This window comes from Pleurodeles waltl, chromosome 4_1 (genome assembly GCF_031143425.1).
Source record: "Pleurodeles waltl isolate 20211129_DDA chromosome 4_1, aPleWal1.hap1.20221129, whole genome shotgun sequence".
In the NCBI taxonomy this organism is placed as follows: Eukaryota; Metazoa; Chordata; class Amphibia; order Caudata; family Salamandridae; genus Pleurodeles; species Pleurodeles waltl.
The window spans coordinates 875,366,513-875,438,601 of NC_090442.1; positions in this window are offsets into that span (position 1 = coordinate 875,366,513).

The window sequence follows — 72,089 nt, forward strand, 5'->3', positions numbered from 1 at the left end:
GTTAACTATAGCTATGTACATAAAGCAATATCCCTGGGTTAGCCCTATTGCCCAAGGCTTTGGCTGTGTAAATGTGTGCAGACAGTGTTTGTCTTACATTTTGCTTACCCTTACAGCATGTCCAATAATCTAATCATGATACACAGCCCCTGTGGTATGCACAGCCATCCAGTTGCTCATACAATGGCAGTTCCTCTCAGTGCTCACCATAAAGTTGTACTCTGCTACTAATGAAAATGCTCAAATGTTAACTAAAATACTCTCTGAGGAACACTCTTCCCCTTTCGCAACAGCACTTTTGTCCCTGCTGCATTCTACCTCCATGTAACATTACATTTACTTCTATCTAAACCTAGTGAATAGTCTATGTCACTCTCTCTCTTTAATGCATCTCTCTCCCCTTGTATGCATTAACAATCCACAAGCCATTTGGACAATTCTGCATTCCTTTGCAGATAGGTTTGTTAGGTTTCGGTTTTGAATAACATGCTTATATCTCCACACCTCGACTGATGTGACATTTCCAAGACTGCTAAGACTCACTCTGCTAGGGTCTGAGGTACTTTTCACCAGGAAGCCTTCCACATGGTGCTAGACTCTCACATGAGATGCTGCTTCTATTTCTTTAATCCACCATTTTAGGTTAATCCACCTTTTTTTCTAATATTGTCCATCTTCCGGCAGTGGAAGGACACCTTATTGATCTGTTTCATCAGCTTTCTTCACCATAAGAAAGGTATTAAGTAGATGGTGAAGAAGATTCATATCCGCCTCTGTAAATAAAACACTTCACACATCAACTCCATCTCCCAGTGAAAAGATTCAGGGGGTCATTCTAACTTCGGCGGGCGGCGGAGGCCGCCCGCCAAAGTTCCCCCGCCAGAACACAGCAGCGTGGTCAAATGACCGCCGCAGTGATTCTGACTTTCCCGCTGGGCGGGCGGGTGACCGCCAAAAGGGCGCCCGCCCGCCCAGCGGAAAAGCACCAGCAACGAGGAAGCCGGCTCCGAATGGAGCTGGCGGAGTTGCTGGTGTGCGACAGGTGCAGTTGCACCCGTCGCGATTTTCAGTGTCTGCCACGCAGACACTGAAAATCGATGTGGGGCCCTGTTAGGGGGCCCCTGCAGTGCCCATGCCAGTGGCATGGGCACTGCAGGGGCCCCCAGGGGCCCCACGACACCCGTTCCCGCCAGCCAGGTTGAACCAGGCTGGCGGGAAGGGGGTTGGAATCCCCATGGCGGCGCTGCTTGCCGTGGAGGATTCCCTGGGGCAGCGGGAAGCTGACGGGAAACCGCCGGCTTCCCTTTTCTGACCACGGCTTTACTGCCGCGGTCAGAATGCCCCCGGAAGCACCGCCAGCCTGTTGGCGGTGCTTCCTCCGTCACCTACCCTGGCGGTCTATGACCGCCAGGGTAGGAATGACCCCCTCAGTTATCTTCCTCCGCCTGCCAGCTGCCATTGCAATACCTATTGGAGATTTGTTTTTCTAGGTGGCGATAGAGTAAAGAGGATACCTCAGTATTGATCCGGGTCTTTTGCTTGCAGTGATGTGTGGCTTTCTACTTCTTTGTGGTTGCTAGGAGGTCAGAAGGAGGCTCCAGGGAAGCTTTGGGGTGATGCACAGTGCTCCAGGACCTCTCAGTGGCCTAGCTACACGCTAAATTAAATTGTCATCCACAGGGCCTTTGAAAACCACTTCCTCTTTTTGCACATGTGCAGTGCTAATGCCTACACAGTTAGCACGTTCCCTAATTTCGCATGTTTGGGAAATACCAAGACTTGGGAAATTAATGCTGGCACTAATAATGCAGGCTGTAATATCGGCATAGTCGGCTGACATTTTGCTCGTATTCACGTGACAGACACTTACATTGACCCCACTTTAACTGGATTTACCAATTTGTTGTTTCATGGATGTCTCTGCCTGATACTTGTAAGGAGTGCTAGAATAACAATTTGCAACGGTAAAACGAATGTTATCACTTTAACAATCGGTTTCACTGAAATCATGAGATTGCAGCGTTTTTTTCATAAATATGGATTGCCATAATCTGCAGATTTTAACAAAAAAAGAAGCGGTTAAAAAGTTACTAAAAACTCAGTGACAGGTGTTGCTGTACAGTGGAAGGCCCTTTGCAAAAGCTATTTTTAGATGTTAAACTGACACCAGGTGCACCTAAGACCAGAGAGTGTTAACAAGTGTACAAATGTCAAAATACTGAAATATTGCTATCTTAAAACATGTACTATTATGCTGCATCATTTGTCTTTTCTTGCCTCATAATTTTGTCAACCCTGATGCATATTTTGACCCTCTCCTGCTACATAATTACAGTGGCCATGATAGCAACACTGGATATTCACAGTTCCAAAAACTAGCATAGACGGTGGTGTGACGTTTTCATATAAAATCAAGCCTTTTAACTGTTGCCACACTCTTCGTCATGGAGACCTCTGGTGTAGTGATTGAATGGTTGATTAGATGAGGATTGTTCTACAGTGCCAACGTATTCTATTAGATATAGTATTAGTGGAAGAAGATGGTGCGCTATATTACTTGTAATATAAGAAAATGATACTTACGTCCCCAATCAGTAAATTCTGAGCCAAAACAAAATAACACTTCATGGTCCACAAGTAGCAAGAAAAATGAACTTCAGTTGTTTTTTATACTCGATGTCATAAACGAGCCTATTGACAAGGCTTATGCGAAAGAAGAGTTAAAGATGAAATTACTGCTTAAGAAGATATTAATAGGAATAGAACATGAAGAGAATTTAATCAAAATAAAGCTGCCAAGTCTTCCTTTCTCCTTTATAACTCACTAACAATGAGAGACGATTGGGTAAAAGAGCAGAATAGAAAATGCACCATCTCTCATTAGTTCAAAGAAGCAAGCGATCTTATGTGTTTTTGAATTAAAAGGCAAATATAAAGCAGAAAGTGAAGATAATAAGGATGGAATGTCAAAGCAGAAATATGGCAAAATATTCACGCGATATGTTCCATCACTGAAAACTCTTACAAGTCAAAGATGGGTAAGTGTACTGATTGTTAATTACTTTCAGATCTTGCAACACCATCAAAGTTCGTGATGGAATGAAAGTCTGTACATCATTTTCTGCAATTGTCCTCTATATTCAGATAAGGATATCAAGTAAATGAAGCACAGATTGAATCCTCTTTGGAAAGTTGGCACTGGCTCAGCCAATCAGAGGGGCAGATTTACGAAAAGTGGCGCAGCACCCAGTGCAACAACAGTTTCCTTGTGCCCCTCCCCTACCGCCACCATGTGTGCACCGTTTTTAAAATACGGCGCACCATGGCGCAGGGTAGAGGGCAATAGGGTAAACATTTTTGATGCTGTTGATGTACTGTTCAGGGTTAGCACCAAAATGTTGGCGCTAACCCTGAAAAGTACAATGGGGCCCATTGTAACCAATGGTGTGCCCCTTTTTAATGCCTGCTCTGAGCAGGTATTAAAAATGGCAAAAGAAATGCTGCAAAAAAATCTTTATGTTTCTTTGGCCCATTTTTTCACCCCCTCTGCACTCAACAGCACGCCATACTCTATGCCACAACCCTCTATGCTACTATACTCTTCACCACTATTCTCTATGTCACAACACTCTTCTACACCACTGCACTCTATGCCACTCTACTCCATGATACTGGACTCTGTGCCACTCTACTCTACTCTTCACCACTGTACACTATGCCATTGCACTCTATGAGGCTGCACTCTTCACCACACTATTCTATACCACTGCCCTTTATGCCACTGCACTTTACACCAGTCCACTCTATTCTATGTCACTGCTATCTATGTCACTCTACTCTACTTTGCACCACTCTACTCTATGCCACTGCACTCTCTGCCTCTGCACTCTATGCCACTGCACTGCACACCACTCTACTCTAAGCCACTGCACTCTATGCCACTCTGCAGTACTCTATAGCACTCTACTCCACTGCACTCTATCCCAGTGCACTATACAGCGCTCTACCCTACTCTGCACCACTCTATGCCACTACACTCTACACAATTGCACTCAATACCACTTTGCACTCTATGCTACTGCACTCTACACCACCTCATTTTACTCTACTGTACATTACTCCACTCTACTCTATGCTACTAAAGGCCACTTAACGCCACTCTGACACTCCACTGTATGCCATGTCACTCTAAGCCACTCTACATCATTCTACACGACTCTACGCCACACCACTCCACACAGTGCCACTCCACTCTATCCCACTACACTCCACCATTTGCCACTCTGCCCCACTCAACTCTCCACCACTCTACTCCACTCTATGCCAATATACTCTATGCCACTCCACATCATGCCACTCCACTTCACTCTACTCTACTACACTCCACACTGCTATACAACATAGGTAAAAGGCATTGAAAAACCCAATAGCTCTTGCGCAGGTGAACCTTATTTGTTTGCCAATGCTTTGTTTTTAACTGCAGCCCATTTTCCTTAAAGGAAAACACTACATTTACAAAACAGAAACTGAAGCTTTTCAATTCCATTTCTTAAGAGCAGGCAGTGGTCCTTGTGACCACTGCCTGCTCTTAAAAATATTTTGTTGAACATTTCAAAGAAAGAGAGGTACCAGGGGCACTCATTTCCACTTGTGAATGTTTTGCTCTACCTTCTAGGTCTCAGTAAAAAATAAATGTTTTATGAGTATAATTTGGTTGCAAAACTTTCATGCAAAACATTCATACATATTTGGGGTGGGCAAAAAATTCAGTTCCACTGGCAGAGTTTGAGGAGTTTTGCCCACTTTGTGCTCCGCTTGGATCATGTAGTTCCAGCAAAACTCTGCAAACCTCTGTGTGGCAGAGGTGTTTCTCACCCATGGCTCACAAATTTTACGTCGGTGAGTGCAAGTGAGAATTTGCATCCCGTACCATGATTTTTGGGTGCTAAAATGCCTCCCAGTGAGAGTTATCAATATGGGCGGTCATGGCAGGCTGCGACCATTCATATTGAGAAAACTACTACTCAAGTAGAAAATCTACTGGAGCAGCAGAAAGAAGCAGCTCCAGCTGGCAAGTTGCGTTGTGCCACCTGTGCTGACCTTACAGCGTGGAACAAGCTCCTGGAACTAAAAATCAGAACGTGCTCGAATTCCACCTGCTTGAAGAACTTCACTGAATTTCATGGAATTCTGCAGAGTTACATAAAAGCTTATGCCCAGGCATAATACATACCACTGTGATTCGTTATTTGGAGGAGATGCCCTAAAACACTCTCCTTTGAAATGCCAAATCACCAAACCAAATTGTGTTTTGGAAACAAGTTACTGAATCAAACTTTGGTATTTTTAGAACAGAACCCCAATGTCAGTCTCTCACTTACAGTCTTCAAAGGCTATTCCCAAAACGCTTTCCGTGTGTTGATTTTTTAAAGACATTTGACTCTTATACTCCTAATGTTTGCAGTACAGTGCAAAGCGGGTTGGCTTCACTCTTGTTTTGCTGTAATTATCTATGTTGATAAGGGTACTTCAAATGCACAAACCTAGATGGAAAGCAACGGAGCACTAAACAGCATGTAGACCCATTGTTAGGAAGGCAATGTAAATTGGACTGATAGCATACCTATCTGGTTAGTAGAGTGGCTATTGCATCTGCAGAGTTCTGGAAGATGCCAATTTATTCCTGGATTCAGATTCCACCATACACTGTGTTCACAGATAGATCACATGCTGACGAAAATGTAGAGCACATACTTTAATGGAAAGAGTAGAATGAATGAAGAATAGAGATGGGCCCCAAGACAGGGAAGAAAGAGCCGGGATACTTAGTGGGCAGCAGTCGTTGATCTTGGACAATTACCATATGCAGTGTTGAACACAGATACACAATATTAAGGTTAATCGATTATAGCCATACATAAGAGATAGAGGCAGGCGAGTAGATTAGACTGTATTTTGATGTTTAAACAAAGTTTTCATTGGACTGGAGAAAACTTAAAAAATGCAATAGATTGTTAAATGTAAAGAGGATGAGATGCAGAGAAGAGGACTTGGAAGCAAAACATTTAGGAATTTGGACACAGTAAGTTGAATGTATGCAGAGCTAAGTTTATCACATTCTGAGATGTGAACAGGGTGTTAGCTCAGTAAAAAAAACTCAACGATATGAAAGCTGGTTGGAGAAAGATAACACAAGTGTACAGGATTGTGGTATTTGACAATGAGGATGAATAAAGGGTAAAGCTAGGATGCATGGGAAGTGCAAAGGCATAACACTGGCAGATATAAGACAGTGGCATATGAATATGTTTTTTTTCAAAAGACACAAGTAGGATAAACATCCCAGATTAATCTCAGAAATCCATTTCAATCTTCCAACACAGGTGAACACATAGGTGGTCATTATGAACATGCGGTCTGGACCTCCACTCTGGCGGTGGTGGTCATTACCACCAACGGCATGGCGGTCCAGAATGGCATATTCATAAAAAGCAGCCAGTTCACTACCACTCACCGCCAGGCCAGATTCGATCACCAGGCCGACTGTAGGCATATTCGACCCAGCGGTGGAGGTCGGACCGGTGGTGGGATTTTCATCCCATTTCCACCAGGGATTCCCTGGCGGAAGGCATACCGGTTACAGGAATAACCATTCCTGTCACCTGTATGTGATACACCAGGCCCCCCCTTGCCACTACACCCACCCAACCCCCCCAAGCCCCTAGATTAGACCCCACCCCCACCCCTGAAAACCAACTCTCCGACCCTCCACCTCAAAACCCCATGTAAGCCCACCAGCTTGACCCTTACCATCCCCCACCCCGACCCCTACATACAGGTCCCCCCCAAATCCCCACATCCTCATGTAGCCATTCACCTACATGCACACACGCATACATACACTCAGACACACATCCCCCCGACATACACTCATGCACACCCCCATGCACTCATACACCCACACCCTTACCCCCCTTCCCTCTCGGACAGTACTTACCTCTTCTGTCACGCTGCTCCGGGAGGGAACGGGTTCCCTGGATGCTGCTCCACCATCATCGCCGCCTCTCCATGCACCGCCACACCTATGAATGCATCATTATAGGTGTGGCGGTGTCTGGACTAACGTGGCGGTGAGGGTGGAGCAGCATCCACCCCTGCCACTGACCGCCAGCATGGCACCTGGCTGCCCTCACTGCAATCGATGGCAGTGAGGCACCACTCATCATTATTTGGCGGGATGCCGACCGCCACCACTGGCGGTCTGTCGTTGACTGCCGGCACCGTTGACGGCGGGCAGCCTGCCATGTTCAAAATATGTGCCAAAGTGTTGATAAGTCCTTCATCAACCAATTCTATTGCAGATTTTGTTTGAATCATCTGATATTTAAGAAGATTGGGCCTTAAGTACCTCATTCTAAGACTTGCTAAACCAGGACAAAATATATATTATTTGCACTAGGTTTTCCAATCCTAACTTGCACAGCCTTCAATTGGCCTCAACTAAATTTATCACCACAGGTGTGTAATAGCTCATACATTTAACTACCTATGTCTATACATTAGCAAGTCACTGTGATACTGCTGAATTTGTTGCCCAGTATAATGATTGGCTAGTTCCTTGTGCAAAGCTGTGTTAGTAAACTTTTGTCAAAACTATCGGTAATTAGTCATTATTCTATTCTCTACTTTGACAAAGCTTTCTTCTGAAATGTCACTCAGTTTGTAAGTGGATAAATTCAGCAGATACAACTCCAGGCCAAAAGCAAGACTTTTTCCTAATCATATAAGCAAAAAGTAGCAGCCTTGCCCAGACTTAGGGCCTGATTTAGAGTTTGGTGGACAGGCTACTCTGTTGCTTACCAAACTAAGTACCACAGCCATCAAACCCTCTGTCTGCCTGCTTAATTTAGAGATGAAGCCCCCATTTACTCCATCAATGGAAAGCTCCTCCCAGGGTGTGGGGTTCATTAGTTTAGTTGTTTCAGAAACAAACCTTTGTTTGGGGTTTATTTCTGAAAACAAAATCTTTGAAAAATTTTGATGAATCACCTACCAAACCAATGGCAGCTGTGCATCAAACTGTTCTGCATTGAAAGGAACTTGTATATCGGAGGTTCCTTTCAATGCACATAAATGACTGATGTGCTAGCGGTCACCTCTAAATTTGGAAGACAGTGCTCAGTTTGGCAGAAGTAATGTCCCCTGCCTCTTTGACAAATAGAATACCAATTGCCAAATGTTAAAATCATGGCCTTACTTCTTCATTTCGGTGATAAGCTGGTATTTTGAATTTAACTCACTGAATTCTGGACAATAAACACAATAATTGTTTTAGATAAAATGCTGACTCCAGAGCAACAGACCTACCTTCAATCCAAGCTTCTCCAACGAGTAGCTTGTGAGCTACTGGTATATCTCCAGCTACCTATAAGTGTCTCTCCAGTGTGCATCCCAGCCTACTCAATTAAAAGCTTTTGCTTGATTAGATCGATGTATGTATCCCTGAATTGAAAAGATGATAGCTGAATGTTCAATCACACATCATTTGGAAGGTTTACTGCTAATATTACATTGGTGCAGGGGGCATTGCAGTTATGGTTGTCATGTACCACAGAGAAGCATTACAAATGCATAAAGCATTCTTTACATTACTGTTTGCAACCCTGCCTACTGCAATGAGGTGATTCCTGGAGCTACTCTAGCAAGGGGTGGATACAAATGTAATCCTGTCTGATATGGTCATTGCTACCACACTAATAATTTTAGTACCTCAGGATGATTTTCATTTACCATGAGTAGCTCTTATCATTACAGAAAATTCTGGAGACCCCTGCTTTAATCTAATTAAGGGTTAGAGCTTGCACGGAACACTGATGTAGATTTTGTTTAAAGACTTGTGGATCTTTGTGCTGTAATATACAGCTGAGGCAATAATGTTGTCCAGCTTTAGTATTAAAAGCTTTAAGTAACAGGACAATGTATAGTCCACAACAACAGAAGTTTAATATATTTAATCACTCGCACACTAAGTTCACCTTTTGCTTTATAGTTATAACTTTTTATTCCAGTTTAAAAGACACTAAATACATTGCCCCAAGATAACAGCATTCATTCACTAAGTTCATTTACAAATTGTTTATGTACAATTAAAAGTAGATGTGGTAAATGCTTATGTTTACTAATGCCACCAAGACTGCTGAGAAAGTGCTGTAAACCAAATGGAGTTTTATCCAACAAGACTATGGCCCTCATTATGAACACGGCGGTCCATACCAATGAAACACAGGCATCTAGAAAACCACCCACCGTCAGTAGAGGAGTGCCGACGACGATGACAGCAGAGTCCGCCCACCGACCGACGGATAGGCCCAACCCACCCATCAAATAATGAACCAGCAGTCCGCCGCCAGTTCCGGGGCGAGAACCACCGCCACGCAAAGCCAGGCAGAAATGAACCAAATCCAATGAAACACTCACCGGAGACCCTCACAATGCGCCGAAGCAGACATGGATAGAGAGCTGCAGATCATGCCAGCCCTGCTCCTTGCCAAATACCTCCACGACCGAGACTGCCGATGAAGACGCTGATGGTAATACCGCAACCTATGAAACAAGGGAGGAAAGGGCACAGTTATATTCTCACCCATTCCACCCACCCAGCAATGCCCCCCAAACATTCACAGCAGCACAAGTCATACAGCCCACAGCAAGAGGTACTTACCCGACACAAGGCAAATCCAAATTGACCGTAGTACATACAAATGTCTCACGCCCATAAACAATTAAACAAAATGCCAGGGTTCAACAGTGTGCACACAGGCCACACAGAAATATTTTATTAAAGCTCACAGAGCTGAAAACTTTCAACAGGGCCAATGGCCAGTCCGTACAGCTAAAAGTGCCATGGGTCACAACGGACCCAACCTGACTCCCACAAGTGCATGGTGCTCCACCTAATGGGGCAACAAAGGGGCATCCAGGCACCTCACGGAACGGGGGCAGGGGGTAGTGGGGGTGAGGACTTGCGATGAGGGTGGGCTTTAGACTTTCGTTTGGAAGGTAGAGGGGGTGTGGGTTTGTCCTTTGAAGGTGGGGGGGTGTTTTGAGTGGGTGGAGCCAGATGGACTAGGCTCTGCCCGGGCCTTTTTCTTCTCCGGGGAAGGGGCACAGGAATGTGAAGGGCGGACAGTGGTGGGCTGTGAAGTAGAAGGAGTGGAAAGGGCAAGGAGGTGAGCAAGCTTAGGGACAAGACAGGGTGGGCCATTGGGTTGGAAGAGGTCAGCACGGGAGAGGAAAAGTTTCTTCGGAGCAATTGGGGTGGTCCTGGATGAGGGCGTGGCAGTGGAGGCAGAGGCAGTGGATGTATGTGGTGTAGGGGTGCGTGTAGTGGGTGCAGGTGACTGGATAGTATGCTGTGGTGTGGTGGATGTGTGATGGGTGGGTGTCAGTGTGTTTGTGTGTTTTTGGAGGTGGGGTGGACATAGTGGAAGAAGACAGGCAGCTGGTGTGGATGTATGTTGTGTGGGTGTCTGCAAGTCTGGTGAGTGTGCTGCATGTGTCAACTACAGTAGTTGTGTTGAGTGCAGGTGTGGTGTATGGGGTGCATGTATGGATGTCTGCTATTGTGGTGAGTGCAGTAAGAGGAGCAGCAACAGTGACTGAAGGTGCAGTGCATGAGGGTGTGGATGTAGAGGGGACAGACAGGGAGGCGGTAGAGGTGGGCACACTGGGGGAAGTGGATGTTGTTATGTGTGCATGTTTCTGTTGGCTGTGTTAATGCTTGTGGTGGGAAGTGTGGTGCTTGTGTTTAGAAATGTACTTCTTGTGTGTTGATGTGCTTGACTGCGTGTCTGAATGTGTGCTTTGGACGGGTGAAGGGAGTGGGGTGCTGGAAGGGGTAGAGGAGGTTGGAGGGGAGACAGAATGGCCAGGGAAACTGGCTGCCGTCCAAGAGGAGGCCAGAGCCTGAAAAGATCTCTGTAGGGCAGACACGGCACTGTGAATGCCATCCAGATAGGCATTTGTCTGCTGCACCTCTAATGCTAGTCCCCGGATGGCTTTGACAATGGTTGTCTGCCCTACAGAGATGGTTCTCAGGAGATCAATAGCCTCCTCTGTGAGGGCAGCAGGGCTGACTGGAGCATGGGAGGAGGTGCCTGGGGTGAAGGAGACGCCCATCTTTCTGGGTGAGCGGGCACGGGCAACTCAGTGGGGAGCAGAAGGGAGGGCGGTGATAGAATGGGGGTGGCAGAAGATGTCACTGTAGTGTTGTGGTCACTAGGTTCCGCCATCGCCGGGGAGCCCCGATCAGAGGAGGTCTCGGAGTCACTACTTCCAGTGGTTGTTGCCTCCCCGTGGTACTCCCCTCGCCCTCCCACCCACTGGTCCCCTGGGCATCAGATGTCTCTGCCTCTGAGGATCTGTGGGCCGCTGCTTCCCCACTTGCGGTGCCTCAGTTCCCTCACCAGATGTTGCTGATGTACCAAACCAACACAAGAGAACAGGGATGGGGAGACAAAACAGGAGATACACTTGTAAATAGCTGAATGGAGGTACATAATGGCCAGACATACACCCACCCAGAAGACACACCGAACAGGCAGCACTGTTCACTGTGCCCATGGCCATGCCCCTGACTACTGACCAGAATACTGCTCTACACCCATCCCCAGGACTACCTAAGGAGGCGACGTGTGGGAGACCTGACAATGACACCCCTACACCCTTTGGGGACATAATGTACATGGACACCAGTCAGAGTCCCTGCCTCTAAGCAGCATGAACCCTAATGCACACACAGACATCCTTCCAAACTGAAGTCTGTGACATGAGTACTCACCCCCTTGTGACTGTTGTGCAGCCTTCAAGCACCCATCCAGGTCTGGGTACGCCACCGCCAGGATACGTCGCATGAGGGGGGTCAGTGCCCAACAGGCACCCCTTCCACGTTGGGAGGACTTCCCAAGCTGGGCTTCACAGATCTTACGCGCCCAGTTGCCGCAGGTCCTCCCACCTCTTTCTGCAGTGGGTGCTTCGCTGGTTGTAGACCCCCAGGGTCCACACCTCCTTGGCGATGGCATGCCAAAGTGCCCTCTTCTGGTGGGCGCTGACCTAAAAGGGTGACACAGATATGGAACACAGAGGTCAGGCACTTGCAAGATAGGTACAGCTGGCTAATCGTCCACTATGGGACAGACAGTACTCTCAGACTTACAGGCCATACACACGCAGCATGCCATGCACCACGGCCCATGCAGGCTCAGAGGTGCACAGGTCTGGCAGAACCACTTGTACTGGGGCCTTCACCCTCTTGCATGTTGTGAGTGGGAGACTGTGGCCTCTGTACTTGTGTTCCACCAGTCTTTGGCCTGGATACACTGGTGTGGGGATGCTTGCCCTGGTCTTGACTGGGTGGAAGGGGTGACAGCGGTTTCCTGGGTGGGGCTGCTGCATGGTGACAGTCCAGGACTCTGAGAGGGGCCTGCCTGCTCTTCAGTGTCCAGGGATCCTTCACCAGTGTCCTGTGAGGTGCCTCTGTCTCCCTGGGGGGCACTGGCGCTCCTTGTACTGTCCGTTAGGGTGGCATGGGTGGTGGTGCCTGTTGGGGGACATAGACATGTCTGTTACAGCTGCATGAACGTTTAGGGTGAACAGGACTGGGCTATTTTGTGCTGGGGTTACTTTCAGTGGCCTTACAGGGTGCCTTTGTGAGGTTGACACTGCATTTAGCTTCAACTGTTGGGTTGCATTGTGGTGGGGGTGTCGTTCCATTGTGGGTACTTGCAGGGGTATGTGGCTGTGCACAAGGGGAGGGATGTGGGCCTGTTAGTGGGTCTGTGGTCATGCAGGGGGGTGGATTTAGTGGCTATTGCCTGGGTGGGGTGTTGGTCCTGGTGGGTGTGGGTGGGGTGGGTGGTGCATCCATTATAGGTATGGTGTATATGGAGTTTATGTTGATGACTTACCCAAGTCCATTCCTCCAGTGAGTCCAGTGAGTCCCTCAGGGTGCAGGATGGCCAGTACCTTTTCCTCCCAGTCTGTGTATTCTGGTGGTGTTGGTGGCGGTCCTCTCCCAGTCTTCTGGACTGCAATGTGGTGCCTTGATGCCATACCCCTGATCTTCCTCCACAGGTCTTTCCATCTCTTCCGGATGTCGTCCTTGGTGCGTGGATGGTGTCCCACTGCATTGACCTTGTTCACAATGGTCTGCCATAGCTCCATCTTCCTTGCGATGGGTGTGTGCTGCACCTTGGCCCCCAATATTTGTGGCTCCACCTTCAGGATCTCGTCCACCATGGTCCTTAACTACCTTTCTGTGAAGCGTGGATGTTTGGGGGGTGACATGATGTCAGGGCTGGGAACGCAGTGAGGGTGCTCTTCTGTGGGTCGGTGTGCGTCTCGTGTATGGTGGCGTTCAGTGTCTGCCTCTGGTGCTCTCTGTTTTCTTGGCCTGGTTTCGTTGCGGTGTATGTTTAGGGGTGTTTTATGGGGTTGTGGATGTGTGTCAGGTGTGTGGGTTGCATGATTATCCAATGTGTGCACTCCTTGCTGTTAAGTCCACTTGCCGTCCGTGGCGGTCTGAACCGCCATGGACGTCAGCCCCCCACTGTCCACCAAGTTGATTTGTGCATCATTATTTGGAGGGCGGGATGTGGGTGCGCTTGGTGGTGGCGTGGTGGAGAGTTCCGGCATTCCCGCCAACAGGGTCATGGCGGGAGTGGTGGTCTGGTGATTTATGGCGGGGTTGGGATTTTCGTTCATTATATGGTGGGTTTCAATTCACTGCCAATGGCGGACTTCTGTTCACCACCACCACGGCGCTCGGCGGTGTTTCCCGCTGTGTCATAATGACCGCCTATATCATCAGCCTCCACCATCAGTTAAAGACCATTAGTTCCAATTGAAAGGGAAATACCTGTTACTGCTTCGTGTGCGGTGACAGATATAAACACTAAGGGCTTCATGATGAGTTTGGTGGTCTTATGGCAAGACTGTCACTGTGGCGGCCGCAAAATGACTGCCATGTTGGCGGTATTCCGACAGCCGTATTACGACTCACACTGTGAAGACTGGCAAAAACAGCCAAAAGTGCAAAACCACTAGGACACTGGAGGATGGAAAAGAGGCGGTCCCACCACCAGCACCGCCAGCCAGCAAAAATCCACCCATCAGATTACGAGCCACAAATCACCACAGTGGTTCTTCTGTGGTGGGAAACCATTGGCGGTGCGAACCGCAGCGGTCACACCTCACTTCAGTCAGAATACCACACCAGATTGGATAGTTTGAATACCCCGCACCTACTCATTGCACTATATAAACACCCCTACACAACCCACAATCCTTTGCATCCAAAACACCATTCAGATAATCCAAGAAGCCAAAAATATAGATTTTGCTCTTTTTCACTATAGGCACACATACACATCTCACTCAGCATGCACCCTACATCAGCACAACTATCACAATACACACATCACTAGCACACAAAATCTGCAACTACCGCCTCCAACTCACATCGCAGCACCCACACCCACACTCACCAATTACCTAACACTGCACCCTTACACTCACAACACCCCCACATGCCATTTACACAACCACTACTGTGTCCCCACAAAAACACCCACGTTTCACTGATGACGAGTTGAGAGTCATGCTAGATAAAATTTTCATGATGAAAACACATGTTTGGAGCACAGGTCCAAAAAACATCTATTGCCAGGAAAAATGAGTTGTGGCAAAGGATTGAAGACAGGGTAAATTCTGTAGGCAGTCATCCCCGCACAAGGGCCGACATCAGGAAGAGGTGGAACGACCTACAGGGGAAGGTCTATTCCATGGCATCCAGGAACCAGATAGCCGTGCAGAAGACTGGTGGTGGGCTCCCACCTCTCCCCCCCACAGTTCACATCTTGGGAGGAGAAGGTCTTGGACATACTGCATCCTGAGTGCCTGACAAGAATGCCTGGGGGACTGGGGTCTGGTAAGTACCCACAACATTAATGTCACACAATTGACTAGTCCTGCATGCTTCTTCACCACCCAAATCATCTCTATTTAACTATGTTAGCCACTATACCTCTCACCTAATCACCTAAAGCCTCTCTCTGGCATGCCACCTCTCCACTCAGCCCAACTGCTCTTACACCCCTTGGAAATGACCTGTTGACTACAGGCTAATCACATCACTACGAGTCCCAGGATGCACTAACCCATCATTGCGAAGACCTGGATTGTGCACATCACATCGCATGTTATGCAGGTATAACTAAAGTACTAGCTACACCATCTAGATTGTTATAGTGAGGACCAGTACATGGCAATTACAGCAATGCAATGGCACACTCACAATAGCACCCAAAGCAAAACACAGCTACAGCTGAGGGACCATTCCAAGAGGCCACAGATCACAGATCCCAAACCAGAACTAGACAGGCCTGGGTTTGAAAGTAAGATGGCAGAGTCGATGCACATGCACAACATCTTGTTAAGGGACAATTTTCCCTCTATACTCACACACTGTGTTCCAAGTAGGACACCATGGTGCTTTGTGCAGCTTTGATGTGTGACATCTAGCAAGCCTGATTATTCACTAGATAACATAGCTGAACAGTCATGTCATATATCAGACATAATCAGATTGTATCTGCATTAAATTCTGTACCAAATTAGTATGACAGATCTCAAGATGGAGTAAGGAAAACAAGTCACAGAGTGGTATGTACAACTAAGGTAGACTGTGAAGCATCTGTTAATGTCATTGCAGGGAATCATGTTAAGCCACTGTCTGCATCTCACAAAAAAAGCAACCAAGCACACATTCTAACCTGAACTCTGTGTCTCAATCCCTCCACAGGTAAACTTGTCATTGCCACCATGGAGAGGATACCTGAGACTGTCAGTACCCCTCAGGATGAAGGCCCCAGTGAGGACAACACACTTAGATGTCTGGACACTGACGAACAAGCTGGTCCATCTGAGACAACTGGTCAGTCATCAACTCTCAGCCTCACCCTGCCCACATCAACTCCTCCCAATACTGTTGCATCCACATCACAGACAGCCATTAGCCCTCAAACCTGTGTCCAAAGGTCTGTTCAATCTATTGTGTGTCCCACAGTACATGGACCTGAGTCTAACCTTGACACTCCTGACAATGATGGACCTGCAACCACTTGGAGTGGGCACACTGTGCCAGGGACACATGCACGTGGGGTAGGGTGTGTTGGAGGGATGCTGTGGGCCAGAGGATGGGGCCTCAAAGGGACACAACTGGCCAAGAAATTGTCTCCCAAGTCGTGGGAACTTACCAAAGTTCCCAAAGCAGGATGGGCCAAATCGTCATCATGTTTGGGGAAAATCAAAGGCTGCAGAGGGAACACCACCAGGACATCATGCAGCAGTGGCAGGCACAAAATGCCCACATAGCTACCATTGCAGGGGTGCTGAGGGGCATCAATACCACCCTGCTTAGTTTCTCCACACAACATCAGGCACCCCCCACTAACAATGTTGCATCTGCCCCTTCTACATCTGCGGCAGCTAGTGGAATGGAGGCCCTGTCAGGGTAAGGACATGCCTCAGCACCCCTACCTCTGTATCTGAAGACCCCCCTCCCTGCAAATGTGGACGTCCACCCAGACATCCAGCTGGAGCAGATGCCAAGAACAAACCCATGGCCGGGTAGTGAACCTCTCCTGATTTGTCACCCTTGTGTGCCACAGATACACCCGGTTGACTATTCTAAAACCTAACTCCAATTGCCCATTGTACAAGGACACTGGACTTGTGTAACCAAGTGGTGTAGCAGCTACTCTGATAAATACATCAACCATGACTTCACTTATCACTTTTATTTTCATGTATGCACTTTAAGTGTAACTGATATCATTTTGATATCCACAGCAAATCACACTTAAACACAGCTACTATATATGTGTCCTTTATAATACATGTACAATAGTCATGCTTGCCAACTGTGATCTGGTCATAACCCTCTATATTGAACAGCCAGTGTTATGGTCATCAGATGGAGGCTCCCTCAGTAGGAGACATGTTACAACAGAAATGACACAGGAGAGATGTCAGAGAGGTTGAAATTTATGGCAACACAATTGTATAGTCAGTATCCCAATCTGCAAATAGAGCACAACAGAGAGTACCATCAGGATGTAAGCCATGGTGTCATACAATGAACATACACAGGTGATAGAAGTCTGGCTCATGGTAATCTAAAGCAGGGGCACACAGATAGGTCCTCTATATCACCAGCTATGGGCCCCTCACATACCCATACCATAGCTACAAAATCACATATCCCATGGAACACACACAGAAAATGACAGAGGAACACAGTACTGAAAACATACACTAACATTGGCCCCATGCCTATGTGATTGTCAATCACCTATGTCAGTATACAGTTAGATGAACCTTAGACAGCAAAGTTAGAATGCAAACACACCTAGGTCCCATGGCCATCGCAAAGCACTCCACCCATTGTGAAGAGAGAGGCCATGATCTAATCATTACACATGTGACAGAAACTTCACATGACATGTTATACACCATTTTACATCCTCCTGAACCCCACAGGTAAAAGAAAAGGACTAAGCATTTACCATCCCACGTTTGTGGAGGATAAGCTATCACAGTACCATCCCACTGAAACTAATCTCATTTTACCAGGTTTCTGTCAGGTACACCTCTCATGTTTGTTAGCAATTACCATTGGCTACTGACACAGAATACCTCAAGCCTAGGTTTCAGAGCCAAAAAGGATCTAGCTAAATCAGTGAGTGGAAGGTAAAGAGGACAGGAGATTTCACAAAACATACCTCAAATCTGAGAAGTGTATGTTAGCACCTGCTGTAACAGTATATGAAAAAGTAGAACGTTCTGTCCTGTGCACATTACATTCTATCAATCTGCATCCACCACTCACACATAGGCATTAGGGCTCATTACACCCTCACTGATGAAACAAGAAAGGAAGTGTAATGGCAGCCATCTGCTTCTAGTTGTGCACATTCATCACAACAAAAGGTCCACTTCACAAACCTATATGTTAGATGAAGTACTGATTGATGAGATCTGCCCTAGAGTCACCAGCTCCTGCTTCCTCTGGCTCTTCATCAGTCACCATATCATCATTTACAGCTACAGGTCCAGCTGCCTCCCCCTCATCTGCTATCAATGGTATCTGACATCTCAGGGCTAGATTGTGGAGCATCCAGCAGGCAACGGTTATTTGGCACACCTTGAGGGGTGAGTAGGGTAGGACTCCTCCAGATGGGTCCAGGCACCTAAGTCTTGCCTTCAGGAGCCCAAATGTTCACTCTATTACATGCCTTGTCCTCCCGTGGGCCTCATTGTAAAGGAGTTCCCCTGGCATGGTTGGGTACCTCACTGGTGTCAGCAGTAAAGGACGGTTTGGATAGCCTGAGTCACCTGTGAAGACAATGGTTGAACAACACAAAAATGTATGTGGGACTTGCTGTATTGTGATGATAGGAGACATAACTCACAAACACACACTATAATGGAAACCTACCAACCAACCAGGCCCTCTCTGTGTGGAGTCATGCCATTAGCTGTGGGGCATTGCTGTTCCTCGTGATATAGGAAGCATGCACAGATCCTGGCTACTTGGCTGTGACTTGTGATTTGTACTGGTCTGCCAGGCACACCACCTGAACATTGATTGAGTGGTAGTTCTTCCTGTTCCTATTCACCTCTTCATTGGCACTGAGAGGGACTAAAGCTACATGGGTGTCACCAATCGCTCCTGCCACATGAGGAATGTGTCTCATCTCATAAAAGTCTGCCTTCACATAGGCCAAGCCAGCTCAGTGGGGAAACCTGATGTGGCTGTCCAGGTGTCTCAATAATGCACACAGTACACCCTTCAAAACCAGACTGAACATGGACTGAGACATCTCTGCTGTTAAAGCCACTGTATTCTGAAAGGAGTCTATAGCCAGGAAGTGTTGCAACGACAAGACTTGGACGATGGGAGGTATGCCATAGGGATTGCGAATGGAGGGCATCAGATCTGGCTCCAACTGAGTACAAAGATTCATGATGGTTTGACGATTAAGACGGTATGTCTGGATGACATGCCATTCCTCCATAGTGTCCAGGTCTACTAGTGGATGGTAAACTGGTGGTTTTCTCACCCTCCTCATGGCAGGATAACTATGTGACAACAAGTGAAAATACTATGAATTTTGCAGTATGAACACATCATGTACACTTTGTTTATTTCCTCACACCTAACATCTGTAGATGTGACCTAGCTCATCTGACATATACAGGACAGCCCATAGATATGTACCGAATTCACCCTCCTTGGTGCACATTGGCAACTATAACAATAGATTGTACATATGTACTACTTTTAGAGTATATGTGTGTAAGACTTTGCTGTCCTGCACTAATTACACATATGTTTTGGAATCAATCTATGTCTTTCTGTGGACTAAGAACCACTGAGTAGCTCTACACAGCTTTTAATTCTAATTTGCACAATATATTACACAAACATGATGGCACTACATACAGATATACAGCACTTTAGGGGAGTAAGTGAATGACCAAATTAGTAAAAAACTTCCATTTATGAAATGTGTCCAAAATGACAGGTGCCTGACCTCCTGTACTGGACAGGTGGAAGTGACCTAAGCCCGCCGGCGGAAGTCGTCATGGCGGTAGGTGGTCGCGACTGCTGTGTAACTTGCCATTAGAAAACATTGCTGCCTTTGGCGGACTTGGGCCAATAGTGATGTCTGCCCCAGTGACAGTCATGTATGTGGCAGCTGTGACCGCCATCTTCAGCATTATTGCTCCCTTGACTACTGACAGTGTTGCCACCAAGACCTCCATGAGGTGAGCTGCTGTGTACTGCCTCTGGAAGCCATCTTGCCATGTCTTTCATGTGATGGGGCCCCTGCCTTCACCCCGGAAGAGATTGAGGGGCTAGTGGAGGAGGTCCTACACCTGTATAGACAGCTATATGGGGCATCAGAGGAGCAGGTGAGTCTAATGTCCTAGCTATGTGTTATAGGTGTTCTGTGTGATGTTGCACAGGGCATGCGAACTTGTGAGGGTGTAGATGCATGCAGATGGCATAATGTGAAGGCATGTGTGGAGAGACGATGGGTATGTGTGCCTACTTGCTGTGACTCATATGTACTGGCAACTCCTATTGGTATCCAACATGTGTACATGACTTTCTCCTTTTTTCTGTGTCATCTATGCAGCTCAACATCCATTACGAGAAGAGAAATTATGAAGTAATCGCCAAGCAAGTCTGGACCCTGCGAGTCTGCAGCTGGCGGAGCACCCATTGCAGAAAGCGGTGGGAGGACCTGAGATGCTGGCCTGGAAGACTGCTGAGGTCCAGCTGGAAATGTCCTCCCAATGAGGAAGGGGTGCTCATCAGACCCTGATCCCCCTAATGGCCCACATTTTGGCAGTGCCGTACCCTGAGGTAGATGGGCGTTTGAGGGAAGCACAGCAGCCACAAAGGGGTAAGTACTGACTGATTCTGTGTACTTTCCTCTTGAAGTTAGGTGTTTGCTGTCACACTTTAGCAGCCGTGACACAGTAGTAGGTGCTACATGTATGTTGAGTACTGGGAATACATAGTGCTCAATTTCCCTGACTAAAAATATTAGTTCTGGCCTTAGGATTGCATGTGTGGATGTTTATATCACCTGTGTCAAGGAATAGCTATGACTGCATGTGGAGATGCACATTTGACAGTGCCACATGTGCAACCCTACCCAGCCATATATATGCCTCTAAGCTGCAGTATCATCCTACCGATCTAGTGTTTCCAGGTCCATTAAATTGAATATTGTCGGAGTCACCAGATCCTCGGGGTCTGTGCACGTTCCCAACACGTCCACCACTGAACAGCTCCAAGACTCTGATAGATAAATCACAGAGACTGAGAGAGTTCAAGAGGGGAAGAGGGGATTCGGAAGGGAACAGCTGGGAAGGAGACCTGTAGTAAGAAAAAGGTTAGAACACACAATATGAAAAATATATCTCCTGAAATCAATACTAGACTATGATTCTAAGCCTAGTCACTCTGAAAACATGAACAATCTAAGAGTTAAGTTTAAAATGATTAAGTTTCAAGATGGTCGGATACCTGTAGGGGAATCAAAATGAATTAAATGAAAACTTTCTTATTCAAGTACTTTCCTTTACATGAGAATCAGAAAAACATTCTGACTACATTTTAAACCAGTCATATAAATCCTGTTTTGAGAATGTATACTAGGACCATACAATATTGCATCTAGAAACTCTGGCCTTCTGTGTACTCTTAAAATGTTTCAACACAAATTGCAGATATTGCATATATATATATATATATATGTATAGTAAACACCATAAAAGGATTGTGCACCATGAATAACACGATATGGATTCAGGAAACAAATCACATAACTTGTCAACTCAAATATTACATAATAAATATCTTAGAATAGTGGCATACAATAAACAACATGAAATAAACTCGAGGAGAGAATCGTGCATCTTGCCGATTCGAGTGTCACCATGTAAAATACCAAGAAATAGTAACACACAATGAATATCAAGGTCAAATCATCATTAATCGAATTGCGCGTCTTGCCGACTCGTAAAACACAATGTAAATGTCAAGAAATAACAGCTCACAATGAATAACAAGATCAAAGTACAATGAAACGAATCGCACTTCTTTTGCTGATTCTTAAGCCACCATGTAAATGTCAAGAAATGGTAGCGCGCAATGAACAATAAAGTTAAATCCTCATGAAATGAGTTGCGCGTCTTGTCAATTCATAAAACATCATGTAAATGTCAAGAAATAGTAGCGCGCAATGGACAACAATGTTTAAACACCATAAAACGAATTGCGCGTCTTGCCGATTCTTAAGCCACCATGCCAATGTCAAGAAATGGTAGCACGCAATGAATAACAAAGTCAAACCTTTATGAAACCAATCGCGCGTCTTGCCTATTTGTAAACTACCATATAAATGTCAAGAAATTGTAGCGTGCAAGTAATCTATTACTCATTTAAGAATTAAACCAAGAATATGAAAATTCTCAATAACGGTGTCGGGACAGTCCAACCACCGTCTTAACGCCTGGAACAATGATCACCAATGAAGGGCAGAAGACTGGAAAATCCAAATAGGCCACCGGAACAGGAGCTCAGGAAGAAGCTGCTGCTCTGCACCGGGACCTCTGAATAGTGAGCACTGGGAGTTGGGCTGGCTCTCTTTTATAGAGTCTTGGCCCAGCCCAGAACCACGCCCAGGGATGTTGCAGGGAAAGTCTCTGGAAGGCCCTGGAAAGGGGCCACACCCTAACACACTCTGAAAACCTGCAGCAATACATTGCAAAAGAACAGTATTTGTAAGCATCTTAAAAAAAAGTTTTCAGGATTGAACTCTGCAATGCAAAAGGTTAAACCACAACATATCAGCACAATGCATAAATTACTTTGTTTTGAGAGTGCTGGGTTTTTGCATTTTTGTCGCCAATAGAGCGCGTAATGCTCTGGTGTTGACAGTACTCCCCTCTCCCAGACGCGCTGTAGGGCCTGGTTTGCTTGGATTAAGACAATGAAAGCGTCTCACAAGTACTGGAGCATGAACATCAGATGCGGAAACCTATGAGTTACTTTCAGGACCATAACCTTTCCATGAGATTAAGTACCATAGATTACGCCCTCTCAGTTTAGAATCCAACACTTTCTTGACTTCGTATTCTTCTTCCCCTTGTACTAGAACAGGAGCTGGATGAGGGTGGACCTTTTGGACTGCCTTTTTCAAGAGGGAAGTGTGGAACACTGAATGAATCCGTAAGGATCTGGGCAATTGTAGTTTATAGGTCACCGGATTGATTTGCTGAAGGACAGTATAAGGACCTATGAATTTAGGGTTAAACATGTGCTTCTTCTTGAAGTCTATGGGGGTCATTCAGACCCCGGCGGGCGGCAGGAGCCGCCCGCCTGGAGGGAACCGCCATATGGCCGCTCCGCGGTTGAAAGACCGCGGAGGCCATTCTGGCTTTCCCGCTGGGTTGGCGGGCAGCGAGGAATGGAGCCGGCGGAGTGGGAAGGTGCGACGGGTGCAGTCCTTGACCGCCGGGGTCGAAATGAGCCCCTATATGTTTTGTGGAAAGCCACACTTTGTCACCTGGTTGATATTGCGGTCCCTCACAATGTTTCTTGTCATAATGCCTTTTATATATTTGTTTGGCTTTTTCTAAATGCTGTTGAATCAGTTTCTGGGTTTGATGTAAATGCTGAATGGTTTCTGACACAGCTGGAGTAAGAGAACTTTCTTGAGGAATTGTGATGGGCAAGGTGTCAGGATGATAGCCAAATAAGCCAAAAAAGGGTGTAAAGCCAATAGAAGTGTGGAATGAGTTATTGTAAGCTAACTCAGCTAACCAGAGCATAGATGTCCAAGAATGAAGTGCTTTTTCAGCGTAGGCACGTAGGTATTGTTTCAAAGTCTGATTTAGTCTCTCTGTTTGACCATCTGTTTGAGGATGGTGACTAGTAGATAGTGTAGATGTTACTTGGAGTGTTTTACACCATGTCTTCCAGACATTGGAGGAAAATTGTGACCCCCGATCGGAGAGGATAACCTTTGGCAGTCCATGATAACGAACCACTCTGTTCAGTAAAATAGTTGCCAATTCACTAGAAGTGGGCAATTTTTTACAGGCGATGAAATGTCCATATTTTGTGAGACTATCTACTACCACCAGAATTACTGAATGATGTTGAACCACTGGCAGACCGGTAATAAAGTCTAAAGAAATGTGCTCCCATGGGCGACTTGGGGTTGGAAGTGGATGTAACAACCCCTTTGGTTTTGAATGACTAGTTTTAATGCAAGCACAAACTTCACAGTTGTTTACCATTGCTTTTACATCTTTTGTTAGGGTAGGCCACCAAAAATAGCGTTGGAACAGTTCCAGAGTTTTAGGAGTACCTGGGTGACCTGCTGTAGGTATAACATGCAACCAATGAAACACTATCTTGCGAAGTTTGGTAGTGGGTACGAACAAACGAGCGTCATAAAAGGGTAAACCTTGCTTGATTAACCTTTTGGGATCTGCTTGGGCCCATGTTTGCCATTTTTCAACATTGGAAGAGTTGCGAATTTCTTCAAAGAAATCTTCAGTTTTTATGATACATAGAACCTTGTCAGGAGCAATGATAGCTCTGGAGGCTTGAAATGCAGGCAACGTGGTAGACTCTTGAAGGGACAAGGCATCAGCCTTGCGATTATCTTTACCAGGCCGGAAGGTTACTACAAAATCAAATTCAGCAAAAAAAAACATCCAGTGTAATTGCCGAGGGGTCAAAAGTCTGGCGGAACTCATGAATTGAAGATTACGATGATCAGTATATACTGTGACAGTGTATTTAGCACCCAACAAATGATGTCTCCATTCTTTAAAGGCATCACGAATCGCCAGAAGCTCTTTTTCAGCAATGACATGGTTCTGTTCGGCTTCGTTCAACTTCCGAGACATATAAGCTACAGGATGAAGTTGACCAGTGTCTTTATTTCGTTGTGATAAGACGGCTCCTATTGCTACATCTGAAGCATCAGCTTCCACTATGAAAGGTTGATTCGCATCAGGATGAGTCAAGACTGGGGCAGTGGAGAAAGCTTCCTTCAAAGTCGAGAAGGCTTGATCAGCTTCTGGGGACCATACAAACTTTTCTTTCTTTCTTAGTAGCTTAGTGATTGGAGCCACTGTCTGGGAGAAATGATTTATGAACCTCCGGTAAAAATTTGCAAACCCCAGGAAACATTGTACATCACAAACAGTCTTTGGGGTGGGCCAATCAGATAAGGCTTTTACTTTCTTTTCTGCCATCACCATACCTTGAGGGGTAAGAATAACCCCTAAAAACTCAACTGTGGTAACATGAAACTCACACTTGGTTAGTTTGCAATATAAATGGTGTTTTCAAAGGGCTGCAAGAATTTCCTTGACATGTTGGACATGTTCGTTTTCATTGTGTGAGTAGATCAAAATGTCATCGATGTAGTCTATGGCAAATATGTCGAGGTACTCTCTAAGAACGTCATTCAAGAAAAATTGAAATGCTGCTGGAGCATTACACAGACCAAAAGGCATGACGTGTATTCAAAAAGGCCATATCTTGTCTTGAACGCTGTTTTCCATTCGTCACCCTCTCTCATTCTGACCAAATGATAAGCACCTCGAAGGTCAAGCTTCGTGTAGATTTTTGCTTTCTTTACTTGTTCCAATAAGACCGGAATTAGGGGCAAAGGATATTTATTCTTGCTGGTGATTTTGTTCAAACCCCTATAGTCGATGCAAGTTCGAAGTTCTCCATTAGCTTTTGGAACAAAAAACAAAGGCGAAGCTGCAGGAGACTTAGAGGGGCGAATGAAGCCATTCTCCAAAAATTGATCTAGGTATTTTCGTAAATGTTGATTTTCATGTTCTGACAGGGCATAAACACGACAGTTGGGAAGTATCGCACCTGGGGCTAGATCAATTTGACAGTCATAGGATCTATGAGGAGGTAGAGTCTCTGCTCCTTTCTCATCAAATACATCTTTGTAAGATGAATACTGTTTGGGCAGCTGAATTTCTTTCTCCGCGGCAGTAGCTATGTAAGAGTTGCAAACTTTTGGTACTTGAATCTTTTGGAGACATTGTTCGTTACATAGCGCAGATGAGAACACGATTTTTCGTTCTGCCCAATTGATCTCCGGATTGTGATGAGTTAACCATGGTAAGCCGAGGATAATCCCATATTGGGGAGCATGGATCACGTCAAGGATGATTTTCTCTTTATGTTTCTTTCTTTGATTCTTATCTTCACAAATCATCGACAAGGGGATAGTCTGATGAGTTACCGGACCTCCAGTCAAGAGTTTTCCATCGACTGCTTGGATGATTTCTGGGGTCTTCTTTTCAATACATGGGATCCCCCATGCACAAACCAATTGGACATCAACAAAGTTCCCAGTAGCCCTAGAATCGACTAGAGCTTTTTTTAAATAGATCTTTTTCTTGACCTGAACTCTTATTTCCAGTTTAAGATGTCTAGATTGTGAAGGGTCCACGGTGACACCCAAGAGCAACCCTTCTCTGCATCTTGGGTGTTTTAGTTTTCCAACTCGACTGGTGCATTGGCTGCGACCTTCTGAACTGGACCTTGTTTGTTCTTTGGTTTGATTGGACAATCTTTGGCAAAATGACCTTTTCGCCCACAATAAAGACATTGTCCATTTTTTCTGCGTAGGTCCTTTTCATCTTTGGTCAAAGGTCTTCTGATGGTTCCAATTTCCATCAGTTCCGGCGTTCTTTCTTTCAGAGTTCTTGAGCCTCTGTTATCATGAACGCGCCATGAATATTTTTCAATCTTTTTGCGCCTTCCTTTACGTTCTGCTAAACGATGATCAAGTCTCAAGTCAAGATTTATTAATTCTTGACAGTCTGTAGGTTGTGGATCGATTTGCGCTAAGATATCTTTTAGTTCCTCTTTGAGTCCCTTGTAAAACAAGACCGCTTGTTTTTCTTCAGGCCAGGATGTCTCGGCAACCAGCCAGTTAAAGTTGGCTAAATATGACACTAAGGTGGTCATTCCGACCGTGGTGGTCGGCGGTGAAGCGGCGGTAAGACCGCCAACAGGCTGGCGGTCTTTTTTCATGAATTCTGACCATGGCGGTTACCGCCATGGCCAGCCGCGCTTCACCGTTACGACCGCCACAGCGGTAACGACCGCCGGGCTGGAGACCTGGGTCTCCAGCCCGGCGGTCGTCACATACCGCCGGCGGTATTCCAACCCGCCTGACCCCGGCTTACCGCCATGGATTTCATGCGGTTTGGAACCGCCATGAAATCCATGGCGGTAAGCACTATCAGTGCCAGGGAATCCCTTCCCTGGCACTGTTAGGGGTCACCCCTACCTCCAACCCCCACCCGACTCCCTCCCCTACCCCCCACCACCCCTGCCACCCCCAAAAGGTTGCAGGACCCCCCTTCCCAACCCGATCCCCAACATATACACACACATACACGCACGCATTCAGGCACGCACTCATGCACATACACACACACCCCCGCATTCATGCACGCACTCACACGCCCCCTCAACATACACACACGCACACCCCCATGCACGCACACAACTCACAACACCCCCCCACCCCCCTTCCCTAACGGACGATCACCTTACCTGTTCCGGTGATCCTCCGGGAGGGAACGGGACCCATGGGGGCAGCTCCGCCGACACCGCCACGCCAACAGAACACCGCCACAGCGAATCACAGGTCGTGATTCGCTGGGTGGTGTTCTGTTGGCGTGGCGGTGGAGGTGGAGCTACCTCCACTTCCCCGCCTGCCGCCAGTATGGCTGTTGGCGGCTCTTCGTCCGGAAACGGGCAGAGCGCTGCCAACGGTCATAATGGCCCGTGCAGAAGACCGTCAGCACTGGCGGTCTTCAGTACGGCAGTCCCTCGGCGGTCTATTGAAAAGACCGCCGAGGTCGGAATGACCACCCAGGTCTTGATTCCCTTGGCGTAAATCTAATAATTCACGATCTGCTGACTGTGTTACAGTTCTACGATCAAAAACTCGCTCAAATTCATGAACAAAATTTCTCCAGTTGTGCAACAAGGGACTATTTTTACGCACAAGAGGAATTGTCCAAGTAGCTGCATCCCCAGACAGATATGATAACAAGAAAGCTACTTTGGACTGGGCATCGGGGAAAGTATTTGGTCTGCAGGTGAAGTGTAGTTCCACTTGAACCAGGAAAGATTGCGCTTTCAAAGGGTCACCTGAGAAACGTTCTGGGGGAGCTAAAGGAATTGCAGAAGTAACATTTAGGGAAATCGGATTACTTCCAGAAGCCTGAGAAGAAGTACCTGGCCAAAACACTCCTGTGGGACTTTGTTCCTTCTTCTCTACCTTATCTTGCAACTGACTCACTCTCTCTGCTAAGCTAGTTGTCAATTCTTTGGGTGAAAGCCTTGACTAGCTCGTCTAGCGTGGCAATGCTGAGAACATACACAAGCCAGGAGGATAATAATTCATGGGCTCACTATTCTGTCAGAATCACCAGATCCTCGGAGTCTGTGCACGTTCCTAACACGTCCACCACTGAACAGCTCCAAGACTCTGATAGATAAATCACAGAAACTGAGAGAGTTCAAGAGGGGAAGAGGATATTAGGAAGGGAACAGCTGGGAAGGAGACCTGTAGTAAGAAAAAGGTTAGAACACACGATATGAAAATTATATCTCCTGAAATCAATGCTAGACTATGATTCTAAGCCTAGTCACTCTGAAAACATGAACAATCTAAGAGTTAAGTTTAAAATGATTAAGTTTCAAGATGGCCGGATACCTGTAGGGGAATCAAGATGAATTAAATGAAAACTTTCTTATTCAAGTACTTTCCTTTACATGAGAATCAGAAAAACATTCTGACTAAATTTTAAACCAGTCATATAAATCCTGTTTTGAGAATGTATACTAGGACCATACAATATTGTATCTAGAAACTCTGGCCTTCTGTGTACTCTTAAAATGTTTCAACACAAATTGCGCATATTGCAGATATATATATAGATATAGTAAACACCATAAAAGGATTGTGCACTATGAATAACACGATATGGATTCAGGAAACAAATCACATAACTTGTCAACTCGAATATTACATAATAAATATCTTAGAATAGTGGCATACAATAAACAACATGAAATAAACTTGAGGAGAAAATCGTGCGTCTTGCCAATTCGAGTGTCACCATGTAAAATACCAAGAAATGGTAACACGCAATGAATATCAAGGTCAAATCATCATTAATCAAATCGCATGTCTTGCCGATTCGTAAAACACGATGTAAGTGTCAAGAAATAACAGCTCACAATAAATAACAAGATCAAAGTACAATGAAACGAATCGCGCTTCTTTTGCTGATTCTTAAGCCACCATGTAAATGTCAAGAAATTGTAGCGCGCAATGAACAACAAAGTTAAATCCTCATGAAATGAGTTGCGCGTCTTGTCAATTCATAAAACATCATGTAAATGTCAAGAAATAGTAGCGCGCAATGGACAACAATGTTTAAACACCATAAAACGAATTGCGCGTCTTGCCGATTCTTAAGCCACCATGCCAATGTCAAGAAATGGTAGCACGCAATGAATAACAAAGTCAAACCTTTCTGAAACCAATCGCGCGTCTTGCCTATTTGTAAACTACCTTATAAATGTCAAGAAATGGTAGCGTGCAAGTAATCTGTTATTCATTTAAGAATTAAACCAAGAATATGAAAATTCTCAATAACGGTGTCGGGACAGTCCAACCACCGTCTTACCGCCTGGAACAATGATCACCAATGAAGGATAACGGGCCGAAGACTGGAAAATCCAAATAGGCCACCGGAACAGGAGCTCAGGAAGAAGCTGCTGCTCTGCACCGGGACCCCTGAATAGTGAGCACTGGGAGTTGGGCTGGCTCTCTTTTATAGAGTCTTGGCCCAGCCCAGAACCACGCCGAGGCATGTTGCAGGGAAAGTCTCTGGAAGGCCCTGGAAAGGGGCCACACCCTAACACACTCTGAAAACCTGCAGCAATACATTGCAAAGGAACAGTATTTGTAAGCATATTAAAAATAAGTTTTCAGGATTGAACTCTGCAATGCAAAAGGTTAAACCACAACATATCAGCACAATACATAAATTACTTTGTTTTGAGAGTGCTGGGTTTTTGCATTTTTGTCGCCAATAGAGCGCGTACTGCTCTGGTGTTGACAAATATATAATAATGTAGCTCTAAGGTGTCAGACCCCTCCCATTTGTAGAGATCAGCTGTATGTGCTACATAGAGCCTGACTTATTTGGTGTAAGGGTTAGTTACCTTTTATCCTGGTACAGGTATTGACTCCATGCGAGGCATCTCATTCAGTCTATAGGTATGGCCAGAGTTGGACTGTTCATATGGGTTTGTGGAGGTGTCCCCATTGTCCCTTCATATTCATACTATGGGGTATGTGAAGGTTGTAATGGAAGGACATCCAACTGTGGGTATCTGGTTTTGTCTATGCATTTCCATGTGAGTGACATGTAGGCAAATCGGTTTTATCCCAATGACTTTGTTGTAGAGGAAGTAAGTGTCTAGACTGTCCTACCCTTTGACAATGTGCAACATCCATGCTATGTGTGCCAATGTCCTACCACTAAGAGTGCAACATATGGTATTAGCTGCCTACATCATGTCTCAATGGTTACTTGGGGGCAGATCTTGTAGAGTGGGACACTAATTGCTACCCTTAACCTACCTGATGTGGACAGTTTGGACAGGAATTGGTATTGTTCTTCTCATATTTCCAGATGTCATGGTTTAGCTGTACTCCTGTTTCTCATATAGGTGTTGTTGTTGTGGTATATGTTGTCAGTGCAATGGCAGTTGTGTAGGTCCATGTGTGTTGTCTTTAGCTACTGGAAATCACATGACAGGTGAAATGTAATGTACCCTCCTAGGAATAAGTAGGATCTCTTTTGTTTGGTAGTTGTAACTATGCTCTCTGTGATTGGTACTGGATATCTCATGTGTGCTAGGTAGGCCACTATAGCTGCACATGCATTTATGGTGTGATATGGAATATCTGTGACTGCAGCTATTCATCGAAGATTTGGTACATGTAGTGACATAGCTGTTCTTCAGACATGGAAATTAAAAATGTGATGGCAACTGTATGAGACTGCCACATGTTGTGTCTTCATCTGAGATTGTTGCCATTGTTTCACATATGTTCAGAGGGATGGATTGGAATGGTAGGTGCTGTGTTGTTTGTGAAGAGAGTAGTCTTTACTTGCAAGGAACATGATTTATGGTCATGGACTGGTCAGGCGTACGTTCAGATTAGGCATGGTGTGGTGTTATCAGTAAACTGCATTTCCTTAAAGTGATGAGATTATGGAAAGTTATGTGCTGGATTAGGACGATATATCAGCTTTAGCCAGGGCATGATGAGCCTGCTGACTTAGATTTCCATTTGATTTGATGGGATGCTCTAGTTGTGCTGCCTTACATGGATTATGATGTCAGTAAGAGAGATGACAAATGGGGTAGATAGAAGTATCATGTATTGACATGATGTAGGATCTGTGAGTTTCAATATGGGATTACCTTGCCAGAAGATGTATACCTACAGTTGTGCATGTTGTAATGTGTGTATGGATAGAATGTGATGACCCTCTGTCTCCCTCTCTATCTTTCCCTCCCTCTCTCTCTGTTTGTGAGCATCAGCAGTGGCAGGTGAAGGAGATGGGTACATGCGAGTGCAGATGCTGCCGGCCACAGGAACCAAAGTGCTAATACCACCAACAACGAGGGACCCAGTGGCCCCAAGGGCAAGGGGAGTCCCACGTGGAAGACTGGTTCCAGCACATCATATTTGGAATACTCCTCCAGGAGACACTCCATGGTGGTGGTGGACCCATCTGGGACAACCCCAGCACCATTTTTGTTCGCCACCCCCTTTCTACCACCACCCTTCCTGTAGCTCCCCACCAAGTTGTCCATGCCCACTCACCCAAGAGGGTGAGTGGCTCCTTTGCCACAGGCACCTCTGCCCCTGCCTCTGTTAGCTCTGCTGCCCTCAGTATGGAGGCTATCGACCTCCTGAGGATGATCTCTGTCGGTCAGTCGACCATCGTAAATGCCATCCAGCGACTGGCAACTCAGATACAACAGAGTAATGAGTTCCCGGAGGGCATTCACAGTGCACTGGCTGGCCTACAGAGATCCTCCACATTGACGGCAGCCAGTCACCCTTTCTCTTCTGTCCCCCCTCCACCTTCCTCTTCCGAAACCCAAAACCCTGTTCTTTGACTAAGCAACAACACACAAACAGACAGTAATGCACCCATCTCAACATCCAAAGTTTGCGCTGACAAACACAAGCACCACAAGATCCACCACTGGCATGCACACAAGCAACATATAGCTGCAAACACATTGACAGTCATTACCTGCCCTGACACCCCCACCATCCCTAGCATCACATACACAACACCTGACACATCTGCAGTCACAACACCAACATTCACCAATACAGTCACAGCACCTATCCTACCCACAATCAGCACAGTAGTAGACACTCAAACATTCATGTCAGTCACCACATCCATAGGCACCACAAACAGGCTTACATGCAACACATCCACCATGCCTGCAGTCACCACCCCAACTGACAGTCACCCATCCACCACAGCATCTCACCCTCCAACCAAGACACATAAGCGCCCACACTCACCCACTCAGCACCCAGCACCCATAAGCATACCTCACACACACATGCACACTACATCTACCAAAACTTCTCAGATAACCACTCCCTCACCCTCCACACCCACACCCTTTTGCCATGACTGTCCCCGTGTGTCAAAAAAAACTTTCTTCTCAGAGTTTAACCTTTTCCCTACTCCTCTCCCACTCTGTGTGATCACAAAATGCTCTGTGTCCCTCCCCAAGTCTACCCTTCCACCTCCACCACCTCCCCTGCCCCCTGCAAGTACCCATACCACTCCCCACCAAGACATCTACCCCTCCCAAGAGTTCCCAACCCACCCCTATGCCTTGATTTAAGCCCCCCTCCCAAACCCTAAGGTCCCCCTACCAGCACTAAGCACAAACCCCCCCTCCACCCACATCCCCTAAACCTTGAGGCGCCTGCCGCCCCCTTGATGCCCCTACCTGTGGAGGTTACATGACAGTCAGGAGTCACATGCAAGTACATTATGTGCAAATTGGACTGACCTATGGCCTTGATCTTTGCCTTTGTTTTTATATATACATATATATATGTATACATATTTGTTTTCCTTTTTTCAGTAAATATATCAGGGCCAACCTGTTGTTTTGTGTGAGTGGCGGTTGTGCTACCAGTTGTGTCTGGGCAGCATGTGTGATGGGTGTGCAGTGCATTTGCCCCCCAGTGATGGTTGTGTATTGTGTGATGGGCATGTGTATGTTGGGGACATGTTGTGTTGGTATTGTGTGGTGTTTGTGTTCACTTGTTATTTGCAGTGTTGTGTGCCTTTGTGTAGTTGTATTGTAAGCTTGCATGGAGATTGGTAAGCCAGATCCTTTGTGATGTGTGTTTGTGGGGCATGACATACGTTGCATTGTTTGGATGTGTGATTGTGTGATTGTGTTTGTCAATTCTCTGGTTTTGGTATGATGTGTTGTATGTATGATTTGTCAAGTAGTGATGCATATTGTGGGTGTTGCAGTTGTGGTGTAGTTGTGTCTTTTGGTGCTGTTGTGTGTTGTATGTGACTGTGCCAATGCTGTGTATCTGGGGGTTGGTGTGTGTTTCAGCTGTGTGTGTTGACCGTAGTGTGAGTACTATGTATGTGTGTGTAGGTATGTGGCTGTGTGTGAGCGTGCGTGCAGGTCTGGGGTTACTTGTGTGTGTCACCCTCGCCACCCATTACCGATTGGTATGTTATGTGTGCATAGGTACTTTGACATTTTACAACAGTGACAGGTAAGTGTATGTACTCACGGTTGCTGTTGTCATTGCTAGTTCTGAAGTTGTTGAGAAAGCGCAAGAACAGCAGGAAGACGTGTAGTTCTGGTTCCATGGCAGCTCCGGACATGTGAATGTCTCCTTTTATACTGTTGGTTTCTGCCATGGTTTCCGTGGTGGTGCGACTGCTGCAAAAACTTGGTGGTGAGCAGCCTCGTAATATGTTTGACTGGAACATGGTCTCTGCTGGCCTGCAGGTGGCTACAGTCAACCGTGGCAGCCTGACCGCATTGGCAGTGCTGGCAGTGGTATGGCTATATTCTATAGTGAAAACCATCATGGTTATAATTTGGCGGTCTTCTCTGCCTGCCTGTTGGCAGTATGACTGCCACCACCATCTATTCAAGTCATTAAAAGCAGTATAACATGCAGGTATAAATATTATTATCAGTGACCAGGGCTCTAGGAACTACTTGAGACAAAATTAACACATCATTTATTGTAGATGCACCTGCACAAAAACTTGAGAGTTCAACTGGTCAAAGGTTTGCTTTTTCCATTGTGTATGTCAGATGCTTCAATATTTGATTTGTAAGTCGCTGTCTCTTTTTTCGTGCAAGGGAACCCAATGATTGACTTTCCATGTGTCAGGCATTTGTGTACAATGCATGCAATTTCACTACCCAAAGAACTTGGTGCACTTTTGGCAGAGCAATTAGAGGGCCATTCGGGCCTGGTGCACTAGAACAGTGGTTCTCAACCTGTGGTCCAGGGACCCCAGTGATCCACAAAGCCTCCTCATGAGGTCCACAACTGCATAGAAAATTAAATAATATTAACAGATTAGGTCCCCACCTTTCCGTAATGACTCAGTGGGGTGGGTCTCCGGATTCCAATAGAAATTCAGTGGGGCTCCCTGGGCTCCATCAATGATAACGTGAGGGTCCACAGAAGTCAAAAGGTTGGGAACCACTGCACTAGAATTTACCCATTAACAAACTGTGTGCCATTTTAGAAGGTAGCTATGTAAGTTTAGAGAATAAGGGCCAGATTTATCATGCTCCCGATTTGCATTTCTAAAAATAGCGAATTTTAAGAAATCTCTATTTTAGAAACGCAAAATGGAATGTATGAAAATTGTGAGTAGGTAATTGAGATTTCTTAAAATTCGCAATCACTACTACCGAATCGCAATTAGGGAATTGGACTCTATTCATCCCTATGGGCCTGTAGGCCCATAGGTGCGAATGGTTTTGCATTACCTAATTTGCGAGTTCCAGTTAGGAATTCGCAAATTAGGTAATACAAACCACAGGGTGCTGGGGGCCTAAGGCCCCCTTTGATGCACCCTAAAAAAATATTTGTGGACATTTGAAGCACACTAATGCCCTAGGGGTGTGTGTGCGCAACATATCATTTTTAAAACATGCATTTGTAATGCATTTTTAAAAATTGTACATGCTAACCACCAATTGGATTTGGTGGTAATTGCATTTCCTAAATGCCTAATTCCCAATTAGGAAATGCTTGATACATGTGCTTTAGAAATCGCAAATAGAAATTCCTATTTAGAGAATCACAATTTGCGATTCTCTAAATGGAGTCGCAATTCCAGGGAATCACTATTTTAGCGATCCTTTGAAATTGCATTGCGAATGCCTTTCATACATCTTGAAAGGCATATTTGCATTCGCAAACGGTTGAATTTTGCGATTCGCACCGTTTGCGAATGCAAAATTGTTTGATACATCTGGCCCTAACTGACTCCTAATTGCTGATAGCTTTGACAAATCTTTCCAACACAACTTTGAGGAAGGAACTTGTCAACTATTACACTGCACCAAAAATATTTTGCTTTGCGGATTAAGTAAGCAATTTAAACCATTGTCGAAAGATTTTGTAACTTTTTCATTGAACTGCCACTCATTGTTTCAAAATCACAGATGACTTTCTCACCTACTCGTTCCATCTCCTGGGTGGATGCACAGGATCTAGGAAAGGCAACAATAAGAAATGTAAGGTCTAGTTCATTCAGTAGAAGTCTGAGTTATACTTTAGGAAGACTGAGCAGGAATTTTGGTTTTGTGCAAATAATCTTGTGTATCTTTACAATGTAAGATAATACCTCTGATGTAATCAAAAATATATTACTGTCCTTCATACTACAGAAGTCATCTATATCTGTGACAATATATACATTATGTTAACTAAAGTACTAATAGCTAACTGTAGAAAGATGCACTGGGAAGACATTTTAAATGTGCATTCATTTATACTAAAGTTAGAAACCCTGGTGGTATTTAGGGTAAACTGAATTTGTAAAAGATTTAATTGACACATGGTGTAATTTAGACTCTAGACTAACAGCATGTATTGAAACGACATTGAATTTCTAATGATTCATGATTTAAATACTTGTGCAAAAATAGAGAAATGCATAATGTATAATTGACAAGATTGCATATAAAGTGAGTTTATTAGAACATATTAATCAAATACATTGTATTAATTCACCTGCATTAGCCTAAGAGAGGACTGCTAGGCCTGTAGTTCGTGACTGTGCAGTGAATGTTGATTCATTTCCATAATGTGAACTTTCTTTCAGACTTTGTTTGCATGAGAAGCCTAACTTAGTAATAGACCCCTTCGTTTTAGACATAGAGGGATAAGGAATTGTGCCCTTGAATGTAGAACATCCTGAACCATGGACTAGTACTATACACAATAGTATTAAGCATGTGTGGAGCTATGTGGATGGATGAGGTTCCAATGACAGACCTGGTTAGATGTGCTGATGTTGCAACCTAGAGTTGTGTGATCGATTGCCATTGGATGATACAACTTCAACGTATTGAGGACTGTCTCTCAGAGTGAATCAGATTGCCATATGGACTTTAATGTGTCTTTGACAAGTTGTACTTGAGTCAGAAGATGGTCAGATTCTTCTGTGGTCACATTTAAAGAAGCTCTTTGACTAGATGTCTTGCTGATGAAGAACCCTGAATGCTGAGCACCTTGAAGATGTATCTTCCTCTCTGCTTTGCCCCTTTAGGATGTCCAGCTGAGACTTAGAGAAGTTCTGCCAAGTCCCTGCAGTATACTCTTGATGAAGCTTTTCACATGCTGGTGCTTTCCCTTTTTACCTATCTTTTGTCCACCTTAGTTAGTAATCTGTTGCCCTTTTTATCTTTTTCCAAATCTTTTTGCCCTTTTTATTCTTTTTGTCTTTTGCCCTCATGTCTTCCGCTCCACACATATTATTCCTTTATTAAGCAAACAGTGGGGTTTCCCTTGTGCTCAGATAAATTATAACTTTGTTGTTTAAAATTGACTAATGCTTGCCAAACTCAAGCAATTCTTGATTTCTGTATCTCAGATAATCTTACTGATGTTCTGTACTTTACATATTGACTGCTTAGTCTTGTTAATGTTGATTCACCTTGTCACCTTGGGCAACACTTGGTGATCCTATAGCTTTATAATTTTGTCTTGAGAGTTGTCTACATGACTTGAGTTTGAAATGAACCCCTTAACTTTATTCCTGACTGGAGTTTTGCTTGTATGACCAATTTGGTCTTACTGTTGATGTAATTGGTTTATACTGAAATTGAGTTGTATGGTTTTACCACATCCTTTTGCAAGGTCCAAAGAACAGTCAACCTGAAGTTTGAGCATTGATTCCTGCGAAGGATCAAAATGATGTGGCACCTCAAAAGTGTCTAGATTTATCCTCAGTCAGTACTGGTAAATGGAAGTCATACTTCTCCTTAAGGCATGTATGGTTTTTGAGCTACCCTACATTTGTATTGAATTTCTAATGAGCTGCACCTGCTAGACCTTTACCTCATCTGTACCATTCTGTGACACTCATCCGGGACAACAATTTCCATAAAGAAATTCAGCATGCATGCTCAGCCCTTTCACCATTATTTGTTTATTAGGACAGGGCTTTCTTGGAGCCAGTATCTTCTGAAGTTGAAGATCAAGAGGTCAGTAGACCTACCTTCCTTCTGGTCTGTAAACTCATATTTTGTAGTGGCGAGGAACTTATGTTTCATGGCTCTCCAAAGTCCACTAAAACTATGGGCCTGATTGAAATTTTGGCAGGCAAGTTACTCTAACACAACTGTGATGGATATCCTGTCAGCCAAAATCTATATATCGTAGGATATATATGGGTTCTAGATTTCAGCAGACAGGACATCTGTCATCATTGTGATGGAGTAACTCATCCCTCACTATTTTTGTCATTGTATTTGCCTACCAGGTTTACCTATCCTTTTCATTAGAGGGTTACCATTTGCCTTGGGCCTTGGAAGAAATCTTCTATAGTGAGGCACATTTTAGGAAACATGGTAATTACAGGCATATCTATTTCACTATTCTATGGTGTTAAGTGGATACCCTAGATCACAAGACAGGTAGTCGGAGCCTTTGTATTGGGAGGTCTTTCTCAGACAAAAAGGTGCTCCTCTGGTTACTGCACTCACTCACTTGTTTGAAAAGAGCAGTTAATGTAGCCTCCAGCGATGTTGATGAAAGCAGCTCAGATCACTAATTGTTTGAAGAGAATGAGCAGAATTGTGGGTAGTGAGCAGGGCAGTAATTTGTGTCTTAGATATAAAAGTAGGATATGTGTTTTCGCTTCACTTATTTTAATACCACTTCTTGCCACCCACTCCCTCGTGACATCCAGATCAGGCTGTGCAGAACTGGCCTAGTGCACCACAGATCTGACGGTGTAGCTCCATGAGGTGGAGGGAGAGGTTGAGACAACAGTGTGTAGTCTTGTAGGGCAGCATGTGAATATTAAAAAGGATAGAAAAGGGGGGCGTGGCCAAGATGGCGGCGTGAGCAGACATGTGTCCTGGAGCTCCACTGCCCGGGCCTCTTCAGCACCGTTGAGGTCCTGGGCCCTGTCGGTTGGGGCATCCCCAAATTACCGGGTGCGCTGAGAAGAACCAGGGGCCACGCGGAGTGGGCGGATGGACGTTTGATAGGCTGGCAGAGGCAGCCGGGCAGGGCGGTCGGAAGGGCCTGAATCGTGCTTGCGATTGGCGAGCGCGGTGGCCTGGGGCCACGGTTGGTGGAGTGGCCGGGGAGCAGTTGCGAAGATCCTGGCCCGGTGGCAGTGAAGAGTGGAGCGGCGGCTCTGGTGGGTTCGACGGCGGCGGTCGGGCTGTGGAGGTACGGGGCCAGGGAAGGGGCACAGCAGAGACCGGTGAACCGTGGTAACGGCCTCCAGGGCCCTGTGAGGGCCTTTCAGCATACGGGGAGGCCCGATTGGGGTGGTGAAGACTTGGCTGGGGAGAGGATAGAGCCTCCCTGGTGACGGAAGAGCAGAGTGTCCTGAGGTGAGCAGAGGACAGTGCAGGTGCGGGGCTCGGTGGGACATCTCGGCCCGCAGCGTGATCGGGCAGACAGCGGCCCGGCAGGACATTAGGCACTGGACCGGGGCCTCTGGAGGGCCTCTTAGCAAAGAAGCAGCATGATGGGCTGGCCCTGAGTGAGCAGAGGTAGAGGGGCCGGCCGTTTTCCACTGAGTTGGATCGAGTGCCCAGAGCGGAAGCGAGTGGCCCCAGTGGAGGGTGGAGGGTGGAGGCCCGGCTGAGACAGACAGACTGCTGTGAAGCACTGTGGTGGGCGACGGGCGCTATTCTCACTTTTGTGGCGGCTGGTGAATAGGGCACAGATGGCGTCCTCCAAGCCGAAGAGGGACCAATCGTGAGGGAGATGCTGACAAGATCTCACTCCTCAAAGAACAAGCCTGCAGACGGGGCTCCACAGGCGAGGAGGCCTGATGAACAGGGTGAAAAGGAGGAGGACGGCAGGGCTCCAGTGACGAAGGGTTTTCTTACCTCCTTGTTTGACAAATGAGGATGGACCTACAGGAACTGCAGAAAGACCTTTCCCAGGAGCTGCGAGACTTGCGTAAAGATGTCACCTCATTAGGGGAAAGGGTGTCTAGTATGGAGGATAACGAGATCTCTCGGGAGAAGAGATCGAACAGCTGCAACAGGAGGTTCTGCGTCTCCGGGAGCAAAAGGAGCAACTACGGATGGCGGCAGAGGACCTGGAAAATCGCTCTAGGAGACATAATATATGTTTTAGAGGATCTCTGGCCGGGGCGGAAGGAGAAGATATTAGGGCGTTTGTTACGGCCCTGTTCCGCTCCATCCTGGGCTTGAACAGCACGGATGAGATAACACTGGACCGGGTCCACAGAGCTGGTCGGCCTGGGGGGTCTGGTACATGCCCCTTGGACATTATAGCGTGTGTACATAATTTTGCGACTAAAGTAAATATCTTGCAAAGGGCACGCAATGTTCCCCAGGTCCAGTTTAGAGGGCACACGCTGCAGTTGTTCCAGGATCTCTCGCTGCAGACATTGCAGAGGCACAGGGAACTTAAGCCTATCACTGAGCACCTCCGAGCAACCTCTACGCCTTATACCTGGGGTCACCCATTTCATCTTATGTTTCGATGGGGGGACCAGATGAGGCAAGTGAAGTCACTGCAGGAGGCTCACCGGATCCTGAATCTGGAGGAGGTGGAGCGGGGTTCCGGACCTCAAGAGGAGGGCCCTACTGAGAACCGGCCAAGATGGCGACGGAAAGATAAGAAGCGGAAGCAGCCGCGACCGTCATCGTCCGAACATGCGCTGGAGAGACAATCTGTGTTGAACAGGCTAGTGGCAGGGACCAGTTGCTAGATGCAAATTATCCCTGGAGAAGCTAAAGGGGAGCGGGCCGTATTCAGAGCAAGTAGTGAAGATGCTGGAGCTGAGCCTGGGCGGCGGAGTCTCGGGATGTCACAAGACAACTTTGGGAGGAGTTGTCGACCCCTGTCTGGAACTTACCTCTTCCTGGACTTCTGATAGAGGACTTGTCTGTGTTTGATGTGCACCTGCTGTTCCCTTTGGTTTAGTTATTTTGTGCTCCCCCTAGAGGTCTTATGTGCTATTATCATGGCCCTTCTTCTTCGGAGAGCTCGCTTCTTCATGGGCCGTCCCCGGCTGCTGCCCCGTGGGGGGGCGTCGACCAGGGTTCTACTCACACAACTACTCATGTCATTAAAATGTCTAAGTCCTCTCTACTCTAGAGAGATCTGAGAACCACATCGGTCTGCTACAAGAGACGCATTCGTTAGCCACAGACACATATCGTATGCGTTCCAGATGGTTTCCCCAGCAGTTTTAGTCTTCCGCCCCTATGAAGCATGGGGGGGTGACGATCTTGATTTCTAAAGCTTTTCCTGGGGAGGTAGTTGCCAAGATACACGTTGTTTGGGGTAGGTTTTTGGCCCTTAGACTGCGCGTAGAATCATCCCACTTCACAGTCGCTACAATATATGCCCCCAATGCTCAGCAAGAAACATTCATGAGGCAGGCTATATCCCCGATGCTTACTACCCCGGACAGGGCTATCCTTATAGGTGGGGACTTCAATATGGTCATGGATAACAATCTAGACCGATCTGGACACCGCTACGGACAGACCGGGGCACTGATGTCCGCTGGGCGACAGTGGTTGGCTGACTGTGATCTTGATGACGTATGGCGGAGGGCGCATCCGACTCTCCGGGACTACTCGTTTTATTCAGCGTCCGCCAAGACTTATACGCGCATAGACTTTTTTCTGGCCTCCTCAGAGTTTAGTTCCCGAGTCAGGGAGACCTCGACTGAGCCTGGGGCTCTGACAGATCACGCCCCCATAACCTTGGTGGCCCGCCTTGAGGTGGAGCGAGCCCGGGTCCCGGGACACAATGCTGCAGACCCGGTCGGTGGAAGAGGCGTTGCGGCGAGTGATCCTGGATTATCTCAGACACAATGATAATGGGGAGACTAGCCTACCGACACTTTGGGAGGTGTTGAAAGCAGTCATACATGGGGAGGTAATAGCTGTAGCGGGTAGTAAGGGTGAGAGTTGGCCGCACTCAAGGGGAATGTACATAAATGTTGTATAGTCTAAGGAACAAGATGTGGTGCACGTGATCAGATGCCCTACTACCCTTGGGCAAAAATAATGTGTAGGGTCAGTACACAAAAAGTAATGCGCAAAAGAGATCACAGCACACAATATACAATATTAAAACACAAAAGAGGATCAAAACATTTTATAGTTGTAAGGTAGAAATGTATGAGAGAATCAAGCACTTTGGACTTATCACTGTTTCTGAGACGTATCAGACTTAACTTGCTTGAAACCTTTCCGTCAGTTTCAGCCTTGAAAAAGTCACTGGTGTGACGAAACACGTGTTGGCTGTTTGTTTTGGAAAGATGCTCTCTGTTTTATTGAACACCACTTCGCTCAGAATAAATGAACTCATCTCTGGAGACAAGATCTGAATACCTTTGTGCTTGATTCTCTCATCCAGCGCTTTGGGGTTGGACCGGCACTCCTGACCTTGATTAAATGCATATATCAGGAGCCCAAGGCAGCTGTCCGCGTCATTGCCATTTCCGATACAGCGGGGAACGCAGCAGGGATGTCCGCTCTCCCCGCATCTGTTCGTGCCGTATATGGAGCCTCTAGCGCAGTGCCTCCGTGACGACCCCCACATTTCCGGGGTTACATTTGGGGGAGATCATCACCTCATTAGTTTATATGCGGATGATGTGATTCTTACTTTGGCAGAACCCATGGTCTTGTTACCTGTGCTTATGGACGCCCTCAGTACCTTTAGCAGGGTCTTGGGGTTTAAAGTGAACACACAGAAGTCTCAAGTCCTAAATTTGTCAGTCCACCCGGAGCATGAGGAGGCCCTCCGTTCTAGATACCCCTTTATATGGACAGCGTCACATGTCCCGTACTTAGGTATAGCGTTGGCCACGTCAGCAGCTAAGACGTTCAGCTTGAATTACGCCTCCCTCTCTTTTGAAGGACCTAGGACAATGGGGGAAACAAAAGCTCTCTTGGTTCAGTAGGGTGTCTGCGGTTAAGATGACGGTTTTGCCGCGCATACTCTATGTGTTTCAGACGCTTTCTCTGACTCCACCGCCTCATACTATTGCAATACTTCAAGCAGTGATTTTGAAGTTTATATTGGATGGGAGGCCAGCGTGGATACCGCGCCGCACATTGTACTGTTCTAAGGAGGAGGGGGGATTGGCGGTCCCCTGCCTGCTGAGGTATTACCAAGCAGCTCAGTTGCGCTTTCTGCTGGTGTAGAGTCGTCCGCTTACGGAAAAGCACTGTTGCTTTATGGACAAGGCAGTGGCTGGGTCCCACATTTGGAAGGAGCCTTGGCTCCGACGTAGGCATAGAGCACAGGGGCTTATTCCTCCCCGATCACAATTGCGACTCTCCGGGTATGGGATGCTGTGGCAGTCCGAAACGGTCTGACGACCTTCCCCTCTCCCATGTCACCGATTTGTGAGAACCCGGACTTCGCCCCAGGCTTGCAGTCAGAGAACTTTAGTTGCTGGTACGAGGGGGTTTGCAGAAGAGTGGGGAGTTTATTTGATGCAGATGGAGTAATCCCTTTTGATCAGATGAGAGAGGCTTACGGACTCGCAGAGGCTGACAGGCTGACATACTATCAGGTCTTACATTGGGCCCTCCAGCCGGCGATCAGGCCCTTGGTAGATAGAACGCTTACACCTTTTGAGAAATGGCTCCAGACGAAGAAGGATGGTAAGCGGGTGATATCGGAACTGTATAGACTCTTGCAGGGGATAGCACTTCCTTCAAAAACTACAGGACAGAAGAGATGGGAGGAAGAGTTGGGGAGGGAGTTGACGGAGGAGGAGTGGGAGAGTGTCCACTATAGAGCACAGCACACAGCACACAGCACGTCAGGGGCTGAGACAATTTATAAGCTGGCAACATACTGGTATTATACACCAGCTAGGGTGCATGCGTGGGATCCATCTAAATCGAGGCTCTGTTGGAGGGGATGTGGCAACACGGGCACACGTATACACCTGCTGTGGCACTGTCCCAAGCTAAATAGATTCTGGGAAGGGCATCCTTGACAATATAGACAGAGTATTTCATACAGAGATACCTAGACTTCCGTCATGTTATATTGGGTTTACCCAACCCCTGCACCTTCCCTCTTTGCTCGTTGACAGGCCAGCAGATGGCCCTTGCTCTCAATGCAGTGCATCAGACGATCTTAGCTCTGTGGGGCTCAGACAGGGTCCCAACTTATACCTCCTGGCTTGGTTCGTCCTTGCGATGGAGAAACTAACACTGGCTTCCATGCAGAGGGCAGAGGAGGCCTCCACGCTTTGGAGACCCTTCATTCAGATTCTTTCCACGGAATTCAACGAACTGACTTGCCCTGCATATCTAAGGGTTCTGGGACTGCTGGAGATGCCCGGGGGTGGGGAGCCGTTGGGCAGCGCTGGAGTGTGATGGGGTTGGAGGGCCTCCTGTGGGTGTGCGAAGCGCAGGGAGGTGGGATGGAGAGGCCTTGCTGAAGGTTGAATGGGGGAGCAAAGTTCTGTTATTTTGTTTTTTTGTTTGTTTCTGTGATTTCCAGCTCTATTATGGACCGGCTCCCTGGTCACTGGTAACGTGGGCGCCAGCTCCAGTGGTTGGGGTTGAAGGGGACAACAGCTTTTGTTTATCTTTGTCAATCAGCCCTTATGCCTAGTCCGTCCTTTGATATGCATGATAGGGGTTACTGGTCTGTATTCTTTGCTGCCGGCCGAAATGGTTGTAGGCACAGAGTTTTGTATGTGGTTTGCATATATTTTATATACCAATAAACAGATTTGATCCATAAAAAGGATAGAAAAGAAAAGGTTATTTTATTACAAGACCCGAGGCTCAATTAGGACTTTCGTCTTTACTGAACTCAAGAGGCAACAAAATGATAGATACTTTTACAAAGAAATGCAACATGAATGAAAAAGCAATCCTGTTACATAACTGAGGTTAGCAGACTAGTGAGTACATGACATCATAGTAGAGCCATCAATTCCAGTCTGTGAAAAAGTATAAAAATCCCTGCGGAGCACACCTGCCCTCATATTTTCAACTCTATAAAAAGTAAGTATTTTTCCTATTTTCCTTCATTTTGGATATCATATTTGCTTTACCTGTATTCATTATAATGGTCACTGTACATATTCAGTATTGTGAGTTTTTTAAGCACATATTTTTGAATCGATGTATTAATTGTTTATTTTGATTTGTGGCATGAATATTTATAAATTTGTGACTCTATGCTTTGGGTGTTAATCTTCTGGGGCCTGTGAGGCTGCTCGGAGCATCAGTTCACGTAGGGCAGGAGCTGGGAAATTCCTGATTTGTCTTGGAGTGAGACGCATGGGCTTCTGCCTCTCTCCCGAAGGCAAACTTCTGTTTGTGAAGTGTGCAATATTGTAGTTGGAGCTCCCTCACGCCCCATCATCACAGCAAATCTGTGGTGTAACATTGCAGCATGCGCACTTCCTGCCTCCCAGAAACAGTTTTCTCTGTTTTTCACACCCTTCTGCATGCATGTTTATATCCTGGTAAAACTATTCCTTTTGCTTTGTTTTCTATTTTACTTTTTTTACTTAAGACCAACAATTTTTCACCATAGCACAACAGATATATTATCAAAACTTTGGATTACTAAAATTAAAAAGGAAAACTGGAATAATTTAATTTGATACTTGAGTATGTGTATTTGTTGAAGTTATTCTATTGACTTGAAGGCTGCTATCCTTTTTTAATTTTGCTTTGGAAATGGAGGACCCAGGAAAGAGAGGGCTTAAAAGATTTTTGGTCAATAAGCCTTCATTGAGTTCAGACCATAATGAGGCTGAATCCTGTGCCAGCGAGGACTGCCGGAAGGCCAAAATAGACAAGCCTCTCTTAGTGAAGAGGAAATTACTATCCTGGAGGTTATTCAGTCAGTGGGTACTGCCTCACTTAAGTCTATGCAGGATTTTATCAGCCATTCCATTTCAGCTGCTTTCAAGCAATACATAGAGCATTTGTGTCCCTTTGTCCTAGAGATGATACTCATACCAGCCAGGGACAAGGATTCCCACATTCACATCAAAGCAACATTTTGATCTGAAATGCAGAAAGGTTTGCCATCCCCTCTTGCTCTAAGCAAGAGGACCAAGGTAGATTCAACTGAAGAATTCTATGAAGGTTACTTTTGTGGGGGATCCTTTTTTGAGATGGCAAGTGGACACATCTGCTGTATATTTAGGCCTGTCTGCTATGGGTTTGGTTTCCTCGTCTACTGGACAAGAAGGGGACACCAATGACTATACTATGGTTGACAATGTGGGTGTTCTGGATGCTTAAGATTCTCCCTATTTTGATCCGGAGATAATTATGCTTCCTAGGTCTGTGGAATGGGCTACTTCCCGCTACATATATGAATTTATGGCTCACTCAGTAAGGAAACTTATGGACAAAGTTAATAGAATCAAGCTCCGGGCTGAATATCTGAGACCATCCCTCCCACAGAAATTGGAGGTGACTCCAGGGGAGGATTTAGATATGGTCTCCTTACTATCTATGGAAGGAGAAGATACAAAACGGGTATTATTACATCTGTTTGAGTATGTCAAGACAAGCTTCTGGACATTTTGGGACTACTTTTTTAGCTAAAGGAAATCATAGAGGAAGCCAGTGGGCTGTTTGCCTTATAACAGCAGACAAAAAAAAATCTCTCTTCATAAGCATAGACCATAAGATTGCAGGCAGGGCTGACAAAGATTTGATTCCTGGTTACGCCTGAGCATTTGTTTGCATTTTCAACACATTGTACAACAAAAAATACAGTCAGCAAACAACATACATTCTTCATAGAACTCTCCTCCCTGAAGTTACAACAAGTAAAAACTAATGCTCAGGTGTGTTGAAAGGTGCATGCAAGGAGTCTCAATTGGCTAGGGCAGTTTCAAACACAAGATCTCTGGGGAGAGGGCAAACAGCGATAATTTATCTGTGCACAATAGGGATTATGTGCCTGTATTCCCCTGTCAGTACAGCGTGTCAATGTAATGTTCTCCATTATGGAGCTGTGTCATTGCTTTGATCCAGCTATTGAAGCCTCGGGTCAGGTTGCTGCATATAGTTCAAAAGGTACCCATTTATCCTTTGGTCTGCTGGGCTCTGGAATGAGGGACCAATATCCCTTTAGTCACTACTGGTAAAAAGCAACATTGCACTACTGTGCCGCTTATCTGCCAAACTAGTGGCCTCAGCCGGAGTGACTCTTATCTAGCCTATTCCTCCTTGCACAGCTCTCAGTGCCCAATCTGTTTCAGGACTCCGGCAGCTGTGCACAGAAGGGAGAAGAGGTTTGGGAAGAAAAGAAGAGAGGAGAAACAATTGCACTTGGGATCTCTCTCTGCTGATGCAGTATTGGGAAGTGATGCGGTTCTTGGTGTGCTGTCTATACTTGTGTTGTTGTCTATATTTTCATTGCTATACACTATATTTGGTTTTGCCTGTTGACAAAGAGTACAAGAATAAGGCATTACTTATCAATCCAAATGTACATACGTCATACATGGTGACTTTCTCATAGGGCACAGAAAATAATACCAGTACTCACCCAACTGATACTAATGCAGGGATGTAAATTGGGAACTGGGGTCAGTAAACTGGGATTTGGTCCCCAAGGAATAGGCAGTTTGAGGAAGTCTGTCTCGTTGTTCTTGCCAAAACCTAAGGTCTCTAAAGCAAATAAACTCTCTCTGCTATTTTAGTTCAGTTCAACTTGCATGATACCCTATGCTTATTTGCCTCTCAAATGAAGACTGTCTTTCAGGAGAGATTTCCAATTCTGGCCAGGGAGCACTGTGCACAATGGTGGACAGGTGAAGAGAACTATCCCTTGTGCTTTGATGATGTTCTCCCATTTTAACCTTTGTTCCTTTTCCCCTAGGTAGACCTGGTTTGAGGCTCCAGTAAGAAGAAGATCGCTGATCATCATTATGAAGTCTTGTGAATTTCAGGTAAAGTTCTTCTCAGCACAGTGAGAGAATTCCACACTTACAGAATTAAGTCAAGAAAATGCCTCATGGCTGGATGTGATTTTTATATCAGTCCTGGCCAGGATGGCCACTGGTCACATGGGGCACTCCAAATCCCGTGAGAATTTGAAAAATTTCAAGCAGAGAGAACTGTAAAGGTAACAGCCTGGGGGAAACAAGCAAGGCAGTGGGAAGGTGACAAATAATTAATTGTTACACAAGGAAAGTGGGGGGCAGAAGGACCAATTAAAGCATGAGTGTAGCTAGGGGCAATGAGGACCTTTCATCCAGGCCCAATATGATTTAAGACTGCTTAGTGCCGATGGGCACATATAGTACAAATGATGGCGGTGGTCACAGCAGGAATCAGTCAGCCAACTGCAAATGGTGAGAGTACATCCCCAGTGTGTAGCATCCCACCTCTTCACCAGTAGTAACAGCATTGCAGACACTAGCGGAGATGTCTTTCTCATATCCAAGGATATCTACCAGAGGTAGACATGGTACTGCAAAAGCTGTTATATTTTCTATCACCATAAGTACCCTGTCCCAGTATGTTTCTATGCTTTGGCATAGCCAAGTAAGCACAGAGTAGATGTTAAAAGGAGGAATGCCATTGTTTTCAATGGACCTCAGTGTGCATTGCAGGATTAGAGTCAAAATAGTTGGTGCTAATCCTGCAAAGTGCCTAACTAGCGTCAAACGTTTTGACACTAGTTCCCTAACTGCTGATATGGTGCGCCATATGTTAATTATGGCACACGCATGGTGGCATTAGGGGGTGCTAAGGGGTGCACGAAAAGTGGCACTGTATTGGATGCAGCTCCACTTTTCTTAAATTCTGACCTATTTTTCCTAAGAATGCTGGGTGGCAGACTCAACCTCTTTCTTCACGATTGGAGTTTAATTGCTGGAAATCAATTGGCATTGCACATGACTCAGGATTACAAAATAGAATTCTATTCTCTTCCACTTCAGCTGACTCCTCCATGTCCTATGATATTCACTTTCTTAGAGTCACCATCGATAAAATAAGAGGTTTGCAAATTGTTGCATAACAGAGCAGTAAAAGAAGTCTTACAGTATTGTCTGGGGCTAATCAGCAACTTGTTCTTGGTTTGGAAAGCAGACAAAATGTTTCATCCAGATATCAGTCTAAAACTGTTGAACAGGTTTGTAGTCTAGGGACATTTTCAAATAGACGGAGGATAATGTTTGAGGGACTCCTTGCAGAAAGGAGATTTGCTTGCAGAAGTGGATTTGAAAGATATCTGTTGGTTCCAGTTAATCAATCTCACAGACACTGTCTACAGTTTGAGTCGAAGGAAAAAATGTACCAATTCAAGCTACTCCACTTTGCCTTGTCCTCAGTCCCTTGGAGTTTCACCAAGCTCCTCAAATTAGTGGTAATGTTTATAGGATATCAAAGAGTCAATTTAGTTGTATATTTAAATGGCATGCTGCTCATTGCCAATTCCAAATACCAGCGGAGCAAAGAAAGAGTTTGGGTGGTTTCCTTCCTTCAGAAATTAGGGTTTATGATAAATTAAAAGCTGTCTTTGATGACTGTATGTTGAAAAAATAAATTTCTCGGCTTCACAACAGATTCAGTAAAAGCTTCCTTTTTTCTCTTACATACATCTTTTGCCCACAAACATTTAGACAATCTTCCCAGCTCCTCTGCGTTATCCAACCTTACAGTACTACAAGGCTTTATATATATGCAGAGGCCACACTTTTCAGTATTAATTTCCATTTCTCAATAGGCAGGGGTAGAGTTGGATGGGTGACTCTCCCAGGTGGAGGCATGATACAGCATATGCAGGTGTGCATGATACAGTGTTTTTATATCTGCATCATTTTTATACAGTTGCATGCAGGTTCCTTAGCTTTCAGATGTATATGCAAACAGGGAGGTGTAGGCTTCAAAGGTTTGGCTGACCTAGCCTGGGAGTGTTGTCAACTTTGCCTTCATAGAGGAATTATGCTTCAGGCAGGGTATCTTCCAGGTCTTGTCAAGTCAGTAGCAGTTTGGGGGCCCGAGATTCCTTCAAGACAACATCGATTATTCTCCCGATTCCAACATCTTTGGGCTTCACTTCACGTCGACCTCGTTGACTCCCAATGAAATCGGAAGATTTTCTGATTTTTCAGTTGGAGGCTGGATCCAGACACAGAAGCTGTGGATACATTCTTTCAATTGTGAATATCTCTTTAGAGTTATGCCTTTCCTCCCTTTCCTATGATCTTCAAAACATGAATGAATGTACGCAGAGATTGGGCAATTCTAGTGATAGTGCTTCCATTTTGGCCAGCTCTTCTGTGGTATCCAAAACTTCTGAGGAGTGCTCAGTTCACATTCCCCGAAGTCTCCCCATTTTCTTTTCCTGCTGTAGGCATCTTAGGATTGTCCCCACAAGCTGATTCTGCAGAGTTGTCTTCAGCTTGTGATGTGGAGGATTTCAGTCAGTCTGATCAGTACAGGGAATTTTTAAGGATGCATTGTCATTTATCAGAGATTTCTGCTTTCCTGATGCATTGTCATTTGTCACAAATCAGAGATTCCTGGGCTCCTTCTACTCAATGCAGTTATAAGTACGCCTTCAGAGTCTAAATTGGCTGATGTGTGGAAAAAGAGATTAATCCCATATCTGCCTTCTCAGTTAATGCAGTAAATTTGATTCTATTTCTGTTTGTGTCAGATAAGGCTTACAGAACAATCTACAATTACAGGTCAGCAATTTCTGTGGGGCACATTCTAGTCAAGGCGGAACCAATAGGTAAACATTTTGGATTTTGCAAATCCTTGAGATCATTACAGCTCAACTTACTTTCTAAACGAAAGTATTTCACTTTGTGGGATGTTAAGTTTGTATGAGGCCTTATGACTAAAGACCCAATTTATATCTTGGCAGTTAGCATTCTCCACTGCAATGGTGACAGAGTATACTTACCTCCAAGATAACAGTCCTATCATCTGATTTAGATGCCGGAAACCATATGTTTGGCTACTGCAGTGACTACTTCATTACTGCGATAGCTAAAGCTATCTGACAGCCGAACGGAGTAAGGGCCATAGGAGAAATGGCTATATGTCCACCTACCCAATTAGGATGCATTGACGTATAGCATTTTTTAATGTTTGTCAACTCCAGGCAAACCCTGGCAGTGAGGAATATTGAAAAAAGAATGATCCATCCTCATCATGCGGTTTCTTTATTTTCTAAAATGTTTTTGACTATTTTTTTTTAAATAAAAAAGTCAAACAGTGAAATGCATCAACAGGACTTTTAGTGACAGCAGTTCCTACGATTGCTTTATAAATGACAAAGTAATCTACCCCAGCCCCAGTAGAACAATAGGGCGTCCACAACATATACATTAGTGGGAGAAAAGGCCTCTTTTTTCATGGTTAGCCCCCACTTTTGTCCTGTTATTTGATGCAGTCTCAAAGTTGTTAGTGCCCAGGGCCCCTGCTGACCAGGTCCTCTGGGCCTGATCTCCTTCCCTAAAACTATTGTGATGCATTGACATAATTGGCAACACATTTAGCTGCCACTATATGTCCCTAGTAAATGGTACATAGGTACCCAAGGCACGAGGCTCTAAGGGTAGGTCCCTGAGGGCATCAGCACAGATTGAGGCACCCACTAGGGCCATACATGCAGGAGAACCCAGCACTGCCCTTGCAGACTGAGTCCTCTGATGCAATACTAAAAGACAAAATCAACCTCAACCTCAGCCTATGTGCCCTCTCCACTACACACTGCATGCACTGTAAGTAAATTACCTCTCTGGCAGGCCTTCCAGCCCTAAGGCAGGGTGCACTATTTTGTATGTGTGGGCATAGATGCATGAGCAATATGCCTCTACTGTGTCCTTGCCAAACCTGGGACATAGTAAGTGAACAGAGCAGCTATTTAAATACATGTGCTAGACACTGGTCAGTAAGTGTTTCACAGCTACATGATGGCTACTCTGAACCCTGGATTGATTGGTATCAAACAACTCAGAACGATAAATCCAAGCTGATACCTGTATTAGATTTATTTCACAATGTATCCAGAGGTCATTTTAGAGGTGCTCCCTGCAAAAGCTCACTACCCTGGCATGGTTGGAGCAACGGCAGGAAAACACACAAGGATAGCAGTTTATGGTAATCCCTAGCGTAGCCAACCCTAAGGTGTTGCATGCGAGGTGAACCCTTCATTTAATTTTCCTCCATTTTTCATGGAAGGAACAGAGCCAATCAGGTAGGGATGTGACCTCTGCCCACAGGAAATGGTCACTTAGTCTGTGTAGCCACCCTAAGGTAGATGACCCATTAGTCACTACCAGATACTCCCCTAAACATCTACTAAATAGAGTATTTAGTGGGCATCCCTCGACCAAGAAATTAGAATCCAAGGACAAAAGAAGACCAGCAACATTGAAGACCCAAGTCTCGAGAACTGAAGTCCTGCTGCACAAAGAAAAGGTGCCAAACAATGCCTGCGGCATCCAGGACTTGATAATCGCTACTGAGGGGTTGCTTGGACACTGGAAGGACTCTACAAATCCCTAGAGGACCTCCACTCTTTAAAAATCATCCAATATCTCCCTCCAGAGTGAAGTCATCACTCTTCTGCAACCCAACACCAAAGACCTAGTGATGGCCACTTCACTGACCAGCTGCTGACCACGGAACTGGACACTGCATTCAGGCCAAACTCTACCTGACAGACCATGAGGACAAACGCTGCAAGTGTGCCAAGTTTGGTGGCACTGCTCACTCCAGTGGCCAAGCCATGCAATAGACCTAGGAACTGGTCACCTCACATCAGACACCAAGAAGGATAGTCCATGCCAGACTTTAAAAGGACCAGGAGGGAGCCCAAATTGAGGGACCTCAGAAACCACCAGGACCTCCCACCAGAATGCCCCTGATAAACTGCAAGTGACCTTCAAAAAGACCAACCTCCTGCTTTCAAGGGAACCTTTGTGCATAGCTCCTGGCTCACTGATTCACTCTGCATCCAGCCTCCCTGTGCCCTGCACCAAAGATCCACCTGTTCCCTATGGGGCCCCCACCCTTTGTGACCTTGACACACCAAGGGGACTCTCCAGACAGCCCTTTAACTCCACTTGTGCAGTGCTTTTCCAAGTGGTCCTCTGCGCTGGCCTTGCATCAGCTCCATTGAATTTCTGCAGCTGGTCCTGCTGAAATCGAGAGCCACCCGAACTTCTCCCGCTGGTCCATAGTGTCCAGTGATGACTTCAACATACCTGCAATAGGAGATATTATCTGCAAAGTTAACTATGTTTGATTTTCTTTAAGAGGGTGTCAATTGTGAGAGTCTAGGACACAAGGGATAATTTATCTACAAAGGGTTACCTTTTATATTATCATACATACTAGAGTAGTGTCTACTTTTAATTTTTAAGGTACTTTTAGAGACTGCACAAAGCTTTGTACAGTGAACTGCAGTCATTTTTATAATTCACAAACTTCTGTTTTTCATGCTCTTTTAGTTTGATAGCTTTAGATCTCCTTTAAAATACCATTCAATCTTATATCTCACTGTACACTGGCCAGATGGGTGATACCAACTATGGCTGAAGTAAGCACTCGTGTAACTTCTCAATGGTGTAATCCTTTTTAATCTCACTTCAGGACACATGGAGGATATCCTAAAGGTAGAAGATTGGTACAAAGAGTCCACTTTTAACATGTTTAATATAAACTTGTACAGCATGTTTCTTACAATGTTATTGTAAAGTTTAAGTGTGTCATAATTGAGCCTCAGGTCTTGTAACAGAATGGAAAATGTTCCCTATGGAAGTGACAGGAGGTTTGGATCCATGAGACACCGAGGCAAAGATTATCTCACCCGCCTCTCTTTGATGCACTTTTTCTGCTCTATTCTTCCTTTTATATGAAGAGATATATAGTTTTGAGAAGGACTATATTTTCTCAACTTTCCTGGTATTTGTTCCTGAAATACTAGAAACCAACAGCAATGGGCACCCAGGGCAAGGCCAAGAATGATGCCTCCTCTTCTTCTTTTGATAGACATTAATTTGTTGCAAAATAGAGGGGGGTTGATGCAATGCAGGCATTTCTTTACTCTTCCTGGGATTGAGTTTGATAGTTCAGCTATGAGGAAATTTGGTAATCTGATAACCTTGTTTATGTTACTGGATTACCTTTTCATCCGTGTTCATTTTTTAGAAGTGTATTTACATTTTCTGTGCTGCTAGTGTTTCAGTAAAGAAGAAAGCCATAATCCTCACCTCTGAGCTTTTAAGAGAAACTAAACCTCCTACCTTGTTAGTGGGGCACATTTTCCATCATTGGGTGAAGCTTCAGGTTTAGGCACAAACACGCAATAGAAATGTATATTTCTTGTTGTTGTTCACAGTTACTCTGTAAAGCTCTTAGAAAGTATCATTATAGTGTATCTGATTTCAAACAGGTAAGGATTTTTAAGTTTTGATTCACCCAAGTGTTTATTTGCATCTGTGTTCAGTGATACTCGCAGATATTTAAAAAAACACTGGCAAAACCAATTGGCCCGATTTTTATTTTATGTCTGGAATAGAATCGTTTTACAAAGCGTGCTGCAGTGACTAAACAAAACAAAAGTACAATTGCTCTCTGTATGCAAAGCATCTATAAGATTAAAGGGCATATTTATGAGAGGCTTGCACCACAGTTGCGTCACTTTCAGTGATGCAGTGGCAGCACAAAGCTCTCAACCATATCTAGGTTCAGGCAAAGCCACTGTGCATGGCTTTGAATGGCCTCATAGACATAATTCAAGAGAGTAATTCAAGGCTGTGCAAATTGCTGCATTTCCTTACTCTGCACCAGAGAGGCATTCCATGGGTGTTGCAGTGGGTTTTCCCACACAACACCCATGGATTTTGATGGATCCCCAGATTTACGAGAGCCCGTAACCCAGGATATGCACCAAAACCTTATGCCTCCCAAGGCGAGGTGCAACAAGGAAGCATATCTTAACGTCTCCTCATTTTTTCAAAACCTCCTGGGATTGTTTTAGTGCAGGAAGGTGCACAAAAACAGTCCTGCCAACAATGCAGGCAGTCATCTGCCTGCATTGGTGCGAGGCAGCCCAAACTGCACCAATGCAGTTGAAAGGGACAGGAATGTGCTGTTTCACTTAGATAAAGTGCATTTTTGCCCTTTCCTTTTGATGCAGGGCAGTGCAGAAAGATGATTTACTACGCTGCTGTGTGCCAAATTCTCCTAAATTTGTCCCTAATTCTTTTATTTGTCTCTACCCAGTGTACTTTTGAGATGTAAATGATACCTAATTTATTGCAGTAGGATGTGGAATCATACACCAAATGGCCAACACCATGGTGTGAGAGTGGAATATGTTATGTTATGTTTATTTGTAGAGTGCACTATCACCCAAGGGAGCATACTGCTGCTGAATAGGTGTATGCCAAGCCCCAGCAAGAGCCGGCAGTGAGTGTATTAAAAAAGCCAGGTCTTCAGCTTCTTGCAGAATTCAAGGAGTGAGGAGTTGTTTCTCATATGTAGTGGTAGGTTGTTCCATGCTTTCGGAGCGAGGTAGGTGAAGATATGACCTCTGGATCTAGTTCTGCATATGCATGGGATGTGTGCTAGTAGGAGTCTTGTCTATAAGGTTTGTGAATAAAGATGCAGCTGTTAAGGTAGGCCAATGTTGTTAGTGCTCTGAATGTGTGAGTGATGAGTTTGAATTGTGCATGCTTGCGTATCGGGAGCCTATGGAGCGGTGGAATGTGGGCGCTTTATGGGAGGTTGAGGGTGATTCTGGCTGCTGTGCTCTAAATGGTCTGTAGTCTTCTGGTGAGTTGCTTCTGGCATAGTGGGTGTTCCTTCAGGCCAGCTTGATAGTGACAAGGGTGTGTGTGAGTTTTGCTGGTGTTTCTTGGGTACCGTTTGAAGACTTTTATCAGTATTTTCAGAGTGTTAAAGCAGAATGCTCTGCCACCATTGACTTTCGACATCACGTCCAATGTGCTGTTGATAGTGATACCAAGATTTTTTGTTTGGGTGCTGTGAGTGAGTCTAAGTTAGGATAGTCATAAGCTGGGATTCTATGGTAAGATATTCTTGCCATAGATCATGACTTTAGTCTGTCTGTTAAGTTTGAGACATTTGGTTTTCATTCATCCGATGACTTCAGTCATGATGACAGTAAACCTTTTTTGGATGTTGGGAGTCTTATTTGTGGGGAAGAGTCTGAGTTGGGTGTTCTCACTGTAGAAGATGCCAATGTTGTGGGCATGGAGGATGTTGGTTAGGTGGATCATATATGTGTTGAAGGAGGTTAGGCTGCGAGACAAGCCCTTTGGTACTCCATAGATGAGGTTACAGGTGTCTGAAGAATAAGGGGCTAGCTGACCCTTTTAGAACCCTGTCAGTCCGGATGGAGCAGATGCAGCAGAGGTTGGCCCTTGTATTTCAATCATGTGAAGGTGACTGTTGAGGATAGGGTGGGAGACTGTGCTGAATGCTGCAGAGACATTGACGAGGATCACCATGTCTCTTCTGCCAAGATTGGGCTGATGTCATCTGTAGCAGCAATGAAGGCTGTTTCTTTCCTCTGGTTGGGTCTGAAGCCATACTGTAATGTTCAGGACCTGGTGGTTGCTGAGATAGTCAGTAAGGCATCTATCGATGAGTTTCTCAAGGACTTTGCCCGAAGATGGTAGCCGGGAGATCGGTCTGTATTTGAAGAGATTAAATGGGTCTGTAGAGATTTTCCTAAGAAGAGGGAAAACTGTGATGCGTTTCTAAGTGTTCTGGAAGGTTGGTGACAAGATGGAGGCATTAAGGATAGGTGTGAGAGCTTCACTAATGGGTTGGTGTCCTCTGGTGAGGATGTGGTAGAGGCAGGGGTGTGAGGGAGCCCAGGGTGGATAGACTTCATGATTGCTGTGATCTTGTTGTTGGTGATGGCAGGCCAAGGTCACTTCTTTGGTGAAGATGGGGACATTAGTTCCAAGGTTACTGGGGTCTGCTTCAGGGTCAAAGTTGCTCTGTTTGGAGCCTATGGTTATGCTGAAGACTTCCGAGAGCTTGTTGCAAGAGGTCCTGTGAGAGGGATAATGCTGTTCGAGTTGGTGGCTAGAGGGGTGAAGTCAACAAAGAATGGAACAAATTGTATTTCCAGAAGTGCAAAAAGTGGATACAACTGATTTCCAACTAATAATCTGCTCAAATAAGATGGAAAGAGGAAAAGTCTCTTTCTTCACTCCGAGAAAAGTGCATATGGTACATTGTGTAGAAAAATTGTTATTAGCAGGATAGGATGAGTTTAGTAAAATCAGTTTTACATGTCTAAAACAAACTGCTATTATTCCAGAAATTACATTGATTTACCAATGGTTATGAAGTCAGTTTTTTCCATATTTCTCATAGTGCAAAAGTCTTTCTGGAATACGGAGTTGAGCAACGCCAATTTTGTCCATTCTCTTTTACAAGGTGCAAAAACAATGACACTGAGGCCCAGATTTACACTTTTTGACGCAAACCAAAAAGAATAGCCCCGGGTAGCGCCATTCCAGGACGCAAGCTGGGTGCCATATTTAAGGAATGGCACAAGCCGGCACCATGGCCCGGTTAGCGTCAAAGTAAATGACGCTAACCGGGTAGGGGAGGTGTAGGGCAAACTGTAGGTTGTGCAGCAAAGAATGGCGGTAGTCAGGTTAGAGTAAAAAAATGACTCTAACCTGACTAGGGTCATTGTTTTGACGCACAACCCCCATGGACATGACAGCCCCCTAGCCCAATGGCCATGCCCAGAGGACTTATGTCCCCTGGACATGGCCATTGGTCACAGGGCCATGGAGGGGGGCACAAGTTAGCCCCCCCCCTATGGCACATATAAAAAAAATCAAAAAACGTACCTGGACTTACCTGGGATGGGTCCCCCCATCCTTAGGTGTCCTCCAGGTGTGGGTGGGGGTGGCTGGGGGTGTCCCTGGGTGCAGGGAGGGACACCTGTGGGCTGTTTCAATGGTCTCTGACCATGGGAAATGACCCACAGGTCCCCTAACGCCAGCCCATACCCAGGCATTAAATAATGGCGCTAAGCAGGCTTAGCACCATTATTTAAGGCACCGGAGGATAAATAAGGCTCAAGGGCCTTAGAGTCACTTTTTACCTGTGAACGCCTACCTTGCATCTCATTGACGCAAGGTAGTTTTCTGCAGGCAAAAAATGACGTTAACTCCAATATTTTGACGGTAGACGGGTCTAGCATCAAACTATAAATATAGAGATAAGTTTGTGCCAGATTTGCGTAAAAAAAGAAATTACGCAAATCCAGCACAGTTGAGTGACCCAGATAAAAAATGTCTGCAACATGGCCCTCAGTCATATTCTCATCTCGTACTTTTCAGATTACACCACCATTGCTTTTTTCAATAACTATCAGTTATCTTTTAATAGCGCCCAGAAACCTCCCTCCCTTGTGAACATATACTAGAAGCCAGATTTATGGAGCCCTTGTGCCATTCCAAAGCCATATTAGCGTCATTTTTTTATGCTAATGTGCATTAAAAGAGGAAAAATGTGCACCATATTTACAAAGTGGCGCAATGCATGCATTGCACCCCTTTGTTACCTTTTGCGCCACATCATGCCTGCGCCAGGCATAATGTATGCAAGGGGGCGTTCCGGCATTGGGGGGACCATAAAAATGGCATCTATGAGATTCCTTTGCTCCATTTTATCGGCATTTTTTAACGCCTGCTAAGTGCAGGCCTTAAAAAGAGGCTCCCATTGATTACAATGAACCTCTGGGTGCTTTACAGGATTAGCGTCATAATTTTTTGGGCTGGTCCTGCAAAGTGCGGACTAGTGCAAAAAATTATAACGCTAATCACCCTAACTACCGAAATGGTGCGCCTTATTATAAATACACCGCTACCATGGTGGCTTTACAGGGCGCTAAGAGGCGCAAGAAAAGTGGCGCTGAACTGTGTGCAGCGCCACTTTTCATAAATATGCCCCTCAGTATTATAAATAGACCGCTACGAAGTCCTATGCCACCAAGTTGCGGAGAGAGCTGGAACTATGTGTTTAGTTATTTTCAAACTATTCCAGCCTCGGGCTTATTTGCTACTGTAATTTTAACAGGGAGGGTTGGCAGAAGCGCATATGTAGTTTTATAGCGAATGTGAAGTAATTATTGTTTACTATCACTATCATAAATCTGTTATCTTTCTTCCTTTTTAAATCTTTGAACGTCTAGCACTGCTAACTAAAAATATGTTTTCAATAAAGTAACGCTGATAACTTCCTGCAAACGAATAGACAACTGTTAACTTTGAAATACCTCTGCCTGAAAGCGCTTACTGTTCCAATAAACCTAAAATCGTGTTACCAGCCAACAGCAACTTGACTGGAAAGGAAAGCCTGGGAATTACCTCCAACATTAATAACTCACTCTTAAAACAACAATAAAAGACGCAAATACGGTAAATATATAACGCTACATAGCTTTTTAAATGTTGACATTCACTTGATGAAGTTGCGGAAATATAAATACGTTCTTCAAAGCACAAGATGCTTGGTACTTGTCTACAGTGGTCCAAATCATTAAATGATTTTGCACCTGAGCATACCTTTTTTTCGTTGATCCGGGAGCAGAGGGAGGCTCAAGAGAGCAATTTAAACAAAACACACAGACTCCTGTGCAAGAAGATGACTTGGGCAAGGAAGAGGGCACAACGACCAAACCTGGAATGACGCTTCGTCTACAGTTCTGCTTTTTTCTGCTTCTCCCTCTGAGAGTAAAGTGCACAGAGAACATGAATTCAGGCCGAAATGCCAATGCTGCTAATACGAGTCCATCTATTCTTTAGGAGAATATCATTGCAATATGACAGAAAAAGTCAAATATTCGAAAAAGACATACAGGCCCATAATTATACTTTTTTAGCGCCGCATTTGCGTCCTTTTTTGACGCAAAAGCGGTGCAATTGTATTTTGTAAGTTTGCGCGGCTTTTGCGTCAAAAAGCGGCGCAAATGCGGCGCTAAAAATGTATAAATATGGGTCACAGTATCTTCGTTTGGTAGAATGAGACAGGTGCAGCTGCCTTGATCTGTGTGACACAATCTAGCATAAACAATGTGAATGAAGCATATAAACCGGTGAATACGAAAGTTCCTGTCCACTAAGTAGTAATCAATATTTTTGATCTTGCTGCGGAGAGCTTTAACGGAGAGACCTTGTGTCATTAATAATTTAACAGGCAGTGGCAACGTTGGCAACACCAATAAGTCTGATTTATAATAGAAATGTGTTTTCAGTCAGTGGTGACTTTAGGCATTCAGTACCTCACTATGGGGGTCATTCCAACCCTGGCGGTCGGTGTTAAAGCGGCGGCCAACCCGCCAACAGGCAGGCGGTGCAAAAAATGGAATTCTGACCCTGGCAGAAACCGCCAACACAGACCGCCACTTTAACACTCCGACCGCCACGGCGGGACAAACAAACAGCGTGGCGGTCACCGCCAACAGACAGGCGGGAGACAATGTACCGCCCACCCTATCACAACCCACCAATCCGCCACCTTTTCCGGGGCGGGAGCCCCGCCGATAAAAACATGGCGGAAACAGACTACGAACAGGAAAACGCTCACCTCTACACACTCCACGAGGAATCTGGACAGCATGGAACCAGAACTACACATCCTACCAGCTATTGTCTACCTGCTCCTCTACCAGGAGCACGAACGCCGGCGCAGAAGACAACGGTGAGTACTGCACCTACGACACAGGGGAGGGGGAGGAGAAAAGATTACGGGCAGACACATACGCGACGCACCCACCCTCACCCACAACTACCTACACATCAATGCAGAGCAACAACTCAGAGTGACACCCCCCAAACCCCCCGGAAGAATGCAAAGACAAAATAAAATGATCATGAAATTCAAATATATTGTAAGGCTACGTAAAACTTTTTTTCAAACATCTGTAACTATATACACATATGTAAATTGTCCTGTCCAAATCGGGTTTCAGTCATTGTACGTGGGCCGATGGGCCTCAACACATGGGCAAAGCCCACACAGGAGACCCAAAGCCATTGGAGAGAACACTGCAGGGGCATCAGATAGAAAAACTACAGGCACCTCAGGGGGAAGGGAAGGGGAGGCACCTCAGCCACATGAGTCCACGACGCCAGATCCACGAGGGGCCTCCATGCCCACTGTGCCATCCTGGGGAGTGCAAAGCCACAGTCTCACAAGTCTCTACAGTGGGTGGCTTGCCCACTGTGCCATCCTGGGGAGTGCAAAGCCACAGTCTCTCAAGTGGATTACAGACTCCACTGGTACTGGAGGAGGCATGGTGCCCAGAGTGCATCGTGCAGCCCTGCCCGACACAGATCCGGCCCTGCCCCTTCTGCCAATGGGCCAGCGGTGCTTGAGACGGCGGTGCCCAGCGGAGCTGTGCTTGAGACGGAGGTGCCCAGCGGAGCTGTGCTTGACATGAAGGGCCCAGCGGAGCGGTGCTTGAGATGAAGGGCCCAGTGGAGCGGTGCTTGAGATGAAGGGCCCAGCGGAGCGGAGCTAGAGATGAAGGGCCCAGCGGAGCGGTGCTTGAGATGAAGGGCCCAGCGGAGCGGAGCTTGAGATGAAGGGCCCAGCGGAGCGGTGCTTGAGATGAAGGGCCCAGCGGAGCGGTGCTTGAGATGAAGGGCCCAGCGGAGCGGTGCTTGAGATGAAGGGCCCAGCGGAGCGGAGCTTGAGATGAAGGGCCCAGCAGAGCGGTGCTTGAGATGAAGGGCCCAGCGGAGCGGTGCTTGAGATGAAGGGCCCAGCGGAGCGGTGCTTGAGGTGAAGGGCCCTGTTCAACGGTGCCTGTCTTGAAGGGCCCTGTTCAGCGGTGCCTGTCTTGAAGGGCCCTGTTCAGCGGTGCTTGAGACGGCGGTGCCCTGTTCAGCGGTGCTTGTCTTGAAGGGCCCTGTTCAGCGGTTCTTGAGACGGCGGTGCCCTGTTCAGCGGTGCTTGTCTTGAAGGGCCCTGTTCAGCGGTGCTTGAGACGGCGGTGCCCTGATCAGCAGTGCTTGTCTTGAAGGGCCCTGTTCAGCGGTTCTTGAGACGGCGGTGCCCTGTTCAGCGGTGCTTGTCTTGAAGGGCCCTGTTCAGCGGTGCTTGTCTTGAAGGGCCCTGTTCAGCGGTGCTTGAGACGGCGGTGCCCTGTTCAGCGGTGCTTGTCTTGAAGGGCCCTGTTCAGCGGTTCTTGAGACGGCGGTGCCCTGTTCAGCGGTGCTTGTCTTGAAGTGCCCTGTTCAGTGGTGCTTGTCTTGAAGGGCCCTGTTCAGCGGTTCTTGACATGTGTCTCCAGGGCACCATATACGGCCAATATATGGAGTTCACTCGCCATCCGACTTCTCGCTTCCGGGGCCCTCCTGTGCTGGAGTCCCGGGCCCGTGGGTGTCCTCCTTCACACCCGGAATGGGGCTGGTGGGGCCCGCCTGGCCAGCTCGCCTGCTGCCGGACGTGTCAGCCGTGCTGCCCTTGCCATCCTTCCGTGGTTCCCTGTGGCTCTTGCCTCCCTTTGTAGATGTGCCAGGTGGCACCCCACATCCTGACGGTGCCAGGGTAGTGCCTTTGGAGGCTGCCGTCTCTGCCTCTCGCGCCGGGCCTTGCCTTTCTTGGTTTTCTTCCCAGGGGGTGGGCTGGCTGTCCCTTTACTGCTGGCCGATGTTGCTGCCCTTGAAGGTGATGGACTCCAATATCCCTGTACTATGGACCTTGTAGTTCCAGGGGTTGTGGTGGCTGAGGTGCTGATTGGACTCTTACGAGATGGAGGAGGTGGGTCAGGTGATGGAAAGAGGTTAATTTTGGACAGGAAAAACTTTTTAGGAGCAGTGGAAAGGGTAGGTGCAGTGGGTATGGGAGTGGAGGAAGAGGATGTGGTTGTAGGAGAGTCAAGTGTGGTGTCTTTGGGTGCAGGTGCTTGTGACGGAGGCTGTCGTGAGGTGGATGGCTGTTGGGTGGGTGGCTGCCTGCGTTTGTGTGGTTTGGAAGAGGGGGTGACAGACACACTGGGAGAGGACACAGGGGACGTGTAAATGGCAGTGGGGTGGTGACTGCACGTGTGCGGAGTATTCTGGTGGGTGTGCTGGTGATGGACGTAGTGGCTGATGATGTTGTGCATGCAAGTGTGAGTGGAGACGTCACAGGGAGGGAGGAGGGAGACGAGGAGGAGGGGAACACAGAGGAGGTAGTGGCTGTTGGTATGTCTGCATGTGGCTGTTGCTTGTGTGAATGCTTGTGTGATGTGTGGTGCTTATGTCTGGATGAGCTGCCCTTGGGTGTTGAGGTGTGTGCAGGCTGGTCTGTAGGTGTGTCTGGGATAGGCAGAGGAACAGGGGAGTGGGACTGGGTGGAGGAAGTTGGAGGAGGGAGGCAGGAGACTGGGACAATGGCTGCCGTCAGTGCTGAGGCCAGAGCGTTGAACGATCGCTGATGGGCAGCCTGACCCGAATGAATGCCCTCCAGGTATGCATTGCTCCGGTGCACCTCCCTTTCTACTCCCTGGATGGCATTCAAAAGGGTAGACTGCCCAACAATGAGCGTCCTGAGGAGGTCAATGACCTCCTCACTGAGGGCAGCAGGGGTAACTGGTGCAGTGCCTGAGGTGCCTGGGGCGAAGGAGATGCCCGCCTTCGTGTGCGAGCGGGCACGGGGCGATCGCAGAGGGGCTGCTGGGAGGGCGAAGCTGGTGCGCTGGGTGGCGGCTGTACCTGTTGTTGCGGTGGGCACGGATGTTGCCGCCACCACAAGGGAGCTCCCTTCCGAGGACGTGTCTGTGTCGCTGATGTCTCCACGTGTCCCTGTTGTGGAGCTCCCCTCGCCCTCTGTCTCACTGGTGAACTCCGAGTCGGTTGCATGGCCCTACAGGGCCATGTGAGATGCAGCTCCCTCGTGCTCCGATGCCACTTCTCCTCCGCCTGATGATGCTAATGCACAAATGAACAGGAAGAGCAGCAAAAAAAGGGGAGGGGAAAATGAAGACATGTTGAGTGCATCCATTGGCAACACAGTTGGCGGAGAGGACAGACACAGAAGCCCCCTGCACTACGCCGCGCACTTGGGGTACACTACTCAATCATTGGGACCTGGCCTACAAGCCTATGGATGACTACTGCACACATAGGTGACACAGGGCCATGGATAGCTGTACTTGGCACCCTACAGAGGTGGGGGGCGGGGGCACAGGGCCATGCCTTACGGAGGGGCCTAGCCTACAGAAATCGCCCTGGCCTAGGGATACCCACAGCCCTCCTCCCCCACCCAGGCGTCTCCACTGCGCGCAAAGTCAGCAGAATGTGTTTGTACTCACCCCCTTGTGTCTGCTGTGATGTCCTCACGCGCCCATCCAAATCGGGGTAGGTCACCGCCAGGATCTGGGACATCAGGGGGGTCAGTTGTCGACTGGCACCCCTCCTACGTTGGGAGGCCATCCCCAGCAGAGCCTCCGCGGTCTTCCTGCTCCCGCGGCGGATGTCCTCCCACCTCTTGCGGCAGTGGGTGCCCCGTCTCTGGTGGTCCCCCAGGGTCCGGACGTCCTTGGCGATGGCACGCCAAATGTCGATTTTCTGGTGGGCGCTGACCTACGTGACATGTACAGGGAGAGAAGAATAATCATCACCTTCTGCATGCTCGATGTGAGTGGCCCCACATCCCCACCCTTGCCATGTGGCACATGCTCTCATCTGTCGTTTGATGCATGCCTCAATCGCTCCCCTCCCCACCATCTTTCATCCACCCGACTCAACACAGGCGTTGCCCCCAAAGCATGCTCCCAGTGTACTTACCTGTTGGTCTGGAGGACCGTAGAGTAGCGCATACTGGGGGAGGACCCCATCCACGAGTTTCTCCAATTCTTCAGAAGTGAAGGCAGGGGCCCTTTCCCCAGTCGCAGCAGCCATTGTATCTTCCAGACCGAGGTCACAGCAGCACTTGCAGTATAGGTCCTCTTCTGTGGATGATCAGGTCTCGAGTGATTAAGCAGATAGAAAATGGCGCACTTCGTCATTGGCTCCTGAAACGCATAGGGTTCAATGTTAACCAATGCGGCTTAGCGCCGCGGTCTTCGACCGCCTACCGCCACGGTGTGCCACACCAGCGCATTGACCTCACATCCCATTGTCGCACTTCACAGGTCAGGCAGCCGCCATTTCAAGGGCCCACATGGCTTAATTTCTACTGCGTCACACATGCCTAGGCCTTGCTTCGACACTCATACAAGCCATTCAATGCATATAGAATCGTGTACTGTGCAAGCTGTGGGAACTTACCTGTGGGTTGATTGACTCTGTGCTCGCTGTTGTCCTTCCTAGGCACCGTCCGCTGGGACTTGCGAGGAGATGGAGGAATGTTCCCGTGTACAGACCGCTGGTGGACCTGTCGACAATGGAGGAACGACATGTCATTCTGACATACAGGCTTGACCGAGCCACTATACATGAACTGTGTGCCCAGCTGGAGGCAGACCTGATGTCACCCATCCGCCAACCCACAGGGATCCCCCCTCTAGTGCAGGTGCTGTCAGTACTCCATTTCTTAGCAAGTGGGTCATTTCAAACAACAGTGGCCATTTCATCAGGGATGTCTCAGCATATGTTTTCCAAGGTGTTGTCCAGAGTGTTGTCTGCCCTGCTCAAACACATGCGGAGATACATCGTTTTCCCTGAGGTGGGGGATTTGCCTACAGTGAAGGGTGATTTCTATGCCCTTGGACATATTCCCAACATCATTGGTGCCATTGATGGGACACATGTGGCTTTGGTACCCCCCAGTGAAAGTGAGCAGGTGTACAGGAACAGAAAAAGTTATCATTCCATGAATGTCCAGGTGGTCTGTTTGGCTGACCAGTACATCTCCCATGTAAATGCCAAGTTCCCAGGGTCACTGCATGACGCCTACATCATGCGAAATAGCAGCATCCCTTATGTGATGGAACAACTACGGAGACACCGTGTGTGGCTAATTGGTGACTCAGGTTACCCCAACCTGTCGTGGTTACTGACCCCAGTGAGGAATCCCAGGACAAGGGCAGAGGAACGCTACAATGAGGCCCATGGGCGAACTAGGAGGATTATAGAAAGAACCTTCGGCCTCCTGAAGGCCAGGTTTAGGTGCCTGCATATGACAGGTGGATTCCTAATGTACTCACCAAAGAAGGTGTGCCAGATCATCGTGGCCTGCTGTATGCTTCACAACCTGGCATTGCGACGCCAGGTGCCTTTTCTGCAGGAGGATGGTCCAGATGGTGGTGTTGTAGCAGCTGTGGAGCCTGCGGAGAGTGAAGAGGAGGAAGACGAAGAGGACGACACAGACAACAGGGACACAGTGATACAGCAGTATTTTCAATAACACACAGGTAAGAATCAACACTGACATTTTAAATTTACTTACAGTCTCCTGCCTCTCTACTGTCTGTCCTTTTCACCCAGTGGATACTAACAGAGTTGTGACTTTCCCTTCCAATTTCAGAGATGTGGGCCCCACTGCGTGACCTCTGCTTTGTTTGCCCATGGACTACAGCTGTGTGACAGTGGTATGTTGTCATCACAATGTAACTGGACATTTTTGCACGTTTATGTCTAATACATATTTTCCAAAAAACAGGCAGACTCCAGATTATTTGTGTGCAATAAGTGTGTTTATTAAAGTGCTAAATTTTGGGACATGGTGGAAAATCGGTGATGGGTGATGGGGGAGGAATGTCTATGGCAGAGTCCAGATTCTCAGTCTCACAGGTGCATTGTCCATATGCCTGTGGAAGGTGGAGCAGGGGCAGTTTAAGGTTGGACAGGGTGACAATCTGGGAAAGTGGGATGACATCAGGGGGTATCCTTTCCTGGCGGGGGTCTTGGCATCCTACTCTGTCTTCTTCCTAGATCTCAGGACCCGCTTGCGGGGTGGTTCTTCTTCTGCAGGAGGTGGGGTTCTGGTGGCAGGTTGTTGCTGTGTCGGGGCCTCCTGTCCACTAGCTCCGGCGGAGGTGGTAGGCTGTTCCTGGTCCATGCTAGTGACAGGGGCCCTTTGTGGTGCCACATGGTCCCGCAATGTGGTGACAATCTGGTTGAGAGCCACAACGATGGTGCCCATTGCGGAACTAATGTTTCTCAGTTTTTCCCTGAACCCCATAAACTGTTCCTCCTGCAGTACCTAGATCTCCTGGAACCTGGCCAGGACCGTCGCCATCGTCTCCTGGGAGTGGTGGTATGCTCCCATGATGGAGGTGAGGGCCTCGTGGAGAGTGGGTTCCCTGGGCCTGTCCCCCCCCTGTCGCAGAGCAGCCCTCCCAGTTCCCCTGTTTCCGTGGGCCTCTGTCCCCTGGACCGTGTGCCCACTACCACTGCCCCCAGGTCCCTGTTGTTGTTGGGGTTGTGGGTTCACCTGGGTGCCCTGTAGTGGTGGACACACCGCTGATTGACGTGTCCTGGAGACAGAGGCATGGGCCCGCTGGGTGGGTGCTGTGCTGGTGTTCCCAGAGGGGGGTAGGTATGCTGTAGCCTGTGACTGTCTGAGGGGAACCGACTGTCCCGAGGTCCCCGATGGGCTGGGCTGGTCATCTGGCTCCAGGGAGACAGAGCTGCTGTCATCACTGGGGGCCTCTTCTGGGGGTGGGATGGACATTTCTGGACCCTCCTGGGCGGTGTGGTGGCGTTCGGGTCCTGCAGGGGTATAAGAGTATGGTTATTGCTTCTGTGTGTGTGCCATAGCGTGCAATGGGTGGGTGCCCGTGTACCCCAGTGCTGGCATTCCTTTGTGGGGGCTGTTGTGACGGCGGTTTGTGGGGGAGATGTGTATGAGCAGTGGGCATGATTAGGTGATGGCTGTCGATGGTTTGTGGTGGCATGCAGGCTTTGGTGTTGGGATGGGTGGGTTGTGATGGTGAGACATTAGCAACGAGGATGTGTGATGGTGGTGGGGGGGAGGGTGGGGGGATGAGTTGGCATGCTGGTGGGGTGGGGGGGATGAAGTAGTGGAGATGAGACTTACCAGAGTCCATTCCTCCGCCTACTCCTGCGAGGCCCTCAGGATGCAGGATGTTCAAGACCTGTTCCTCCCATGTTGTAAATTCTGGGGGTTGAGGTGGGGGTCCGCCGCCAGTCCGCTGCACCGCGATGTTGTGCCTGGGTACCATGGAACGCACCTTCCCACGTAGGTCGTTCCACCGCTTCCTGATGTCGTCCCGATTTCGTGGATGCTGTCCCACAGCGTTGACCCTGTCCACTATTCTTTGCCATAGCTCCATCTTCCTGGCAATGGTGGTGTGCTGCACCTGTGTCCCGAAAAGCTGGGGCTCTACCCGAACTATTTCCTCCACCATGACCCTGAGTTCTGCGTCTGAGAACCTGGGGTGTCTTTGGGGTGCCATGGGGTGGTGTGGATGAGGTGTGGGGTGGTGTTTGCGGGGATGAGTGTGGTGAGTGTAGTGGTGTGTGGTGTTTTGTGCGTGGTTGTTGTGTGGGTGATGGTGTAGTGTGCCTCTGTGTGATGGTGTTCTCTATTCTGTGCTGTCTCTCTCTGGGCTTCTTCTCTGATTTGTGGTCGTAGGGGTTTGTGGGTGATGTGGGTGTGTGTTTTATAGTTAATTGGGTGTGAGGGAGTGTTGTGTGTATGGTTCTCAGGTGTGTGTATTTCAAATTGTCCAATGTGACTGTGTTTTGGAGCTGTATGTGTATTTTGAGCGCAGCGGTGTGTACTGCCAATGGAATAGCGCGGTTGAAAGACCGCGGCGTGGATTCGTGGGTCGTAATGGCATGGGCGTTTTTCTGTTGGCGTGACGGTGGAGGTTTGGTCTTCGCCAGTTTAACGCTGGCCGTTGGTGTGGCGGACTTTTGTTGATGTCGGGTTTTTGGCAGTTTGCCTCTTGAGAGTCAGAATGACCATGGCGGTTTACCGCGACCGCGGCGGTGTTGTGGCGGCCTTCTGACCGGCGGTAAGCGCCTTTTACCGCCGAGGTCAGAATGACCCCCTATATTTGGAATCTATCAGTCATCTATGCACTCATGTATCCATTCATTCAACCCACTGATTCTTTCTTACATTCACCCGCTCACCGACAATGAAACACACAGGCACGTGCAAGATAATTAAATAATACAGCTAGAAAACAGAAACACAACTGCTTCACAAAAAGGTAGGTGCTAAAGATAGCAGTGTGTGGTCATCCTGTAATGGTAGTAGTATGCTCACCTCGTTCCTCGTCATTACAGGCGCTGGTGTAGCAGTGGTATAATGAAACCTGAGGGGGGCCTCCTGTGAAGTACATGGAGGCGCACCCCAGACTTATTCAGAAGCTCTCAGGTGAGGGTACTGTGCTGAGGAGGCCCCCTTGAGCTCGGGCACCCCCCACTGTGGGGGCTGCAAGCCTAATGTTACACCACTGTGTTGTGGTGATGGGCTTTTTGTGGATAGCCTGATGCATTTTGGGTGTTGATCAGTGATTTCTAATGTGTCAGCGTAGATAGTTCAATTAGAAGCAAATCGTCTACCTTCAGGATTGGTCAGGAGGGACCATAGCACCAAAATACTTGCCTACTGAGGTAATATGTGACATTCTGTATATATAATAAAAAACATTTATGCAGAGCTTATCACAAAGTGATAACAATTCACTGTTTGAGGTCTCATTAATTTAACATGCAAATTTTACAATAAATGAGTCAATAACTTTTAATAATGCACAGATCAGGCATTTCATATTTAACCTAACCTTTACCAATACATCAACAAGAACTGTAGACTTTATCACTGGTTTGTCATAAAACCCAACTCAGTCACACTGTATTGAGCACAGTCTTTCCCACAATGCAGTCATCCTGCATACAACCATACAAATAAAAATAAATACATTACAGATGACAACCTCTTCTAAATAGACATAACAAGAATTATCATGGTGCAAATCTTCCACCTCAGGTTTTGGCAGAGGGGACAGTCAGCACTGAAATCCTTATCTACTGCAGCAATCAGTGAGAGTTGATGTAACAAAATACTTCTGTTCAGGCTTTACCACAGTCTAATAGCATTTCATACTTAAAAGTCTATTGGCTTTAATGGCTTTTTAGATATGCTTTGACAAAAAATGCCAGACTACTGCTTCTTCTTATAACCTTTGGGATAACCTTTCTTAACAAAAGCCAGGCCGATGCTATGACAGAGTCCATGCATCTGATCAGTTGTTCAGAGTTTGGTTCTTGATTTTTTGACTACATTATTAGTGTATAACAATTCACACACAATACAAATATACAAAAAGTTACAGTTGATAAAACAATATGGAATTCCTCCTACGAGGGTTTAACACAAATTACCATAGTGACATTTTTCTACCTCCCAGGTTTTGTCAGAGAGGCTAACCAACACCAAATTAAATTCTTTCTATTGTAATCTGTGAGATATATATGGACCCCCTGCCATACATTGTAAGGATATTGCAAGTCAATGAGGAGTTCCTTGACCATATAGACAAACAAGGCTGAATGTTGAATTCCTTTATAAGGTTATTGAACTCTGAGGTGACTTGCAATATCCTTATCATTTAGTGCAGGGATTACTTTATTCCTTATAATATATGGTCACATTGTCACCTTTCCCAGAAACTACTTACATTGTTGGTACGTATCTCTTTCATATGAAAAAAGAGCACGTGTGTAAACTTGCATTATAAAAATAGAATCTTTACTGAAAAATTAAACACACCAAACGGAAGTTAGATATTTGTTGCAAAATTATATTAGAATTCGTTTAATACATCAGTTTATTTTTTCTAAAGGGAATGCTAGAATCATACATAAAATGTCTAAACTTTCTATAATTTTCTAATAAGTGCAAGAAAATCATGTTGCTATGAATACCTACTTTCTGCTGGTCACTGTATACTTAGAAACACAGAGCTAAAGAAAGAAAGGTAATGTTTCATTTTCATTCTCTAAACAGCTACTATAATTATGCTTCATAACCTGGCCTGTCTTTCTCCTCCGCTGCTGGCTCTGACAGTTGCATTGTGGTGTTAGAACTCAACTGTTATAAGCTATTACAGTTGAGTTCTGACATTATTTCTTTATAATAGGTGACTGTGCGCACCACATTTCAGCTATTATAAAGAAATTTAGGACAGTTTTCATACAGCGATTACAGAATCTTGTGTATTATACCTATATACAGACTTTAACAGAGTAATAATAGCTTATCCTAAAAGATCTATTGACTGTATGCTTTTCGCAATAAATAAAGTCACTGCCTTTATCTTAACATTTCATGATTAACAGCTTACTCTCATGACATATAGCATCACTTTCTTTTCACCATAACCAATGTAGGCCTACAGTACTAAACATAAGCTTTCTAACAAGGCATAAAGTGCAATACATTGACTCCTTTTCAGCGGACACATATATCTTCTGACCAAACTACTGCTGAGGTTAATGGAGTCAACATCCAGGCAAACCCAAACCTTATTTTTTGGTAGTGATTTTTAAAACCCTTATTTCCTGTTAATCATAAAAGGCCAGTCAAGAGGTGTACCTTTATGCCAGACCTTAAAAGTACAAAGAACAAGTGCAGATATAGACAGGGGTAAGGGTCAACCCACACTCAGCTATTGACTTTCTCCTGGTTCTACATGCTGGTGACCGGTCTGCTCTTGATTTGTTAACAAGCCTTGAACAAATAACTTCTAGAAAACAGAGAAAGAACTATGCTAGATATAGAATATTGATAGTTCATACACAAGGGACCAATAATGCCTCTCATTACATTGATGACATCTTCCAAAACCTGCAAGAGTTGCACTGAAGACTTGATAATGACTGTCACCACTTTGTTCTTGTGTAAAGAATTCTGTTGAACCCCTTTATCACTACGTTGGTATCTACCCTTGCAGGCACAAGTGCCTGGTGCAACTGGTGCCCTGAGGTTGACCAACAATGTGAGAAGACTTAGATGGTCTCAGGTTGTCCCTAATAGCTTCTTTAGGACTCTTTATTCACATTGTGAGACAGGAGGTAGTATCTATCGATTAACTATGTCTAGCTTCTTTGCTATCTTAGGGGCCTTCACAATGATCACCACCACTGTATCCTCCCTTTTGGAGCCAAGGGCACAGGGGTGTACATCTGAGACCCCAAAATGTTTTGGTAAGGGATGTTTCCTAGCATTAAAGAACCTCAACCAGAGTGCCAGGCCCCGAAACTCTGCCCTTGTTGAAACCAGCCGCAAGCAATTCAAACAGGAATTGGTGAAGTGGAAGAATGTTTTAAGGAACACTGCTTGGGAGACTGTTTTGGGGGTGAGTACGCTAAAAACTAGTGCTAAATTCTGGAGCATAATCAACAGCCCTTTTTTAGCTCCAGAATCAGTAGGTCCTTTAGGGTACCACATCACAGAGGATAGCTGGGTGGCCCACTTTGAGGCGGTTTACAATATAATTCCTGGCACTCACAATAGTGAGGATAACTTGACAAAAGGGACTTCTAAGCTGTCCTTCACTCTTGAAGAAGTTTAATCAGGGATACTGGTTTTATCTCAGAACAAGGCTCCTGGT